This window comes from Magnolia sinica, chromosome 11 (assembly GCF_029962835.1).
Source record: "Magnolia sinica isolate HGM2019 chromosome 11, MsV1, whole genome shotgun sequence".
NCBI classification, from domain to species: Eukaryota; Viridiplantae; Streptophyta; class Magnoliopsida; order Magnoliales; family Magnoliaceae; genus Magnolia; species Magnolia sinica.
In genome coordinates, this window is record NC_080583.1 from 1,522,086 (window position 1) to 1,594,174 (window position 72,089).

Consider the following 72,089-nt stretch of genomic DNA (forward strand, 5'->3'; position numbering starts at 1 on the left):
TTGTGCATGATCAGGACTCTCACCTCTCTTATAAATAAGTGTGTTATACACAATTCAATTCCTAAAATAAAGTAAAAAAATAGATAGACAATATATAACCACCGATAGACAATTTATGTAATACGCATTATAAAAAATTAGCATCCGCCACATATAAAGATTTGATCAAGAAATATTTTGGAGGTAAATGATGTAATCTTCTTTCAGTTCTTTAATTTATTATAAATAACAACAAATGCTCAAGCGAAAGGAAAAGATAAATGATACGAGTGACATGTATACATATATGGATGGTATACACGACATTCAGCAAGTTAGAGATAATTTGAAATTCTTCAATACAAAAATTAAGTTTCTACTAGTAATTAGGTAAGCTATATTTTATTTCGAATCACATCTAATTCATCCATTCATAAGTTAAAAAAGATCATACGAGCCTAAAATTAAATAGGTTAAAGAGTTAATCTTAAAAATTATTTCAGAAGTTATGTTTGTCATGATTAAGACTCTCATCTCCCTTGTAACTAGTTTTATACACATCTCAGTTTTTAAAATAAACTAAAAAAATATATGGACAATATAAATATAAAATATATACATTATGGTGGCTCCATAACCACTGATCGACGGAGTTCGATAGTTCTCCGATTTTATCAAATGTGCATCTATGTAACACATTGTCAGAAATTAGCATATGTCGTGTATAGATATTCAGTCACAAAATTTTTGGTAGACAAAGCAATGTCATATTCCTTCAGTTTTCTAATTTATTATAAATAATAACAAATGCTCAAAAAAAATGTAATACATATGACATGCTTACATACATGTATGGTATACGTAATGCTCAGAAATGAGAGCCACTTTGAGATTCTCCAACTTAAAATTAATAAGTTTCTATCAATAATCAGGTGTGTTATATTTTGTGTTGAATCACATCTAATCTATTTATTCATAAGTTGAGTAAGGTTATGCGATCTTAAAATTAGACAGGTACACAAGAGTTTCCGTATTGGAGACTATTCCAAATGTAATATTTATATGTGATTATGATTCTTCTCTCTTAAAAATAATTGTGTTATATATATGCAACTTAGTACCTAAAATAAACAGAGAAAATAGATATATAATATAAATATAAAATGCATATATCATGTTTGCTATAACACGTATTGTGAGAAATTAACATCCACTACATATAGAGATTCGGTTAAGAAATCTTTGTCAGGTAAAATGACGCAATCTTCATTTAGTTTTTCAATTTATTATAAATAATAATAAATGCTTATATGAAAAAAATATATATAAGATACATATAACATACATTGTAAACGGTATACGCGATGCTAAGTAGGTTAAAGCCACTTTGGGATTCTTCAATGCAAAAATTAAGAAATTTATACTAATAATTAAGTGGACCATATTTTATATAGAATAATATCTAACCCATTCATTCATAAGTTGAGTAAGATCATGCGAGCCTAAAATTTAAAAAAAAGTATAAGAGTTTTAGTGTTGAGAATTATTTTCGAAGTTATGTTTGTGCATGATTATGACTATCATTTTCCTTATAAATAGTTGTATTATACGCAACCCACATTTTAAAATAAACTAAAAATAGATGGACAATATAAATATAAAATACATACATCATGGTGGTTCCATATATCATTGATCAACGGAGTTCGGTGGTTCCCCAATTTCATCAAATGTGCGTCCCTATAACTTACATTGTTAGAAATTATCGTCCGCTGCGTAAAAAGATTTGGTTGCGAAATTTTTGACAAAAAAAGTAACGTCACCTTTCTTCAATTTTTTAATTTATTATAAATAACAACAAATGCTCATACAATAAGATAAAATACGCAATACATGTCACATGTATACATACGTGGACGGTATACATGACACTCAGTAAGTGAGAGACACTTTAAGATTCTCCAACTCGAAGATTATGAAGTTTTCATTAATAATCAAGTGGGTCAATTTTTATATTGAATCACATCTAATCCATCTATGTATAAGTTGAGTAAGCTCTTGCAAGCCTAAAATTAGATAATTATATGAGTTTTGGTGTTGAAGACTATTTTAAAAGTAATGTTTGTATATGATTATGACTCTTTTCTTCTTGTAAATAATTGTGTTATACACAACTCATTCCCTAAAATAAATCGAGAAAATTGATTAATAGTGTAAATATAAAATATATACATTATGATAGTTCCATAACCACTTATCAATAAAATTCAGTGATTCTCCAATTTCATTTAATGTGCATTGTTGTAATACGCATTATGAAAGATTAATGTCTGCCAAATATAAAGATTGGGTTAAGAAATCTTTGATACGAAAAATGACACAAAATTCCTTATGTTCTTCAATTTATTGTATATAACAATAAATGCTTATGTGAAAAGAAAAGATAAATGATACATGTGACATGCATACATATGTGGACGGTATACGCGACGCTCAGAAGGTTAGAGTCATTTTATATATAATCACATATAGTTTCTCTGTTTATTTTAGGGATTGGGTTATATATAACACAATTATTCTGAATAAAGTGAATTAATAATCATATACAAACATTACTTTTAAAATGGTACTCAACACCGAAATTCTTTTCCCTATCTAATATTAATCTTGCATGAACTTTCTTAACTTATGAATGGATAGATTACATATGATTCGACACAAAATGTGGCACACCCGATTATTGATAGAAACTTCTTAATTTTTGGATTGGAGAATCTAAAAGTGGCTCTCACTTAGGGCGTGTTTGATTTTCAGTGGCTGGGTGAATACCCGTGAAAATGTGTAATAATTACTTCCTCCGTATTTACCACCATTTTTTCTATGTTTGATTTGACTAGAGACATTTTTGACACAAAAATCAAGAACGTCACAATATATTTGTGGGTCCCGTCGTGATGCGTATCGCTTATCCACACCGTTAATTTATTATGCCTGATGAATTTATAACATGAGCCAAAAAACAAGGCATATCGAAAGCTCAAGTGGACCACGCCACAAGAAAAAGAGAATCAAACACTTACTATCAAAAAACCTCTCAAGCCTACTCTTTCTTTTGGTGTGGGCCATTTGAGTATTCAATCTGCCTCATTTTTCGACTCATGCCTTAGAATATTGTGTTAAAAGGACTGTACGGAATGGATTTATCATATACATCACATTGGGGTTTACAAATTTAAAATAATTCTTTTAAACCGGTTTTTGAGTTGAAAAGTGCGATGAATTTTTAAAGAAAAATCAAACGGGTGAAATGGTAATAATTATCAATTTCACGGGTATTTACTGTTCACTCCCCAAGTATAGGGTTGTGATGTAGTAATAAACTCGGTAAGACCGAGGTCGAATCCACAGGGACTGATACCTGTACGTTATCTGAAACCAAGTAGAACTAGAACTAGACTAAGATGTGATTTAAACCAAATAGAATTTAAGAAATAATTGTGAAAGAATTATCTAAGACTTTAAGGAATTCAGAGAAAGGGAACTAGGGATTCAGAGGATCCACTTGTAGAGATCAGGGAGATCGTATGCCAGTATCACAAATTATGGAAATTTACTGAACTGCCATTGATATAGGTTTCAAGAGATGAAAGGTGTATGAATTAGAATGGATTCCATCACCAAACCATGCCCAGGAGACAAAGCAAACAACAGAATTAATCTAATTATCAATCAATCAACATGCCATGAAGATCAGGAAGGTACTGTCATCCTACCATGCCCATGGGACAATGATGAATAACAGGGCTTCCTGATGTCATAAACATCAAAAAGACATAGAAACATGCTCAAAGCCATCGCAGACCTATTGTAATTTTAGTCACAACAGACCATTAAAAACTGAAAACATTCCCTCACAATCAACCCAATACCAAATCCATTCAATTTAAAATAGAATTAAAGGCATAAAATTCTTCCCATCACGCTACAAGCTTCACCCCTTAGCCCTAGCTAAGGGGTTTAGCCACACATGAATGGGCTAAAATAAACAAATAAACAAAAGAAAAGGAAGAAAATCAATAAAAGGAAAAGAAAAAGGAAACAAAAGAATTTCCCTGTTTTCTCCTTCAATCATCCAAGCCTGCTCCTGAGATCACGTGCATCCTCCCCATCCATTGAAAAACTCCAAGCCGTGCTCACGTCCTCAGCCTTCCCTGCTCCTGTTCCAGCAGCTGATGCAGCAGACCGTCCTTCTTCTTTTTTTCACAACCAAAACCGGCTCCTCCCCCACACGCTCCAGCGGTGTCTTCTCACGCTCCAGCAGCCAACCTCCTCACGTCCCTCCCGTCTTCACTCTTCCAGCCCTTTTCCCAACCACGCACAGCAGCAGCAGAAAAACTGCCTGTTTCCCCCAGCCGTTCTCTCTCTCTCTCTCTCACCGTGGATGCCTCTTCCTTCCTCTTTTCTTTCCTTTTAAAGATGGCCAGCCCCCCTTCTTCCGATGCTGTGGAGTCCCACCGGGAGTAGACTGCGGAAACAGTCCTTCCGGAGCCTGGAATGCGTCCCTTTGCTGCGAAAGTTCTCACGCAGTCCGGAATTCCGCATCTCCTTTCTTCTTATTTTTTTTCTTCTTTCCAAAAGGACAGCGTCCCCTGGGAGATTCTTGGCCCACCTACATGATGAATGGTTCAGATCAGCCGTCCGACCGCCCCTAAGGGCGTACAACTCGCCGTGAAAGTCGGACGGCGTCCGGCTGCGAAAACAGGGTAGCGTCATTGACGCTGTGACGATGGTGGGCCCCATTTCACTGACTTTTTGGAAAATCCGATCTGTCCACTGCGTTCTACTCGAAAAACCAGGTGGGAAGCACTATTTTTGGACCAAATCCTATGTGGCCCACGTTATCTTTCAAGTCACCGTCCATCCTGTGTTTAATAACTAAAAAAGTGAGGAAGTTTTCATGATGCCTAAAAGGAGACCTAGGCGTGGGTTAAACCCCCATTCCGAATGCATTGGACGGTTCAGATCTTCCATAGGGATGATGGGTGGGGCCCACTAGTCAAAAACGGTCGGCCAGCGTCCGTTGCTGCGTAAAAATAAAAAAATCCGAGTTTTGAGTCGGTCAGCGCCTGCTGACCGACTTCCTTAATGTTTATACTCGTCCGGTGTACTTGTGCACCTTGCACGTGCACTGCATGCGTGGGTCCACTGGTGATGTTTGTAAGAAATCTGCTCCATCCATCTGTTTTGACACGTAGTTTAAGGCGTTGAGACCAAAATTGGAGTATATCCAGATATCAGGCGGGGCCCACATAATGATTAAAGGGGCTGATCTGTCCGTTGGGCCCCTTCTACAGTGATCCAATGGATGAAAATTTACGTGTACGGTTAATTCATGGCCCTCAGGCCAAGTATGAAGTTTTGAGCCAATCAGATGGCAAGAACTATGTGATCTTTCATTTTTCACCAATTTCGGGCCTCTTTAATGTAAATGGCCTGCTTTCCTCGGATCCTTGATGCATAATTCCATCGATCTTCGTCTCCTGGAGTCCGTCCCCTGCCTTGGGTGTCCTCAGAGTGTTAAATCCATGCATTTACCACCTTTTTTCAGTCCAGGCTCTTAAACACACCCTGCATTACAAACACGATTAAATCAGGTCTTTAAACAATACTATGTTAGTAAATCCAGGTAACAACTGGGTCTGATATGCAATATTTGACCCTCAACACAAAGTACATCAGTGTGCATCGTATGCGAAAAATAAATTGAGAATTACAGAATAATTTCTACAACTCAAGGGATTTATGAAAAATAGTTCAGATACTCGAATTCTAAGATTCATGAATGTTGGCATTACTTTTTCCTGAAATCAAGCTCACGGTAAACTTCATAATCAAGTTCAAATATATTAGTCCATCAATTAGTATAATTCTAAATATTGAATTCCATGGATGTATAGTCCAATCTCGACTTGTCAACATTAAGATTTACCTTGATATTTAAGAATATCATTGGTAACAAAGAAGAGAAATCATGATAACCCAACTTGGCTTACACCTTATCTTTTTATTCTTTAAATTTTTTTATTTTTTTTTTTGATTTTCTCATTAGAATTAATGTTAAGAAGAGGGATCAGATCCTCACCTACAGGGAGCAAACCTAAGGTAAAGACTGTACACCCAACTTTTTCACATATCATTCATGGGGAATCGAATCCTCACATATAGGGAGCAAACCTATGGTAAAGACTGTTCGCCCAATCCATTCGATTCAAGTGGGTTTCTTTCATGTTTAGTGATTACCAAGTTAGTCCTTTAATATCGAACTGAAACCTTAATATGCAAGCGAGATGTGTCCTGGGAATTCATGACTCAATCAATGTTTACAATTCTAATACTGGATTTAACAATTCAAACTTAGTTGTGAAATTTAATAGATGATTGAATCCAAGAGTCATGAAGTACCAACATCACGCATCTTGAAATTCTAAATGCCCTAGATGGCCTGTCAAAATCACTTCGACTTCATTAGAAATCCTGAAAAATAAAAAAAATTTCACAACGTTTGCTCAAGACCAAGAAAACACTGATTAGGAAACCTAATCTCCCACCCCCAACCAAAAAATCTACATTGTCCTCAATGTAAATGAAATAAACATGCAATACACATGAGACAACAGAAATATAAGAGGAGTGATGGGAAGATAGTACCTGGACGAAGGAATCAGGAAGTTTTCCAAAAATATCTACGTAAAAGAGAGTCAGTACAAGAGAGAAACCAACAAAAGTAAAAATAAAATCCTACCTATACCACTTTCGCAGGTGCTCTCGATTGCATTTAGCGCATGCAACAAGCCTTTAAACCCCTAGGTTACCCCTAGTGGACGAGTTGTAGTCTCGTGAGGGTTTGCAGTAATGTTACCCACAAACATTGAACTTGCTAGGAAAATGAAATAAGTTGAAAAGCTGGGTTGCCTCCCAGGAGCGCTAAGTTTACCGTCTTCAGCCAGACAAAAGCAACTACCATAATCCTATGAAAGCGATAAACCTACCTATACCTCCATCGGGCTAGGAGATCAGTCCTGGTAAACAGGATCAGTCAGAGACATGTCCTCTGAATCAAATTTCTCGACAAATGGCTTTAAACGATGTCCATTTACTTTAAACTCCTTGCCATTGTCGGGATCTCTTATCTCGACGGCCCCATGAGGATAAGCAGTAACAACAATGTAAGGGCCGGTCCAACGAGATCGAAGCTTACCCGGAAAGAGATGTAATCGAGAATTATACAAAAGGACCTTCTGACCAGGCGTGAATGATTTTCGCAAAATGTGTTGGTCATGGAATGCTTTCATCTTGTCCTTGTAAATTCTCGCATTAACGTACGCATCGTTCCGGATTTCTTCAAGTTCATTTAATTGAAGTTTGCGTAGCGAGCCAGCGTTGTCCAGATTGAAATTAAGATTTTTGATCGCCCAGTACGCTTTATGTTCCAGCTCCACAGGCAAGTGACAAGCCTTCCCATAGACAAGTCTAAAGGGAGACATTCCAATAGGAGTTTTAAATGCAGTACGGTATGCCCATAAGGCATCGGTCAATCGGATTGACCAATCCTTACGATCTGGGTTAACCGTTTTCTCCAAAATGTGTTTAATCTCCCTATTGGAAATCTCAGCTTGTCCACTTGTCTGCGGATGGTATGGGGTGCTCACTTTATGAGAGATACCGTATTTCTTCATTAAGCTCTCGAATGGTCTATTACAAAAGTGTGAGCCCCCATCACTAATGATGGCTCGAGGCGTCCCGAATCGAGAAAGGATGTTCTCTTTCAGGAATTTAATGACCGTGCGATGGTCATTCTTTCGACACGGAATCGCTTCGACCCATTTAGTGACATAATCCACGGCGAGCAAAATATCTGATTTCCAAACGATTGGGGGAATGGTCCCATGAAATCGATGCCCCGGAATCAAATGCTTCAATGATAAGAATGAGGATTCAAAGGCATCATATTTCTGGGACAATGCTCCCAATTTCGAGCGCTCACAAGCTTTGCAAAACTCATGAGTGTCCCTAAACATAGTGGGCCATAAAAGCCACACTGGAGAATCTTGGCCGTGGTCTTTTTAGCGAGAAAAGTGACCACCACAGGCCTCTGAGTGACGAAAGGAGATGACGCTCGATGCTCATCGTCTAGTACACATCTCCTTAGAATTTAGTCGGGCAATATTTAAATAAATAAGGATCATCCAGGAAAAGTTGCGCACCTCGGTGAAAAATTTCTTCTTATCTTGCGAGTCCACTGTGTGGTGTGATACCTACAGCAAGATAATTAGCAATATCGAAACCAAGGTGAATGGGAGACTGTGAACAATTGTTCATCGGGAACATGTCATTGATATGGGTCGCCTCAAGGGAATCGGAGGTATTAAGGCGAGAAAGGTGATCGACCACTACGTTCTCTACTCCCTTTTTATCTTTAATTTCCAAATCAAATTCTTGGAGTAGAAGGATCCATCGTATCAGGCGGGGCTTAGAATCATTCTTAGAAAGAAGATATTTCAGTCTGCGTGATCAGTGTAAATAATGATCTTGGATCCAATCAAGTAGGACCTAAATTTGTTCAAGGCGAACACTACGGCTAAGAGTTCCTTTTCCGTAGTCGAGTAGTTCACTTGGGCGGGATTTAGAGTCCTACTTGCGTAGTGAATGACGTAGGGCTTCTTGTCTTTTCTCGGCCTAGGACCGCCCCAAGAGCATAATCGAAGCATCGCACATAAGTTCAAAAGGAAGGCTCGGTCGGGTGGCTGCATGATAGGTGCGATGGTTAACGTGCCTTTAAGCTTGGTGAAAGCTTCATGGCATTGTTGCTCAATCTACTCGCACGGAGCATCCTTTTGAAGAAGATTACATAAAGGGCGAGAGAGAAGACTAAAGTCCTTTATGAATCTCCTGTAAAATCCTGCGTGGCCTAAGAAGGATCGCACGTCTCCGATGTTCTTGGGTGGAGGTAGGTTAGAGATAAGATCGATTTTTGCCTTATCTACCTCGAGGCCTTTGGACGAGATGATATGCCCAAGGACAATTCCCTTCTGAACCATGAAATGGCACTTCTCCCAATTAAGTACCATGTTCTTTTCTTCACATCTTTTCAGCACACATTTAATACTTTCCAGGCACTTGCTGAAAGATGGACCATAAACAGAGAAGTCGTCCATGAAGACCTCTAGATATTGCCCCACCATGTCAGGAAAAATACTAAGCATACATCGCTGAAAGGTGGCGGGGGCATTACATAGTCCGAATGGCATCCTTCGATAGGCAAAGGTGCCGTAGGGACATGTAAATGTGGTCTTTTCCTGGTCTTCGGGGGCTATCTCTATCTGGTTGTAGCCCGAATACGTCAAGGAAACTGTAATAGGAATGACCAGCTAACCTTTCCAAGATCTGATCAATGAATGGTAAGGGAAAGTGGTCTTTCCTCGTGACGGTATTCAACTTCCTGTAGTCAATGCACATTCTCCAACCGGTAGTGACTCTAGTTGGCACGAGTTCATTATTAGCATTGGCTACGATGGTGATTCGGACTTCTTAGGGACCACTTGAGTTGGACTCACCCATTGACTATCGGATATAGGGTATATAATACCCACATCCAATAGTTTAAGAACCTCGGCTTTAACCACTTCCTTCATATTTGGATTTAGTCTACGTTGTGGTTGCCGGCGGTTTTTGCATAATCCTCAAGATATATGCGGTGAGTACAAATCGAGGGGTCGATTCCCTTGAGGTCCGCTATCGTCCATCCTAGGGCTCCTTTATGCTCAATGAGAGTAGATATAAGCATACTCTCCTGTTCTTTCTCCAGGTGGGCAGAGATCACCACCGGGTATGTCTCATCCTGACCTAAATAGGCATATTTCAAATCAGAGGGCAAAGGTTTTAGGTCAAGCTTCGGCGGCTTGAGATTAGACGGTAGAGGCACTACATCAGTTTGTGGTAATTCTTCAAATTGTGGCCTCCATCGGTTAACTTCAAGTACCTGCAGGATCAAGCAAGGCGCACGTCTCCCTAATCATGTCATCATCAAAATCATGGGAGTGTGCCATGCACGTCTCTAGATGTTCTTAGGATAAGGTCAGAGGTGTCATATCTTCCACGAAAGAGTCAATCATGTTAATATCGTGGAAATCGTCATCATCCTCTGAATTGCTGCCGTTATTGAAAAAAATGTTTGACTCCAATGTCAAATTTTCAAAAGACATAGTCATGATACCATTCCTGCAATTGATAATTGCATTTGATGTGGCAAGGAATGGGCGACCAAGAATGACGGGGATCTGAGTGCTCATGGTATTGATGGGTTCGGTGTCCAGGATGATAAAATCTACAGGGTAGTAAAATCTATCAACTTGGACCAACACATCCTCAATTATCCCTCATGGTACACGAACAGAGCGATCGGTAAGTTGTAGTGTGGTTAAGGTGAGTTTTAATTCACCTAAACCTAACTGTTTGTATACCGAGTAGGGAATCAGATTGATGCTCGCTCCTAAGTCAAGAAGTGCATGATCAATTCGATGGTCCCCGATTACACATGATATGGTTGGGCTACCGGGATCCTTGAATTTCTGCGGCACGACTTGCTTCAGGATGGAACTCGCTTTCTCAGTCAAGCAGATTTTCTTTTGAATAATTTGTCGTCGCTTGGTCGTGCACAAGTCTTTTAGGAATTTGGCATATGAAGGTATCTGTTTAACGACATCAAGCGGAGGAATGTTGACTTTCACTGTTTCAAGCACCTCTAGAATATCCGAGAGTTAGAGAGAGGTTTTGGTGAAACCAACCGTTGGGGAATGGAGCAATCGGCTTCTCTTGAGGTTCAGGTTCCACTTTTTGTGGGGCATCAGTGGATCCTTCATTGTTGTCCTCTTGGTTCTTGAGGCTTTTGGGCCTAACAGGAAGAGTTTTATCAATGATCTTCCCACTCCTAAGAGTGGTGATGGATTTAGCATGCCCCATCTGATTTGAAGAGCTGGGATCATTATTCTCGTATTGCGGTTTAGGATTGGGGATAGGTTGTGCAGGAAGCATCCCCTTTTCTATAACCGTCATACGAGAATCTATCTTTTGCATAAAATCTGTGATTCCCCGCATTGCCTGAGCCAGCTCTTGTATGGGATTTTGAAACGGTTCCTCTTGAGGTTTCACTTGATTTGGATTTTGATTGAAGAAACCTGGAGGAGTCGACGTGTGTCCATTTCTCCAACTGAAGTTTGGATGATTTTTCCAGCCAGGATTGTATGTGTTGGAGTTGGGTCCAGTAAAAGGTCTTTGATAGTTATTTACGGCATTGGCTTGTTCATTCAACACTCCTCGAAAGGCAGGTATTGTAGGACAGTTTTCAGTTGTGTGAATGTTGCAATCACAGATGCCGCAAACAACTTCATTGACCTTATCCTTCTTTCCTTCCATGGCCTCAACTTTCCTTATGAGCGTAGTCACTTTACACTTGAGATCATCCTCTTCTTTCAAGAGATATAATCCACCTTTCTCCTTTGATTGAGTTGGCCTAGACGTGGTGTTCGACTTTGGGTAATAGTCCCAAGATTGTGTTTTTTCAGCCAAACTATCGAGGTAGTCCCATACCTCGTCGATGTCTTTATTAATGAACTCTCCATTACACATTGTCTCGACCATTTGGCGCATGGAAGATGTCATGCCATCATAGAAAAAATTTGTAATGCGCCACGTTTCAAATCCGTGTTGTGGGCACGAAATGAACAAATCTTTGAACCTTTCCCAACATTGAAAGAATGTTTCATCTTCCTTTTGGGCAATGTTCATGATCGCTTTTCTGAGGGTAATCGTTTTATGATGTGGGAAGAATTTTTTTATGACCCTCTGCATATCGTTCCATGTGCCAATGGATCTAGGACGCAGTGAATGTAACCACGTCTTAGCTTTCTCTTTTAAGGAAAAAGGAAAGAGTTTCAGCCTAATTGTATCCTCAGATACATTAGGAAAACATAATGTAGCTATAATTTCATCGAACTCTTTCAAATGCAAATATGGACTCTCTGATTCAAGTCCATGGAATTTGGGAAGGAGTTGGATAACTCCTGGCTTGATGTCCATTTGTCCTGTGTTTTCAGGAAAAATCATGCATGAGGGCGTACTCACTCCCGCCGGTTGTAGAAAATCTCGTAAAGTACGAGGCGGGGGTGCCTGTTGCACCTCATTCTCATCTTGGGTATCCTCCACCCTGGGTGGAAGTAGAGGAGGTTGGTCTTCAGCCATGACCTCAGTTAACTCAGGGGATTTCGAGCGGTGTCTAATCCTGCGATGGATAGTCAACCCCTCAACTAATCCTCCTTCAGTCAAGAGACGTCGTGTGTTGTCACGGGCCCACTTGGGCATGAAACACTCGCAGCCCTCAATTCAAAGCCTAATCCTAAAGATGGATAAAAGAAAATCTAAAACGGAAGAGAGGGAAAATTGGAAAGGAATTACCCTTTTGGAAAGAAGAAAAAAAAATAAGAAGAAAGGAGATGCGGAATTCCGGACTGCGTGAGAACTTTCGCAGCAAAGGGACGCATTCCAGGCTCCGGAAGGACTGTTTCCGCAGTCTACTCCCGGTGGGACTCCACAGCATCGGAAGAAGGGGGGCTGGCCATCTTTAAAAGGAAGGAAAAGAGGAAGGAAGAGGCATCCACGGTGAGAGAGAGAGAGAGAGAACGGCTGGGGGAAACAGGCAGTTTTTCTGCTGCTGCTGTGCGTGGTTGGGAAAAGGGCTGGAAGAGTGAAGACGGGAGGGACGTGAGGAGGTTGGCTGCTGGAGCGTGAGAAGACACCGCTGGAGCGTGTGGGGGAGGAGCCGGTTTTGGTTGTGAAAAAAAGAAGAAGGACGGTCTGCTGCATCAGCTGCTGGAACAGGAGCAGGGAAGGCTGAGGACGTGAGCACGGCTTGGAGTTTTTCAATGGATGGGGAGGATGCACGTGATCTCAGGAGCAGGCTTGGATGATTGAAGGAGAAAACAGGGAAATTCTTTTGTTTCCTTTTTCTTTTCCTTTTATTGATTTTCTTCCTTTTCTTTTGTTTATTTGTTTATTTTAGCCCATTCATGTGTGGCTAAACCCCTTAGCTAGGGCTAAAGGGTGAAGCTTGTAGCGTGATGGGAAGAATTTTATGCCTTTAATTCTATTTTAAATTGAATGGATTTGGTATTGGGTTGATTGTGAGGGAATGTTTTCAGTTTTTAATGGTCTGTTGTGACTAAAATTACAATAGGTCTGCGATGGCTTTGAGCATGTTTCTATGTCTTTTTGATGTTTATGACATCAGGAAGCCCTGTTATTCATCATTGTCCCATGGGCATGGTAGGATGACAGTACCTTCCTGATCTTCATGGCATGTTGATTGATTGATAATTAGATTAATTCTGTTGTTTGCTTTGTCTCCTGGGCATGGTTTGGTGATGGAATCCATTCTAATTCATACACCTTTCATCTCTTGAAACCTATATCAATGGCAGTTCAGTAAATTTCCATAATTTGTGATACTGGCATACGATCTCCCTGATCTCTACAAGTGGATCCTCTGAATCCCTAGTTCCCTTTCTCTGAATTCCTTAAAGTCTTAGATAATTCTTTCACAATTATTTCTTAAATTCTATTTGGTTTAAATCACATCTTAGTCTAGTTCTAGTTCTACTTGGTTTCAGATAACGTACAGGTATCAGTCCCTGTGGATTCGACCTCGGTCTTACCGAGTTTATTACTACATCACAACCCTATACTTGGGGAGTGAACAAGTTTTTGGCGCCGTTGCCGGGGAGATTCTTGGCCCACCTACATGATGAATGGTTCAGATCAGCCGTCCGACCGCCCCTAAGGGCGTACAACTCGCCGTGAAAGTCGGACGGCGTCCGGCTGCGAAAACAGGGTAGCGTCATTGACGCTGTGACGATGGTGGGCCCCATTTCACTGACTTTTTGGAAAATCCGATCTGTCCACTGCGTTCTACTCGAAAAACCAGGTGGGAAGCACTATTTTTGGACCAAATCCTATGTGGCCCACGTTATCTTTCAAGTCACCGTCCATCCTGTGTTTAATAACTAAAAAAGTGAGGAAGTTTTCATGATGCCTAAAAGGAGACCTAGGCGTGGGTTAAACCCCCATTCCGAATGCATTGGACGGTTCAGATCTTCCATAGGGATGATGGGTGGGGCCCACTAGTCAAAAACGGTCGGCCAGCGTCCGTTGCTGCGTAAAAATAAAAAAATCCGAGTTTTGAGTCGGTCAGCGCCTGCTGACCGACTTCCTTAATGTTTATACTCGTCCGGTGTACTTGTGCACCTTGCACGTGCACTGCATGCGTGGGTCCACTGGTGATGTTTGTAAGAAATCTGCTCCATCCATCTGTTTTGACACGTAGTTTAAGGCGTTGAGACCAAAATTGGAGTATATCCAGATATCAGGCGGGGCCCACATAATGATTAAAGGGGCTGATCTGTCCGTTGGGCCCCTTCTACAGTGATCCAATGGATGAAAATTTACGTGTACGGTTAATTCATGGCCCTCAGGCCAAGTATGAAGTTTTGAGCCAATCAGATGGCAAGAACTATGTGATCTTTCATTTTTCACCAATTTCGGGCCTCTTTAATGTAAATGGCCTGCTTTCCTCGGATCCTTGATGCATAATTCCATCGATCTTCGTCTCCTGGAGTCCGTCCCCTGCCTTGGGTGTCCTCAGAGTGTTAAATCCATGCATTTACCACCTTTTTTCAGTCCAGGCTCTTAAACACACCCTGCATTACAAACACGATTAAATCAGGTCTTTAAACAATACTATGTTAGTAAATCCAGGTAACAACTGGGTCTGATATGCAATATTTGACCCTCAACATTTACACCACCAATGAAAATCAAACACATCCTTACTAAGCATCGCGAATATCGTACACGTATATACGCATGCCATATGTATTGCGTATTTTCTCTTTTTGGCTGAACATTTGTTGTTATTTATAATAAATTATAAAACTAAAAGAATGTGGCATCTCCTTGTCTGTTAAAGATTTCATGAGAGAATATTTATACGTAACGTACGCTAATTTATGACAATGCGTATTACAGGGATGCACATATAATAAAATTGGAGAACTACCAAACTCCTTCGATTAGTGGTTCTGGAGCCACAATGATATATGTATTTTATATTTATATTGTTCATATATCATGTTGTCTTTAAAACCACCGATCGACATAATTAACTGAGTTCCTTATTTCACACATTGTGGAAATTTAATGCCTGTCGCATATAAAGATTCAGTTAAGAAATATTTGGCAAGTAAAATAACACGATATTATTTTAGTTCTTCAATTTATTATAAATAATAATAAATGCTTAGAAAAAGAAGAAGAGAAGATACACGACATAACTGACATACATACATATGTAGAATGTATACGCGATAATCAGAAAGCTAAAACCACTTTTAAATTCTTCAATATCAAAATTAAGAAGTTTTTACTAATGATCAGGTGGTCACATTTTATGTAAAATCACATTTTATCCATCCATTCATAAGTTAAGTAAGATCATTCGAGCCTTAAATTAAAAAGTACAAGAGTCTTAGTATTGTTAAACCATACGTTATAAAATCTTTTCTAACTAACATTTGTTACACATGCAAGCTATCTAAGTTTACATTTCCTCATCTTATTGCTAATTGGTATTATACGTAAGATCTTTGGAATATATTCATTTCTAATTCTATCATTTATTATCTTTTCACTCATTTATCTCAACATCCTTATTTCAACTACACACATTTTGTTAACATATTGTTCCTAACTATCAAGCATTTTGTCTAACAAGCATGGTTAGTCTTATAGTTAAAATACAATTTTGTTCATTAATCTTAAAAAGTATAGAAAAATATAAGATTACAATGAAATGTAATTTTAAGATTATTTATATGAAAAAATAATTTTCTAATCCGCAACATAACAATTTTTATAAAGTTTTACACATGCCTACTATAAAATTAAGTATGTTGTAATTATAATTTCTTTATTTATTTATACATAAATAATATGTATACATACACACATAATAATATGTACCCTAATTATTTCTTTATTTATATGTAATGATATGTGTGCGTGTGTATGGGTCGGGTCGAATTAGGATATATTCGTTATTTTAAGCTTCAGATGAGTATTGTGTGACTTGTATAAGTTGACTCAAACATGTCGAACCTAATATAATTCGATGCCACGAGTAGAGTTGGACATTTTTTACCCAATCCAGTGGATCCAACCCGATCCGACTCAATCTGAATCGAATCGAAGGCCTGGATTGGTGCGGTTCGAGTTGGATCAGTCAGATCCGACCGCTCATCGGATCGAGTTTAGATCGTGGTCAATCTGGACCGATCCGAACCGAATGGATCTGATCCGGAGTGATTCTTATGAATATTTATCACATATATTTATCTTATGAATATGTTAGATGATAAATAAATATCACTGGGGCCTTATAAATTTTTCAATGGTGAAAATCAATATTCTACTTTTTCCTGTGGTATGATCCACTTGAGCTTTGGATATGCATCAATTTTGAGTTCAAACACTAATGATCTGGAAAAACGAATGGACGACGTGGATAAACCACATGCATTCACAGTGGGACCCAACAAAGTTTACTCAGTACGATAAGAGCCCACTTGCGTGCACAACATGTCAACACGGGCACAGATTAACTACTGACAGGTTGAGTAGTAAGACTAGCTACTGAAGTGATGTCAAGAAGTTCTGTGGGCCCCACCATGATGTATGTTTTGTATCCACAACTTCCATCCGTTTGGAGAGATCATTTTAGGGCAATATCCAAAGAACGAGTTAAATACAAAGCTCTAATGGACCCCAACACAGAAAACAGTGGGATAGTGACGCCCACGATTAAAAACATCTAAAGGCCACAAAAGTTTAAGATCAAGCTGATATTTGTGTTTTTCCTTATTTCATGTCTTTTTTAACTTTTGAATACTTTGGATTTCAAATAAACATTATGATGGGCCTTAGGATAGTTTCAACGGTGGGAATCACTCTCCCCCCTGTTTTCTTTGGTGGGGTCCACTACATATTTTTTTTTGCCTCATTCTCTGGTTCATAGCATAAACTGATATCTAAAAATGGATGGACGGTGTGGATATAACACATACATTATAGTGGGGCCCACAGAACTTGGTGACGCCAACTCAACCTGTCAGTATCTAATCCGAGTCCTGTCAACACAGGCTGTAGCCTGTAACCATTTCGTGCCTAGCATGTCAACACAGGCTTGTGTAGATACGTGTCATGGAAAGACGAGTGGAGACGCGCCTCGAGCTCCGAGTTGTACGAACGACTCAAATGAGATCAAAATAACGTGGGCCCCACAATGATGTATTTATTAGATCCATACCGTTTATCCATTTTCATGATCATTTTAGAGCATTTGAAAAAGAATCATATCTAAAGCTCAAATAGACCACACCGAAAATAGCAGCGAGGATAATAATTTTCACTATTAAAAAATTCGTAGGGCCCACCATAACGTGTATTTTCCATCTAATCTGTTAAAAAGGTTAAAAATGCATGGATGAAAAGGAAAAACAAATTTCATATTAATCCGAAACTTCTGTGATCTCTAAAAGGGTTTCAATGGTAAATGTTTAATCCCCCACTGTTTTTTGTAGTGTGGTCCACCTGATCTTTAGATCTGTCTTATTTTTTAGCTCAAGCCTTAAGACGAACTCTATAAATGGATGGACGGTTTGGATATAACACATACCTCATAATTTGACCCACAGACCTAACCCAATCTGAATCGTACCCAACTCGATCTGATTTGGTTTCCCTGACCGGGTCGGACTCGGTTCGAGTCAGGCCAACCGTGCATTGGATCGGTTCGAGTCAGATGTCCTGGACTCGGTCCCGGATCGGATCGAGTTCGGGTTAGCTCATGTAGATTTCGGACTGAATCGAGTTGGACCCAATCCGATCCAACTCGGTCCGATGCCCAGCTCTAGCCACAAGTCATGTAGACGAGTTACCCCCAATTCAGCCGAGTTGGGCCAATTCACTCCCAACTTGAGTGAGTAGAGATTAGCTAAAGATTGGATGAGTCAGTTGGAGTTAGTCCAAGTTCATTCTTTTAACTATGGCTAAACTTGTGCATAACTTTCGAGCAACGAATTGGTTAGATTATGTGTGTATAATACTATTTCTAATCTTAATTATTATGTCATACAATTACTACTATTTTTAAAATATAGCTCTAGATGATGTGAAGCTAAGTTCCCTACTTGTTACTAATATTGTTTATTGTGTGTGTAGAGTAAAGAATAATGTAATTAAAGCCAATAATTTAATAGTCTTCTACCATAAATGCACGATATCCACAATCTTTCAATTTAGTTTTCAATCTTTAAACTTTTTTTTTCCGAATATATAATATTCTTAATCATGTATTTGCATGCCAATAAATGAAAAGTTGAAAATATCTTATTAAGAAGACGTTTTAAGCATGATCCACCCATGATAGGATCAACAAACTCAATTGTTTTAAAAACTTGTAAAGTTCTCTATTAAAATTGAATAATGAATTCTCTTAATATGCTTTTTTTATTAAAAAAAACCTGTGAGGCCTACGCTTCTTTTGTCTAAACCTTTCGTCTCCTCCATTGAATGTAGCTTGTTATTTGCACCACCAATATTGAAAAGGATTAATCAACCAATTGAGGAGATCTTTTAAGAATAATCTATCATTATTAATGTTATAAACTAATGCTTGTATAAAAGAACCATCTCCTCCACATGTACCAAATTTGGCGCACAACATGGATATTACATGTTGGTTATAAATAAAGAATTTGCATTTAGTGACAAATGGGAAAAGACTCGCTAATATTTAGAGCAAAACAAAATGTTTTATATTCGATGCAAATTAAAAATTTAAGCTTATGCTTACAAACATTGATAGACTCATCAGAGCTTGGAGCTTAATATATATATAAATTCCATATTCGTTACAAATAGGATACTAATAAGTGTTATAAATAGGAAACTCACCATCTAGTCACAAATGGAGAAATACTCATTATAATCAAATTGATATTTTCTTACATGTGATATGACATAATGAACGACTTTTTCACAGTTCCATATCAATGATAAATTTAATTTTGTGGGTGAAATTTTAATTTCTTGGATGGAGAATTTAATTCGTTAAAAGACTATTAATTATATGGTCATATTTACTTTCACTCCCAAAAAAGAAAAAACCAATGGTCATTATATGTAGAGACGTTAATTCTCATGTATGGTTATAAATATTAATAATATTTTATAAATCTCATGATATTTTCATAATAAATAAATTAACTAATAATACAACATGCTAATATCGTGAGACTTTCAAAATCTTAACAATTTTAAAATTTTATCGTAAAATATTATGATATTAATGCTAAATATAATTAAAATTTTAATTTGCTCACCATAATCATTGATTGTAATTAACTTATATAATAGATGGTTAAATAACACTTGATAGCAATCAACATTTGTATTAGTCTATTACATTGCCTTTAAGAAGTTTGTTGACTTATTGCCCATCTTAAACTTATATAAAAAAGAAAGGTTGTGTTAACTTGGTAGTTGGCGTTAAACCATACGATAACTATTATTATGAATCCCGACAAAATTATTCATTATATATATACACATATAGTAATTTTAAATATATTTATTAATTTATTATAAATGTTTAGAATGTTTATAGCAAAATTTCTTAGGGGTGTTTGGCGCATGGTATTGGATGGGCTTAGGTGGGATGGAATTGCATCTGGTCCTGTGCTAATTCCATTCCATGTTTGGGAAGAATGGAAAAGCTTGAAAGTAGATTAGATGGATATGCACTGGGTCCCGTGCCAATTTCACTCAATTTTAGCAAGTTGTATAGGTTCCACCATGATGTGTGGGCTATATCCACATCGTCCACCCATTTTTCGAGATCATTTTAAACCATAGGCCAAAAAATCAGGTAGATCTAAAGCTCCAGTAGACCCCACCATAGAAAGCAACGGGGATTGAATACTTACCGTTGAAAACTTCTTTGGGGCCACAAAAGTTTTGGATCTACCTCATTTTTAGGCCCATGCCATAAAATGAGGTTACAAAACAAATGAACGGTTTATATATAACACGTGTGTTATTCTCAATAGTTTCAAATGATGGTGGGCATATCCATTCAATGTACCACTGTATTACAAACAAAGCATGGAATTAAGCTTATCCCATGGTATTAGGGAACAATCCCTGCCATGGGTAATAATTATGTTTTTTGAATACTATCCCACCTAATCCTTCCCAATGGCATGCCTCAAACACCCCTTTAGAAATTATGATTTCACGAAATAATGCTTTCATTAATCGAATTGCTTGCAAGCGTATTTTGAGGGAGAGAAATATTGAAATGCCTTAGTAAATGCCCTCTTGTGCGAGTACACGTGGAATGAAGCTATCATTTCCTCGACTTTTTCTCTCTCTATTCTTATTTGGTTTGGTTTGAGTGTGGGGTTGATTTAGAGATAAAAGTGCATTTAATTTGGAGTCGCCACTAGTTAGAATGTGACTTTAGAATCCATGGTTGGCTATGACTTGTAAAATCATTTAGATGATGAGAAATCGTGAAATTCTCAACTTCAATTACTCCTGTATTAGTCCACATTATAGATTCTGATTAAGGAGTATGATTACGGAAAATGAATGGGTTAAGAACCTTTTTCTGCTCGTGTGATGCACGGTGTCTACTTTACTAGACTGTACGATAGAGTGATTCAAGGAAACTTTTAATGTTACCGAATTAAGCCATACTACATTGGGGTCTAGGGCCTCAGATATGTGAAGTAAAGAAAAGTAAAAGCAGTATAAGAGTAGTGAGTATACTATTTTGAGTTATACCACGTATGGTTCTAAGACCTTGAGTGGCCGAAATAAAGAAAAATAAAAAAAATAGTACAAGATATGTGTATATGTGTGTAAAATCATGGTGATGCTTTGGGTATGTGTGGAGTGGAATATGCTTTGATTTGATTGTAAGAAGGAAACGAAAAAATCAGACACCCTTTTTTATTTAAAAAAGGGTAGTCGGGTGTCTCAAATTTTAACTTTACTCGATGACTTTAGTATCTTCTTTGGCTTCAGATGGTTCGTACTTGAATTAGACCGGGTGGCCTTGCGGGGGGCTTTCCATAGATGACAGATGATTAGGTAAGCTTACACACATACAATTTGAAGTCGGGTAGAGGTTCGCGCTAATAACTCTACCACAACGGTTGTACCTCTAACGACCTCTCTCTCTCTCTCTCTCTCTCCCTCCATTTCTTCGTTTTGTCTCCTCCCACATTGTTTTGTCTCTCCCTTACTTATTTACAACCAACCCCATAAATAAGCATGGAAAATCTGAATAACTGTCTTTTGAGGGATGTTTCTAGGCATTTGAACTTTCTCTGCACCCTGCCATCCCATTGTAGAAGGAATTTAGAGCTGGGAAGAAACGATCTTGGGTGGGGAGCATTATCATCGGAAACAACCATTCATACGCCATTTTTGAGAAAGCCTTTTTATTGGTGCTTCATGGGTACTTCGGAAAATGAGGCTCATTAAGGGCCATTTCTGGGAAAGCCTTTTTAAGAAAAAGGTAATCTTGTATAGTGCTCTGCGGGTACTTCGAAGAATGATACTCCTCATTTCGCCAAGCCACATGCCTGCTCCGGCGACGGTCCATCTGATTCAATGACTGTCTCTGGAACTTGACTCAAGCCGTATGGATGCTTTTGATTAAAATTGAACTGAAGTCAAAGAATATATTTAATCTTGTTTAGGATGGAGTGTCTATAACCTTGTTTAGTTTTTTTTTTTTTTTTTTTTTTTTTGCTTTAAAAAGCACTATAGTAGAAATTTGTAGGGCTTATGTAGTTTATGTATAACGTCCAATCCATCTAACATATGCACCTAAACATGATCATCGCTCTTATTAAATCATTGGATGTATTACAAGTGAATTTAAATGTTTTGAGGTGGTGTAAATTAATTTTTAATGGTTTTCAATGGTTAAGTCCATAGTATTTTTGTGCATATGATAATCATCTGGGGTTGTATTAGTTGCACACATGGATATCTTATACATGTCAATTGGACTTCATTATTCTTGACTTCAACCCTTTATAAAGAAAAAAAATGAGACATTTTATTAATTTCACATTTCCAAAAGCACCCCTCCATAATTCCCAATCATGGAAGCTTATCAAGTAAAATTTCAATTAGTAAGGTATTTGTTGTAAAATTATTAAAAATTTTATGAATTTTTTATCATAAAATTCTATGAGAATTTAAATTTTATAAAATAATACTTTCAAAAATAAAAAAACACAGTTGAAATGACACAATGGAATATATTTCTAAGAGATGAATCTTTTTAAGTGATAAAGTTGAGAATTGCAGGGCCTATAATGTGCCTATGATAAAGTCGAGAATTGTAGTGCCTATATATTGTGCCTATAGATCCAACGCATCCAACCGGTGAATTCTATCACAAAAGTCATAGGTATAAAAATTTCAAGAGATTATATTAAAAAGTGGACCATACCATACAAAATAACATACGCTGCCTAAAAACATCCAAATTCAAGTGTAGCTCATCAAATAACATACGCTGCCTAAAAACATCCAAATTCAAGTGTAGCTCATTTGATGATTGCATTTGAGTGGATGTTTTGCTACAGTGATTATCATGGATGGTGGGTGTACATGCCACATGTCATACACATGTCATGTGGACCCATAATTTTCAACTTAATCAATTTTTTAAATGAAAAATATATGGGATAGTTTAGTAATTTAATTTCGAAGAATCACGGGAAAATTGAGACCATGGAGGCATTCTTTGGTAAAATTAAAAATTTGGAAGATTTTTATGATAAAAATTCTAATATTTAAATATTTGTAAATAGAGGTTACTGCTAGTGGCTCGAGAAAATGAACCGAGAAATTGTCGAGAACGAGATTTTTAGGAATATATCGTATATCAGAAAACGGCCGTCGTGGCGGTTTTTGAGACGTATACAGAGGCAATCATAACCGGTCAAAATGGCATTCACGTGAAGGGTTGGCTCAAAATAACGTGATGGTACGGACAGGTTGTTTTTGTAGTTTGAGCTCAACCAAGGGGTATTTCACAATCGCCGCATGTGCTATATTGGCACGTGTATATGGATCTAACCGTTCCTCACATGGTCGTGTCAGTCCATCGAATTACAGGATCCTCCACCACAGGTTCATCTGATCAATTACGGTCCGAAAGACGTGGATCCGGTGGTGTTGCACCACCCTCAAGCGGCTGTATGTCGATGTGTTCGGTACTGTGGGGCCCAACGCGATGTATGTGTTTTATATCCATGCGGTTCATCTATTTCCCCCACTCATTTTAGGGCATGAACTAAAAAATGAAGAAGATCAGAAGCTCAAGTGGGCCATACCACAGGAAACAGTGGCGATTGAATGCCCACCGTTAAAAGCTTATTCAGGGCCGCGAAAGTTTTGGATCAGGTTGATGTTTGTATTTTCAATTTATCCAGGTCTGAGTGACCATATCAACGGCTTGATGACAAATAAAAATTACGGTGGGCCCTAGATTGGTTTCAACGGTGCTTATTATCCCTACTGTTTATTATGGTGTGGCCCACTTGAGTTTCGAATCTGCCTTACCTTTTTGTCTCATGCCCTAAAACAAGCTGGCAAAACGGATGGACAGTGTGGATTTAAAATACATACATCACGTTGGGCCCCACGAAGATGAGGCGGTGGGCCCCACACCACCGCCTCACCCGCTTCCAAAGTCCGAGGTACCATATCAGATTAGGTGGTGAATCCAACACCATCGGCATCCCCCACTAAACGGACACTATTGGACCCATCGTGATGTATCAACACCGTCCATCTGTTTTAACGGCTGATTTTAAGGTTTGAGCCCAAAATTGAAGTATATCCAGATCGTAAAACGACCACACCATAAGTAAACAGTGGTAAATGAACACCTAAAGTTGAAAACTTCTTGGGCCCACACAAGTTTCAGATCAAGCTTATATTTGTGTTTTCCCTTCTTCCAGGCCTGGGTGACCTTATGAACGGCTTGGATCGAAAATAAACATAATGGTGGGCCCTAAAAAGGTTTAACACTAGACGTCATTATCACTACCGATCCGTGCGGTGTGGTGCACTTGAATTTTGTGCTCACGCCTCAAAATGAGCTGGCAAAACAGATGAAGGGCGTGGATTAAACACATACATCATGGTCGGCCCAGTCCGGTCACTCAGGAATATCTGTGGCGTGGGGTTACCACACAATCCGCTGGGTGATCTTCACGGCAGTTTTAACGGTGCTGATTTTGTACAGGCGTTGGCAGATGGTGACGTACCATCTCAAGTAGATGCTGATGCTTGGGTTTTCCAAATTGGCAAGTGGGGCCCATCTAGATGGATCCAGACAATTGGTCTTGTTTGCCGGGCTCTATTTGGACGTACTATACCCCAAAATCTCAAGATTGTATATTTCTACCCATTAATTTTGTGGACAGTAAATAGACGGCTGAGAAGTGAAACATGACAAATTCAACGGTCAACCTAAAAAAAAATCCCGAGATTGGTGACTATGCTCCTTCAACAAGGTAGACACTCTGGCCACCGTTCATCAACGAAGGTTCTCATCATATTAACGGTCTGGATCACCGAATGGGCCATCGGAGAGGTACCCAACAGTCCATACAAATTAGTGGACTGGAAACAGAAGGCCTGCATAAATCTGCACATTTTGAGACGTCCATACATGGGAGTTCGCCACGTGGCATTATTCCGACGGTCTGGAACATCTGGACCATGGGTCCCAGTTGTACACACTGGAAAAGTGTGCGTTTTACCCAAAAACGTCAGTTCTTGTCTGATGAGGAAAATGATTGTCCTTCTGCCCCACCACGTGATGATCGTGTCCGTCCATCTAGATGATCTCATTATATGGACTACGTGGCAAAAATCTCACTGATCAGAGATTCTCATTGTCCAAACTACGATGAGCTAGATATTGATTTCCATAAACGTGTGGAGCCAATCATGTGGCCAGAGAGAGCAGTGGGTCCACATGATCTTGATGAATGATTCGACCGTCCATCACGTAGGATGCCTGTTGCACGGGGCTCTTTTGTGCTTTGGCCTTTCAGATGTTGATAGATGGTATGGATCTAATGCTAGTTAACGGTAGAGATTGCGGTGAAACGATTACCGATGTTTCTTTCGGAAACGCGTGTAGTCGCCGAAGCTACTCGCGCGCTATACGCGAGTTCTCTGCCGTTCATCAGATAGGTCCACCCAGCATGCAGAACAGACAGGCTCTCTCATGTCATGTGCGTCTTACCTGGCACTGGACACGAGTTCCCTGCATCACCGTGCAACAAGGGGTTCTGTGGGTCCCACCTAATATACGTGTGACATCCAATCCGTAGATCAGTTGCAACAGCTCATTTTAACTCATTTTAGTATGTGAGCGCACCAATCCAAAACTCAAGTGGGCCACACCAAAGGAAACCATGGAGATTGGGCTGCCCGCCGTTGAAAAACCTTCATGGAGCCTACCCAAGTTTTGGATCCGTCTGATATTTGCATCTTCCCTTATCCTATGAAAGGATGGGATGGCATATGAAGATCACGGTGGGCCATGGGCATACTTCAACGGTCAGCTTCCCACCCCCACTGTTTCCCGTGTTGTAGCCTACACAGGCTCTGGATCAGGATGAATTTTTGTCACACGTGTTAACACGAACTGAAGCATCTGATGGACGGAATGGATTTCACACATACATGAAGTTGGGTCCCACAGAGCTTTCGGTTACTCGGGATGCCTCGTACGTACACCTGCGGGAGCATCTCTTGCATTTCCTGTAAAAGCAATAACCTGTTCTCTGAGTCATCTCCCAGTGTCAGAGGACCTACACAAGACACGGGCCTCATCCTCGCACGCTACGCACGTGTTTCTCAGTTCTGTAAATTAAGACCCATTATTCGCTAATCCATGCCGTTGGTCATTGGGTCCCCCCATGGATGAATCACCCCAAAAAAGTCTAAAATTGAAAAATAATCTTTTTAGTTGACTGTGGTCCACTTTGGCATTTCAATCCACAACCATCTATGCTCATTCCAAAACTTGGAAATTTAAAACCTTCGAAAAGAAGAGAATTTTAATTCAGATCCCATCAACAACAGGACACAAAACATCAACGGTCTAGATTACATAAACATGGGCTCCACTTGACAGAATCTCAAAAGGTAGAGCATAGTAGGCAAAGAAGTGTGCGACGTACCATATAATTCCCCTGGAAGTCTCTTTATTCATAAGAGAGAGAGAAAGGGAGAGAATCTATCCAATCTACTTGTAATAAAGAAAACGTACTCCTCGTGAGCAGCCTGCAATCCCCTCCTTCTACCCTGCAATGAAAGAGAGAGAAGAAAATAACACCCTCTTTCTTGAGAAAATAGCCCATCATCTTTCTCTCTCTTAGAAAAGGAAAACATACCAGCTCAGAAAAGGAGAGAAGAGGAAGAGAGAGAGAGAAGAAAACAACACTCTCTTTCTTGAGAAAATACCTCAATATCTTTCTCTCTGAGAAAAGGAAAACATACCAGCTCCGAAAGAGAGAGAAGAAGAAGAAAATAACACCCTTTTTATTGAGAAGAAAGCCCAACTCTCTTTCTCTCATACCCAAACAGAGAGAAAGAGATGGCGTCAGGAGGAGGAGGAGGAGGGGGAGGGGGAGGAGGAACGGGACGGCTGCCAACGTGGAAGGAGAGGGAGAATAATAAGAGAAGAGAGAGGAGGAGGAGAGCGATCGCAGCGAAGATCTACTCAGGTCTGAGGGCGCAGGGAAACTACAAGCTTCCTAAGCACTGCGACAACAACGAGGTCCTCAAAGCCCTTTGTGTTGAAGCCGGTTGGACCGTTGAAGAAGACGGGACCACCTATCGTAAGGTGCTCCCTCGTTCCATCCCCAAACCTTTCCCTTTTCCCTTTTCTATTTCTTTCTTTCCTCCCTTTTCTTGGGTTTTTATTGGATTTTAAGGATATTTTTGGGTTTTTTTTATATTGTTTATTCTTTTTTTTTTTTTTTTTTTGGTTATTGGGTTTTAGAAAATTTGGAGATTTGGATTTCATTCTCTCTAGTTATTTTGGAGGGGTTTGTATTTTTTCTTCCTTTATTGCTTTTGATGGGTGAATGGTTTTTTGGGTATTTTTTCGTTCTTCTTTGCAGTGGTTATTCTATAATTGTTGGGCTTTTGTAGGATTAAATTTTATTTATTTATTTTTTTTTAAAGCTTTGATCGGGTTTGATCGAGAAATAGCTGAAGATTAATTGTGTTTTCTTTTTTTCCTTCTGATGTTGAAGCAGATTCAGTTTGCTTTGATCTTGAAAACTCCTTTTTGGGCCTTTTGTTCAGTATCTATTTTTCTTTGATAAATTTGATTTGAGATTTGTGGGTGAATCGATTTGAGACTCTTTCATGCAGAGTTTCTTCAGGTCTATTAGATTTTTTTTTTCCCTGAAAAGGATCCCTAAAAAAAAAGAAAAAGTGAGAACCTCCAAGATCCGATCTAACTCTCAATACATTTTCTTCACAAAGACTGAGCAATCACAAGTTTCTACCTCTACTTCAAACAAGAAATGGGTATTTCCCCAATTTAGCAATGAAAGCTCTTCTCTTCCATCTCAACCATCTAAATCTCAATATCTGATAATTTCCTCAATTCTTCTTCTTCAAAAAGTCTGAAAAAATCACACCCTCTTTCTTAAACATCCAGTACATATTTCTCTAATTTAACAATCATAGACTCCAAGATCCAAACTTTCCTCAAACCCATTTTCCTTACAAAAAGCTGTAAAAACTAAAAAATCACACCTCTATTTCAAACAATCAATGGTATTACCATTCAAAAATAAATAAATAAAAGAAATGGGTATTTCTCTAAATTAAGCAATGCATGATGTTCTATCATTATTCCACCATAAAGACTCCAGAGTCTCAACTCCACTGCACTTCTTCTCTATCTAATCACTCCTTTTTTGTCTGATCTTATTACAGGGATGCAAGCCTCCACCATCTGAAATGGCTGGGACATCAACCAACATAAGCCCATGCTCCTCCCACCAGCCCAGCCCACCGTCTTCTTCCTTCCCAAGTCCAGCCCCTTCCTACCACGCCAGCCCATCACACTCCTCCTTCCCAAGCCCGTCCCACTTCGATGCTAACGCCTCCTCCTACCTCCTCCCCTTCCTCCGCAACCTAGCTGCCATCCCCTCCTCCCTCCCGCCTCTCCGCATCTCGAACAGTGCTCCTGTCACACCTCCACTCTCCTCCCCAACCTCCAGAGGCCCCAAGCTAAAACCTGACTGGGAATCACTCTCCAATGGTTCAATGGCCGCCTTCCGCCACCCCATATTCGCCGCGTCTGCCCCCTCGAGCCCGACTCGCCGCCACCACATCGGCCCTGCGACAATTCCCGAGTGCGATGAATCCGACGCCTCCACCGTTGATTCAGGGCGATGGGTCAGCTTCCAGATGGTTCATCCCACCGCGGCTGTTACCCCATCTTCACCCACGTTCAATCTCATCAAACCCATCACCCAGAACTCCCCACCGGAGCCCCTCCCTGCAGGAGGTATTGGGTGGGGTCCTGCGGTGGAGAGAGGGCGGGGTTCGGAGTTTGCATTCGAGAGCGGGCGAGTGAAGGCTTGGGAGGGGGAGAGGATCCACGAGATGGGCGTGGAGGATTTGGAGCTGACGCTTGGGAGTGGGAAGCAACGGAGCTAGCTTCGCCAGTTGGAATTACGTCCGCCTCCCTCTGGATGACCAGCGTCGAGTTTCTCTCTCAACCGTTGATCTGATGTACGACCCACTGGCTACAATCTCTCATTCATGAACATTGGGGCCTTGTTTTTTACATCTCTGATGCATGCATGCATTGGGAGTTATAGTCTCCCTGTCATTTCTTTTGGGTTTCTTGAATTATGATTTTTGAGCAGCTTCCTCAAATGGGTTGGTAGTTGTCATCTTCACCAGGTGAGGTTTTGCTGTTGGGTTTGTATATGATCCTCCTATGAAGAGTGGGGGTTTATTTTTTTCTCTTTTCCTTTCCATTCTCTTAGGAAATTTTATGTTTTTTTTTTTTTTTTTTAATTTTCTTTCTTTTGAACATTGGACCCTGTTTGGGTTTTGTTCTTGGGATGTTTTCAGCTCCAAGTGTAGAAATGCATGTTCTTTTCTAGACTGGAATTTATTGAGTTTTTTGCTAGGCAAGAAATGGGGAGAAATGCCTTTGGGTTGGGTCCATTGTACTGTATTAGTTCAGACTCTCGTGGGTTGGAACCCTTACTCGAACTCTGACTCGCTCTCTTTGGTGAAAGATAGAGAGGGCTCTCAATCATCACTCACTGGACCCTTTTTGGGGCCTTTTCTTGAGATGTCTTGATCAGTTTCAAATGCTGAAAACCACGTGTTTACTAATGTATTGGTTTGCAGATAGGGGGGCCCATGTTTTAATGATCCATGCATTTGATCTGATTTGCTCCGGGGCAGGTAGGGAACATGTTTAAGTTCTTTGATTGGAAAATCCTAGCCATCTAAATGTCTGGCCCTTGTTCCACTGAATGTGGACTTTTTTCCTTTTTCTCTCAACTGTTTCCATGTGTAGGCCACTGATTGGAGGATTAGGGTTGTTATCCAATTTGGAAGATTTTTTTTTAGGCCAATCCCTATTCACGGAGAGGGATCTCATTATTTCAGCAGTTTTGGTCATTGAAGTGGGTCCCACTTTCTTTCTGGTTCTTTTGCTCTCTTGTGAAGGAAAACAGAATTAAAATAGTATGAAATTTAGAGGGATAAATTTTATTGATTTATAGGCAGTATAAGAAATTTTAGTTAAGGGTGCGTTTGGGTGCTATAAATATCATAGTATTTTGTCTGATACTTTGCAGCAGACAAAATACCACCAAATTTCATAATATTTGGTGCAACCAAACACACCCCCCAAAAACAAAAAATTGGTCTAGTTGATGTACGGTTAATAGTGAATTCCTCTAATTGCAAAGTAATTAAGATTCTTATGACGTGGCTACGTTTGGTAAAAATATATGAAGGAAAAAGGTAAATAGATTCTAGGGTTTTGGAATGGTTGAAGTCCTTTTCTTGGTTGGTCGTTGCCGGTTGGATTGGGTTCTTTTTGACTCTTAACCAGAGGACAGGCTCTCTCTCTCTCTTTCTGCCATGTTGGGTCAAAGAGCATGGAGGTGGGTGAGGCCCCTTGCCATGTGAGATGTGTCTTTGATGCATGTGACATCTCCCTGCTTGATGTGGTCATCCACCCAACATTTTTAATGACCATGACCCCTTTTGGTAATTGGGTCAGTCAAAATGACCAAACTGCCCATGGACGAATTTCTTCCTCCCCAAGCTATGAAAAAGATTAATAATCTACTGGGCTATTTCCATGCACCTAGTTGCATTTGGACTGGCTGTTACCGACACGATCTATCTGGACTGTTTGTTGGGTTGAGTCTACTCCAAAATTACGCAACAATCAATCGAAAGCATCGACAGCTGGATCAATCTTTTTGCAAACGATCTTGTCCATCCATCATTCCATGCCACAGACTTTACGGTTTAAATCATCAGATCAGTGTGATTTTCTCAAGAAGAATGTCTATTAAGGGTCCAATGGATCTAATGGACGGTCTAGATATGTGATGTGGATGCCAACAAGTCCAAACAAAATTAAGTGCATTGAGATGTTTCATACCCTTAACCTGCTAGATTGTCTCATGAAAATATCTTTTTACTCAATAATGTATTTTTCCTCTGGTAAAATAAGAGGGGTTCCAATGGCAGGCGTTTGGAAGTACTGAAACTGTGATTTAAGGCATTGCGTTTGGGCAGAAATGGAAAGTGGGATCTGCATTGGTTGGGATAACCCTTTTCCATGACTCATTTCCACTCTCACAAGTTTGAAATGTGTAACAAAACCGATTTACGGCAGTCTCCGTTTGGGAAGAAATGGAAAGTAGAATCTGCATTGGGTTGGATGAGCTATCCCCTTCCCAAGAAACTCATTTTGAGTCTCAGTAGATTGAAATGAGTAACGGTCTGCTTGTTTCTTGCCTGCTCCAACAGCTCATCCAGCCTAACTTAAGAGTTTTTCAACCAACCCACAGAGCCATTGCTTTGAAGGCATTGGTACTCAATATACATGTGACATGGATTTTGCAATTCCATACCAGTCTACCAAACAAAAGAAAAAATAAGAAAGAAAAGAGATGAAATACGAATGCGACGTCAATGGGTGTTTGGTACTTGATATCCATGTAACTTGGACACATATCGGTGTCACTGACCCTAGAAAACCCAACATGGTCACGTGTTTGTACAGCTATGATAATATTGAAAAAATAGATTATGTAAAAGCAATCTTTATAGAATTATGTTGAAGTTATTTAATTAGGGTGCAACTAATAATGGGGAAGGGGGGGGAAAAAATAAATACAAAATTACAGTTTCATCACAATGCTAGCTTGCTGAGTAAATGCATGACTTGCAAGATTTTACCTTGTTACTTGTCATGGCCCACCTCGGTTGTACCCTAATAACCACTCAGATCAGTGACCCATGGTGATTCAGATAGATACGGTAACACAACGGAAGGTTGTTCAAGTGGGATCCCTTTCCATTCCAAACCCTGATCTGGGCAACCTCAAGCTTGCTTGAAATTGGCCGGGTGAATAAAGAGGGGCAGCCGCATGCATCCCATCTGCTTCAAGGGGCAATGAGGTAACCAAACAGACCAATGAGAAACCCACCATCAACGTCATTCATCATCCATCTAAGCCCATGATAAACCCACAATCATTTTATAATTCGACAAAGGGAGAAACTAAGGTAAGATAAAAACGATACTGAATTACGTATGGATATGAAAATCAGTGAATAATGTGAAAGATTACACCTAAGGAAACATTATTTAGGATCAGATGATACAGAACAGCATGAGAAATGATTCCAGAGAGTTGTCTCTATGGAAGATCTGCACATCTCAACTCACAGTCCATGGATGAGCAGGATTTGAGCCAGATCTGAAACTTGAAATTCAGATTATTTTTTTCTGTTTATTATTTTTTATGGCTCCAGCTCAAAATCTTGCACATCCGACAGTGATGGATTAAGATGCATGAATTTTTCCATAGAATTGCCAAAGTAGAATCATCTCCCAGGAGAACTAAGGAACTACACATCTTTTACATTAGAGTGTGGGTTGCCAGATGTGGCGGTGGAAATGGCAACCCATCAGTCATGCTTGTAGCAGGCATGTCTGCTCCATCGTTTTTGATAGCTTTTCCATCTCCTCAACTTTGGTTTCACAATCTATTTTGACATTCATATTGCTGCAATCTTTATATCTGAAACAGCTAGAAAGATGGTCGTTGACGATCCCTGCAGCTTGCATGAATGAATAGACAATGGTTGGCCCGACGCAGCGGAAGCCTCTTTGCATCATGTCCTTGCTTATGGCTTCAGCTTTTGGCGTCTTGACAGGCACTTGACGTGCGTACCGGAATCCATTTACGACAGGCTTGTGATTCACAAATCTCCAACAGTAGTTGCTGAAGGATCCAAAGTCCTCTGCAACCTATACAAAGGAAGAGCAACTTAAAATGGATCCATTCAATATCTTAATTAGAAAATAAATTTTATTTTTATTATAAAGGACCGCACTGCTAACACTTGTGGCACATGAGCTTCTCTATTAGATGGAGACATTTTCATGACAGCTGGGTGGGAGCAGAATGACAGAAAAATACTGATTTAGATAAGCAAATCAAGGACTTGAAATTACATATTGACGGCCACATATTGACAGAGATGTAATCAGTAAAGATTCATTGTTGAAAAGATATGCTAGCAAAGTGTCATTATGATGATGACGACTGCAGTATTTTTTTAAATATTTATAGAATCGGTAAAGATTCTAATTTGTTGAAAAATACATGACAGCAATGTTATGATGACGACAATGAAGAATGCTGATCGTGCATGAATTCCAATGAGATGGGGCAATATGTACCTGATCCAGAAATCTCACCAAATGCGCTCCACCATATGGGCCATGTTACAAAATTCAGCTTAATCAGGTGAATATAACCGCTCCATCCAAACAAGACAAGGATGGAAGTTGGTTATCTTTTTCCTCAGATCAAGCAGTTGGGATAATCTGGCCACATTGTAGGCCATGACTCATGTATGATGGGATTATCAGGTGAGCAATCAGCATCTGAACGGGGCCAAAAATGGATGCTGGTCATCTTTTTTTTTTTTCCCCCAGAGCAAGCAGTTAGGAAATTGGGATCATTTGACCATGTTGTGGGCCATGACTCATATATGATGGGCATGTCAGTTGATTGACAGGATCTTAAACACGTTCTCACGCAAAGTCGTGTGAATTGTCAAAACATGTGCAAGGTTAACACCAAACGCATACTGCTAAGTGGCAAATCTACATCACACATGGTTTAAAGACATGGACAAGTCCAATACGATTCGTCCAAGTCAACTTGGATTTGGTACCCAATCAGGTTTGATACCAGACCCAACTCAGGCGAGTCGTTGGGTGAGTCATGACTCGACTCAGGACTGGACGAGTTGATCTGAGTCTCCTTGTCTTTTAACCATGGCATCAAAGCACTATTGCAATCAGACAATTAATCTTGGACAGCAATGAGTTTATTTTCTTGATTTTCCTGTATTTTTATTGTAATTATTTTTAATTGGGTCGAATTTGAGACCCTGTAGACTTTTGATGTCTCACGAGGCAGAAGTTGATGCATGCTGAGATATATTCTGAACAAAAGGAACCATCATCAGTACAGTTTCTGGATCATGCATAGGTGACCAGCTGATGCATTATCAGCATCTGCAAACTTACAACTTTTCAACAAAAGGAAAAAAAAGTTCATAGGTTATCTGCAGTGGTTTATGAACAATAAAATTATTGCAGATCCACTGTCCTACTCATCAAAACCCACCTTCCCAACAAATCCAATTGTTTCACAAGATTGTGGTGGTAGATCAATGGCTGGTTTCGATGTGCCCAAGAATGAGTGGTGCAGAATGCAGCGTAGCCCATGCAGATTTTTGCAGGAACTGGAACTGTTTGGAACATCTTACAAAATAGGGATCAATTGATGTGCTAAATGCTCTCATCCATAAAATCTGCCCCAGGACGGGAATGGTAATGGATCAGACCCCATCATCATCCCATTCTCACATGGGGCAGTGGACACATGCTCTCATCCACTTTTTTGGGACATTACAAACACCCCCAAACTTGTGCATTTGAAATATTACATGTGGGGTCATACAGGGTACATGAGTGTGGGAAGACCGTCACAAAAGAGAACAAAAATGTTGAAGCATGCAATTGGATGACTGAGACTACTAACTGGGAAGTTTTGCCTAATCCATGTGAAGTATATAAAAAGAAGAATATTATGACCTTGAGTTGCAAGGGATGATGAATGCTGAGTCAGGGTTGTAGATAGAACTGAAGTTGCATCAGAGGATTGCAAACTACACCCTAAGACATCATTTTGGATAGAAAGGCAGATAATTGGTTGAGACCAATATCATAATCATCACTTGTGATATCTAGATGCATAATAATAATTTTATTTTATTTTTTATTTTTAAAAAAACGAGGCAGAGAACAGAGGCAACAAGGAAACCTAGAAAAGCTTCCATACAGTGTGCTGGATACCAGGAAGATTTGAGTGTAGCAATTACCACCGAAAGGCACATCACCAGATTGCAGCAAGAAGTTATATAAAGATCAGTGTTTTAAATAGCTATGCTATGTAGCATGTAGCTCATTCTATGTAGTGTAGCTTAGCCTTAATGCCACACAATTCATGAAAATAGCTTAAGTTGCATGTAGTCTACACTACATGATTAATTTGCATACGCTACATGCTACATAGACTATGCTACACACTATGCGGCTCACGTTACAAGTAATTGTTCACTACAACATTAAAATCAATTAATGTTGATGCAGAACAATTAACCACTTGCTCTAAATGCTCGAACTATTAGAGTATGGCAAATTAATCCCTTTATCTTATAGCCTAGGCCCCACATCTCATGGGTTAGGACCTCGGCTGAACCCCCCTCATGGGCTCGTGGGCCCCAAATCACATGGGCTACCCACCCTGAGTGTGTCCCCGCATCCCACGGGCTACCCTACTCGAGCTTGGTGTGAAATGCCCCTGCATTAATCACCCCTGGTGCGGAGTCTCTAACACGAGACCTCTCCCGTGGGCCCCAAATTACATGGGTCACCCACCCCGAGTGTGTCTCCGCATCCCACGGGCTACCCCACTCGAGCTCGGTGTGAAAAAATGCCCCTGCATTAATCACCCCCAGTGAGGAGTCTCGAACACGAGACCTCCCGCTCCAATACCAATTTGATGCAAGACAATTAACCACTTACTCTAAAAGCTCGAACTGTTAGGCCCAGGCCCCACATCTCATGGGTTAGGACCTCGACCGAACCCCCCTTGTGGGCCCCAAATCACATGAGTACCGCCTTACACGGGCCGCCCACCCCGAGTGTATCCCCTCATCCCACAGGCTACCCCACTCGAGCCCGGTGTGAAATGTGCATTAATCACCCCAGGTGAGAAGTTTCGAACACGAGACTTTCCCTGTGGGCCCCGCCCACCCCGAGTGTGCCCCTCTATCCCATAGGTGACCCCACTCGAGCCCGGTGTGAAAATACCCCTGCATTAAATGTTTTCAATGATTTGTTACTTTTTTAAAATTTTGAATACAAGTAATAGTATTAAATTGGTTTTTTTCTTTCTTTATCTTTATGTCGTGTTTGGTTGCACCAAATATCATGAACATTTTATTAAATTTCATTATTAATCAAATCTAATTTAGTGTAGAATGTCATGAAATTGGTGCAAACAAGCGCAACCTTGATTAAAAATCTACAAGTAGTGTGTAGCTCACGCTACATGCTACTGTTACTGTTAATTTTCAATGATTTATTACATTTTTCTATTTTCAATATAAGTAACAGTATTGAATTGGTTTCTTGTTCTTTTTATACCTTTATACTTAATCATTGCCCCTTCTTGTTACTTTAGGTTGCTTTTGATTGCACCAAATATTATGAAAATTTTGTTAAATTTCATTATTAATCAATCTAATTTGGTGCAGAATTTCATGAAATTGGTACAAACAAGCGCAACCTTGATTAAAAATCTAGAAGTAGTGTGTAGCGTAGCTTATGCCTCATGCTTTAGAGGGGTGAATGCTACACTACAAACTATTTGCTATTTAAAACACTGATAAAGATTTATTAAAAAAAAAAAACTTTTGGTGGGTTTATAATGGTGTATGAATCATAGTTCTAAAACTCAGTGACGCGACTCAAAACTCGGCTGAGTCAACTTGGCTCAACAAGATTTCGAGTTGAGGCACTACAAAACTCGCTGAAGAGCTGGACATGATTCTGACTCAGCAAGATTCATTGAGTCGACTGGCCAACTTGGTCGACTCGACATGACTTGGCATGACTCGATCCGAGTCACTTGCTGATTGATAGGCTTTTTAATAATAAAAGAAGTCGATGCTAGGAGCAAGACTCAGGCACAGGACCTCTAAAATGAGAGCAACAAGCATTAATACCAACCTGCCATGTATTGTATATTTGCCTATTTAGCCAATTTTTATCAATTTCAAAAGTTCTTTACTAAATACACTGAATCAATTCAAGTTGAATTTTCATCTTCAAAAAAAGAAAAAATTCAAGTTGAGTTTTCAGGTTTTTGAACTATACCTGAAAATTGAGTGCTTTGGGTCATTTCTTAAACAGCTGACCAAAGTTTTGCTGCAACTGGTGATGTATCTTGCTGTAGTATCTTGAAAAATAGTCATTTAAATACACTTTCAGCAAAACCGGTGAGCATTTTCAGTTGCTTAAAATTGAATATGTTATAGGAAGTAGCAACTCCCAATGAAAGTCTGGAACTTCTCTATCTAAAAGAATGGGTACCATGATACCATCACTTGAAAAGTCTCCTTGAACAAATACTAGAAATATGTAATTCAAAACTTCCCAAATTCTGCACTTTAAGGAGAAACTCATTGAACTCAGTTACTAGATATCTTTACCTTAAGCACCTGCCTTGCATTCTCCACGACGGCACGCAACTTTTGTTCAGAGAGCAATGCACCGCCACTTGCCTTCAATGACAGTTTCTTCTCACTGAATTTAGCAACGGATGCTGGGTCAAAGTTGTCAAACAGCTTCCTGTAGATAAGATCCATAAAATGATATGTCAGACAAGAGCAGAGGAGAAACCTAAATTCAGAAGAGGCTCTAGAGACTAAAATACCTAAAAGTGTCTCTCTTGTTAAGAATGGTCGGCCAGCTCAGTTCTGATAATGCTTCAGATAAAACAAGCAATTCAAATAACTTCCTGTCATCATGGACTGGAACTCCCCATTCTTCATCATGGAAAGAAGCATATAATGGGTCTGCAATGAAAACCACAAACACATCAAAAAATTAGACACTAACAGAAAAATCCACCATATTCTCAACAATCTCCCTCCTTCCCTCCCTCACACACACACAAATACTGCTTAAGAGGGGTTGTGTCATGCAGTACAAATCGGAACAAATGAAACAATAAACCACCATGTAGTACAGCTGTTTGGTTTGGTTCAAGAGAATAGTGCATGATCTGATTAAATCAACAGTGTGTTTGCCTTCCAAAAATCAATAGAACCTTTTTGTTCCCCCACAGCTTTTCTCTTGATTCTTTTCCTCCTATCAACCTTTTCCTTCTTTCTCTTTCTTGCTCGATTGAGTATTGAAAGATTTCTTCTAGAAAGGGAGGGTGCTCTTTCCTAGTAAGGCCGTATATTGCGATATCCTCTTTGGTCTTGTTTGATCATTCTCCCATCACCTGCCTCAAGAGCTTGTTAGTGCCTCAGTTTGTCAATGACGTGTGCTAGTGTGTATTGAGTCAATTGAGGCCCCATTGGAAGACATTAGAAAAAACTTACAACCAAGGTGTTTCGTAACGGTACGGCCACCACCATTACCTTTACGATACGGGGCATAACGGCTGTTACGGCCCCGTAACAGCCGTTACGGTCTTTTTTTTTTTTTTTGAAAAAACCTCAAAAAACCTGTAATGTTGATTAAAAAGTATGAAAAAACTGTATCTACCCTGTAATAGACCATTACAGATCTATTATGACCTTTATAGAGGATGTAATGTGTCATTAACGGCAATTATGGGTCATTTTTTTCCATAATGGCTGTTACGGCTGTTATGGCCATTATGACCCCGTAACGTGTAACGGTTGCCACCGTTACCTTATGTAACGGCCTTTACGGCCCCGTAATGGCCTTTGTGGCACACCATCCTTACAACATCAAGGCTTAAAGACACAGGTAAATTGAGGTGCTTTAGTGATACTAGCCCTAGATCCTTTCAAATTTGAAGACAACCTACTTCTAGAAGATACAATTCAAATAAGTAAACCTTGCTTTATCATCCCAAGTCTAAGTCTTAAAATGAACATGTTTAGCCAGGCTCATAGAGGTTCAGATCTACTGAGAACTAGAAATCATATTTCGCAGAATTCTGAAGACTGTCGATCGAATCGACAATCCATCGATTCAAGTCGATCGAATCAACAGGTCCTACAAATCGAATTGACAATCCAATCGAAAGAGCCCAAAACTGTCCATAGAACTTTCCAGTTAAATCATGATTTTGTTGATCAAATCGACATTCCAATCGACAATGTCGATTCAAGTTGATCTAATCAACAGTTAGCTGTTAAAGATTCGTTAGAGCCTTTTCTCTATAAATTTGGCACTCGGACCGTTGCAAAAAAGATGATTTTTGGATGTTTTAGAAGCCCTAGTATATATAACTCTTTTCCTTCACTCTTAAGCTTCAATCCAAAGAGATTAATGTCATCTTCCTTATGATTCATCACTCTAATGAGCATTACAAGCTCTATTTGAAGATTTGCATGTTCTCAAGCATTTTCTAGAGATTAAACACCAACCTATAGGTAAATCTTCATGTCTATTATCCTCTAGAATAACCATCCAAATGAATCCCCTATTAGAACCAACTATCCCTTAGTTGTAGGAGATTCCACCAGCATCCCATCACCTTAGCACCCTCATAGTTATATCATTACAAGGTAGCCGATCATTGGATCTGAAAAAGATCCACATCAAAGATTGGGGGGAGCAAAAGAGAAGCCGCATCAAGATTGATTGAGCATCTCAAGAAGGCGCTATCAATAGGGCTCATCCAAAACTTGTAAGAGTTTAATTAGAGTCCATCAAGTTTGAAACCCAAACTCAAATATGTCCTTGCGTAGGACCGCCTCCAACGGGAGTATACGTGAGTCCTTGTGTAGGACCGCATCGATTCTTGGTTAGCCTATAGAAAACCTTGTGAGTCTCCGAGGGAGCTATCGACATGGGTGTATAGATGTAGATTATTGGTTAGCCTATAGAAAACCTTTGTAAGTATCTGAGTGAGTTTCTAGCGGAGCGTACATAAAGGTTATTGGTTAGCCTATAGAAAACTTTTGTTAGTCTCTGTGTGAGCCTTTGGCGGACGTGTACGTAGTCTCTGTGTGAGCCACCAACTCGGGTATGTGCGTGCAGGTTTGTAGTGAACCTATTGAAAACCATTGTAAAGTTCAATGGTGAACCTATAGAAAACCATTTAGATAGTAAATTTAGAAAACTCGGGTTTGAGTTCGTCATCCGGTAGTGGAGTAGGGATTTCGCCGAATCACTATACATAATTGTGTTTGCGATTGTGAATTTGTGTATGCTTTTCTATTTATGCTTGTAAGTTGAATTGTTTATCTTATTCATGAATAGATTGTATACTAGGTGCTTAATTCATTGAACACACCAGATATATCTACCTCACCACAGAGACTGCTTAATTAGTTGTATTGTTTGTAGTCTATGATCTTGGACCCATTTAACCTTGTGGCTTAAATTGCATTAATTGGTAAATATTTTTAAGTGGTCTTATTCACCCCTTTTCTAAGACTTAAGCCATAATTCTAAGCTCAACGAGCTTCTGCGTGTAATGTTATTGTGTTAGATAACCGTACAATTTTAGAGCTAACAATCAATATTTCCATCTTGTGTAATGTGTTGGCTATTAAGCCAGCTGGAAGAAATATTGAAAGATTTCTTCTAGAAAAGAAGAGATTAATACATCAGATAGGAGGGTGCTCCTCCCCAGTAAGGCCGTATATTGTGATATCTTCTTTGGTCTTGTTTGACCATTCTCCTGTCACTTGCCTCAAGAGCTCATGACCAATATTTACATCTCGTGTAATGTGTTGGCTGTTAAGCCAACTGGAAGAAATTGTTTTTCAAGAAGATGAATATAGCTCACCCTCGTGCAAAGGTATCAAAGGCAGAGAGTTTTCAAACTTTTAGAGTCAAATAGCATGATAAAATTGATTATGTGCCTGCCATAACAAATAAGGCTATATAGACAAATAATTTCATGCCTGGGCATAGCTATTGAGGCCATTGAAGAAAGTTTTTCAACAAGGTCAATCCAACTTACCCTTGTACAGAGGTTTTAAATTAAAGGTAGAGAGTCTTTGCACTTTTACAGTCAATTAGTACATTAAAACTGATATGCACCTCAAACATATATTGGATCAGCAAAAGAAACATGACTAGTGATTTTTATTTTTTTATTTTTTTGGTTATGTGGAACATGTTATCAATAGAAAAAAAAAAAGAAAAAAGAAAAAGGAAAAAATGTCCATATTAATATTTTCTTTGACACCAGGAAAATGGAGGCAAGCTTGGGGGCAAGGATCGAGAAATCTTAGGCCCAACCGAATATATATATATATATATATATAAAAGAAACTGCAAACAAAAATGTCGAAAAGATGGAAGAAAAACTTTTGTAAAGAATGTCTAGAAGCCTTGCTTGGAGTCAACATGTAGGGCATTTTTAATGGTGCAAACAGGACATTTTGTCCATATTGATTTTGAAGTGTCGAGTCACATCAAGGAGTGTCCCAGTGTCCTCAGTGTTCGCAGGGAAAGAAAACCCAAAAAGTAGAAGTGTCCAGGTTGCTTATTCCAGGGTCATTCTACCATTTTCGAGATACTATCGAAGGTTAAAAGAGAGACAAATCGTTAGCTTTCTCAATACTGTATTGTTCCATATTTCCTCATCCTTACATGTTGAGTTTGATAGGTACCGTTTAGAGTGGAAATCACACACATGCCAGGTCTACATAAGCATTTACTACATGACCATTTCCCTATGTCAGGTTTGCAGCTAACAGGTTTAGTCCCCACAGCATTTATAGAGACTTATGGAATTGATGTTGATTCACCAATTCATTCAGTCTGATGTTTGTTTATGACCTATTTATCATGCTCCACCTAGAAATTTCCACATGTGCATATTTCATGCTTTACTTGTATTTTAACAGTGAACTATAGACTGAGACATACAATATGAACAGGGCCACAAAGCTGCAAAGATTCTGTGCTCTTTAAAGTTTGTGAAAGTAAATTTCAGTAGTATAGTTTGAACTGACCACTGATACAACTGTAGCCATGAGAAATACAATGAAGCAGGTTCTTGTGTACCCAATTCATTTTTAGCACCTGCTCAGTATACACCTAAAAATGAGTTCAGTAATTATGTATTAGAGATCTTGATCTCTTACATAATGAGTTCATGTTAATAGTAAACGTGTATTAGCTTACATAATGAGTTCATGTTAATAGTAAATGTGTATTAGAGATCAAGATCTCTAATAAATAATTACTGTTAACTAGAATGAGATGAACTCATTTTTAGGTGACTATCAAACAGGGCCTCAGTGAACCATAATGTATCTAATCTTATTATCCGCATACTTAATTTATTACTCCGATGGGGTAAAAAACTGATTCTACTGGGTGCCGGCAGCCTAACATTGCAACTTGCAAGACACCAAGTTTCTTATTGCTGCATTAGGTTTCCGTCGTTCTTGCCAACACAGGAACCAGCTGTAAAAGCAAGAAATGCAAGGGAAAGTGTCCATATAAACCCTGAATAAATTCATACATATGTAATTCTCGGCCATGCAACCATATCTTGCTAGGCATCACAAAACTCAAGAAAACGGGAAAGAAGAACTTGAAAATTGGAAGTTCTAGAAATTGGTGCAACAGAACAAAGAAATAAATCATCAAAGTTATCTAATAAGAAACATTATATACAAGCTTAAATCCCTTAAATAGAAGAGAGAGAGAGAGAGAGAGAGAGAGAGAGAGAGAGAGAGAGAGAGAGAGAGAGAGAGAGATGGCAATTCTGAAATTGCACGTGGTGGGCCCACGGGCTATGCATGGAAGCTTGGCAGAGCTAAGGAATGATGGTTGTCCTAGAGGAGGGTGATTAGGACTAAATAAAATTATGCATTTTTAAACACAATTACCTACTTAAACTAATATGCAAATTAAACTAAGGCAATTAACTCTAAGGCTTTTAAGCCAATAGAGGGTCAAATCACATAGACTACAAAAGATATGACATTCAAGCAACTAGTCTATAAATGATAGTGTACATGTGTGTGTAAGATGTACTACCTATCAACTCATAGCATTCATCTGATCATACATACACATAATTAACCATTCATAACATAAGCATAATTAAACAAGTGCTCAAATACAATTCCAAACACAAGCATGTATAATAGTTCGATTTTCCTACTCCACTCTCGGCGGACGTACTCAACCCATAAGTGTACCGGATTTCACCATTGGAGGTTCGAAATCAAGTTTACCTCTAACCTTTACAATCCTATACAAGGACCGACTCCTGTAAAAGACTTTATGTGATTTTCTATAGGCTTGCCACGAACCTTGGTCCTACACGAGAACCTACTGACGTACACTCCTGTCAGAGGTTCCTGCAAGAGATTTGATTTGGTTTTTTATAGGCTAACCAACAACTTTGGTCATAATCCAAAGACCTACGTTTACTCCCACTGGAAACTCCCAAGGAAATTAACATGTATACACCCGTATTCGGTAAATTCGACCTTACATAAGAGCCTAAGTCCTACACAAGAGCCTATTCAAGTTTAGATTACAGACTCTTATCCTCAATCCTACACAAAGAAAGAGAGTATGGACTCACTCAATGACACTTGTTGAATTAAGCCCTGTTGATGCGCCCTTTTTGAGTCGCTTCTTCAAAGCTCTCCTGTGCTTGAATCTGCTCCTTCATTGCTCTCCCGATCATGATGTTGATGTGTTACCAATGCTTCAGGTCCAAGATCAACTACCTTGCATTTGATGCTCTTATGAGGTGTAAGGTGATGAGAGGTTAGGTGAATCTCCTACAACTAATGGAAGGTTGTAATCCTAGGGAATTTACCTAGACGGGTCTTCTAGAGAATTTAGACAAAGATTTGATTATAGGTTCAAGTCTAATCTCTAGAAAATGATGGAGTTCAAGCTCATTTTCAAGGTAGAGGTTGGAATCCTCATTAGAGTGATATACTTAAGGAAGATGACTTAGAACTTATTGGTTTAGAAGCTTGGGATGGAGGATATGATCATGGAATCACCTAAGCTTCTATTGCACAAAAAAAAACTCATCCAAGTGCCCAAGAACTGAATGTCGTTTATAAGGAGTTCGAGCTCCAACGGTAAAAGAACGGGCGGATAACGAATCTGTTAATGGCATCGAGCATGCCTTCGATGAAATCAAGAAAATAAGATTTCCACCTGAATTATTGCTGGACAGTTTTCACGCTGCTATCCGATGCCATCGAGTGGACCCTTTGATGGGTCCTCAATGCCATCGAGTAGTTCAGATAAAAGATCACTCTGCTGGGCATATCTGAGTGACCTACTTGATTCCATCGAGAGGATCTTCGATGCCATTGAAGACTCCTCGATGGATGTTTAATGAGATCGAGTGCCACTCGAAAGTCTGCTATTTTAGGCAGATGATTTCACAACATATTTACACCTCTTATAGCCTTACTTATCATATTCCAATTAGGCTCCTAAGGCTAAGGGATAATCAACAAGGTTTACCTATAAGCTAAGGATCATCTAGAGGTTCAAGGGATTGTTTTGGGTCAAGGGTTAGAATCACCCAGGCATTACATTTACTTGTTCTTTGCTTCTTGATGCTCACGTCCTTTTGTGTATTCGGTCTTCAACTTACAAGGCCTCAACCGACTACATGACACATAGACTCACGTGATTGACAAATAAGGTGCACAAATCAGTGCACTAACAAATTCATACCATGCAAATAATCACTATACATGTGGCATGCATGTACCTCAATCTGAACGATTGAAATAGTGGTCCCCACTTTAGATGGAGCATCGCCTTGATTTGGCGATCCTAAACTTTGCCTAGCGGACATTTGGTTGTTGATTTTGGACTCTTGACTTTTTTCTTTTAACTTTGCCTTTGATGAAAAGGATTCTCCAATTAGTTCGGATAAGGCCTAGATTATGATGATGATAGCCGTCCATTTGATGGCCCCCAATTGGACAGTTAGGATTATCCATGTCATGTAATTTTTGGACTATACCCACCCACAATGAGGCCTATGGTTAGGATGGTTTGCATTGTGGTACATCTCAGCGACACGTACAGTGGTTTTGTGCATGAGCATAAATCAGCATACTCTAGCAGAATATCAAAGAACTGAAATAAACACAAAACTGAAAATATATAGAGAAATTCTGATATATATACGCAATAAAGGCATCCAATTTAGCAAAAGGAGATGATTCTCTGACTCACCTGAATTCGGTGTAATCCAGCCACACCTCTTCTTCTCCATAACTGAAGACGGCATCGGAGACACCTCAACACCGTCGGGGACGATCTTCACAGATTTCACCACGTTCTGCTTCCTCCTATGTCGGAAATCCGCCATTCTCACTGAGGAAAGACTCCCAGAAGAATCCGACGAGCACGAGCCGTCCGATTCAAGAACCCGACCATCGAGCCTCCTCGGAAGCGTTGATTTCTTCAAAGCCGCCTTCTTGCATCCAGATCCCGGCAATTCCGAAACCCTAGCCCTGTTTCCGGCTGGTCTGAGCACCGGCCGTGTTCCAGAACCCGGTTCGGCCAAAGACATCGGAAAAGGTTCTAGATTTCTCAAACCTACACCCTTTTTCACTGTTTCAGCTCCAAAAGCAAGCGAATTGAAGCTACACTGCCACGAATCGGCATCGAGAATCTCTGTAACTCATTTGATTCCGCAATTCAAGAACCTGAAGGGAAGAACGGAGCGACTTTATGCCCTAGATTTCGGAAGAATTGCAGCTGAAATATTGAGATTTTTGGGAGGGTTAGAGAGAGAGAGAGAGAGAGAGAGAGGAAACGGACGAAAAAACGGACGGGTTTGGAGGTTTAAAGGGAGGGAAAAACCTACTTGGGAAGGATGACCTGAGGTAGCCGGTGGACGATGCGAACGTGTCGGTCGAATTTGCGGCTTCGGTTCTGGTTTAAGAAGAATTATCTGATGTAAGTGAACTGTATCCTTACATTGTATAAGCTCTCTTTCGTTTACGAAAATTGATAGGATTATTTTATAATCCAGACGGTTGATATGTTTTATCCTTTATTTATAAACTATAGGCACAAAAATTTATTGATTGGACAATAATAAATTTTAGAATACTTCTTATAAATGGACGGCTGATAATGAAATATAACAAATGCCCACATTCAGCAAAAACAGACTGATCGGATCTTCCAAATAATGAGTTTTTTACGTGTTGTTCTCCATTCACGTTATTAGTACGGCCTCACTTGACAGAATCGATAATACGTGTGTACTGTGCAAACGTACGAGCCATGGATATCGTACGATTCCTCGGGTGGGAGGTTTTAGGTTTGAATTACGAAAGGGACGCAGGTTTTCCTTTGGAATTACAAAAATAGCCTACACTTATGGTGTGAGTTAGGTACACCGGAAAGGAGCTGAGAAACTTATCTACAGTACACGTTGCAATATGTGAGTCGATCTGGACTGTTCAAATAGTCAGTATCGTTGTGATTGATCGATGGTTCTCACCTTCATGGTGACCATTGACTGAACGGTTAAAGTGGCTATGCTCCATCCATTGTGGAGACCACGATTTGGACGTTTGGATTTGCATACATACATACCCAACGTCTCCAATTGTTCCCTTTGGTGTGGTCCACCTGAGTTATCGATCAGGAAGATTTTGGGGGTCTAGATCTAATATTTAAGAGCATCTTTAATGGACGGATTGGATGGCACTCACACATCAACGGTGGGGCGCACACAACTTTGAATTTGTGTAATCACTGGCATATATCTTCACATACAACCCATCTTTCCCGTCAAGTGCCGTATGTGTCGGAAATACATTCATAGAAGATGGGCCCCACCATGCAGATCGCCTCCCGTGAAAATTAGGCCAATACAGTCATTAGGTGGGCCACATCTGTATTGAAATTGACAGTTCCTGTCCAATTGATTGCAATAGTGGGGCCAGCCTGATGATTTGAGGCAGCCTGTTTTTCACACCAGAGATGGGGGGCCCACCTTTTGCACGGCCAAGATGTCCTACCCACATTTGCTGGACAAGTCCATCTTTGTAATTTTGGGCCTATGTAACACTCATGGATCCTTCTGATGAATAAACGGTTTGGATCATCGTATTAATTTGCGACCTATAAGATATGAACTTGGTAGGACAAAAAACTGGATGTGGACGACTATAATAGATGGGAGAAAAAACTTTGATACTCTGGCAGAGTTCGATGTTTGATGGGACACCATTAAAAATTCCAAATATGAAACATAAGTAACTTAAATAAAACAATCCGAACCGTGGGTTCCATTTCAAATGGCTCATAAACCAAAAAAAAAACACTGATTTAATTTCAAAACTGGCTGATTGGTGGACCATTAATAAACAGAAGAGATCAAAACGATCTGACAGTCCAAATTCAATCAAAGTTCGAGATCGTTCCAACAATTTGCCTTTCATTGAGTAAACTAACTCGAGCGGTTTAATTTGAATCAATGCATACTCACATGTACAATTTCTTAGTGCCGGCATACCAACCATGACCTTCTGCCAGAGTAACAAATGACTCCCCTATTTATTAATCAAAGAGGGGCATATAAGTCAATGAAATGTTAGGATAATGGAATTTAGGCAGATTGTCGCATTCGTTTGTTGGAAAACGGTTAGGCGCATGGCTTGGATCGGGAGTCCGTTACCGTTACGAAAAAGCATCCTCCAAAATGACAAAAAGGAAAAGATGGGTAAGAAAAATAAAAACAAAAGGCAAAAGGCTACTCTAACGGCTACTTGTGGAATGGCCTGCCATGACCTTTAGCTGTGCCTGTGATAATAGGTTCGAATCTTCTCCTGCCTTCCTTGGCAGGTTATCTTCTTTATACCCATCCAAAGGTTCCAAGTTGCAGTCCATGGGTTAATTTCAAGATTAGTCATCAAAATGATGTTATTTGTGGTGCGTTTGGATATTAGAAATATGTGGTATAAAAATACATTTTCTTTTAATTTGACTTAAAAAAATAAATAAATAAATAAAATAAATTTGAGTTGTTAGAAAAACAATATAAATTTTGTAATGCAACCATTACCTGCTTCACGTATGATTTTGAAACTCCTATTTGTTGTAAGAGTAACAATTCTTTTTATGAAGCCTTTAACTCATTCTAATAACTAATTTTAGTGAGATATGAGATGTCTATTATTTAATAAAATTTTAATATTGCTAAAGCTGAAAAACTTATACCCATTGGACTTAAATTTTAAAAATTAAAACCATTATTACAATGAGATATATATGTTTCGATTATGAAGTATCCTCTAAAAATAGTGAGATAATTAATACCAACGGTAAACTATATGCAGAATTGCAAAGGAGTGTGCTATGCATCGAATATAGAAATCAGATAAATTAAACAACATACCTAATTGGAATGCCATTATACAAGATTGAGTACCTTGCCTTGTTTATATAGATTAGAGAGTTGGGGAGTTTAAAACCCATCAAAACTCCTTTCACTAAGGTTTCACACGAATTTGGAAATCCCAATTCCACTAAAACACTGTGTATCATAGTTGTAGCACATCATATATGATTTTATATGAATCACAACTTAGCAAGGTACACTGGTACTCCCAATTTCACTATCCGATTCTTAGGATAATTCAAATCGTTGATCAATAAAGCCCACCTTATAGAATTCTTACAGCCTCCAATTATTCACCGTTAGATGATGGACCATTGGATGTAATTATCAATTTTTATGGAAGAATGACTTGAGAGGTGTAGAGAATGTTATTACACTGTCTCCACCAACTCATCTAACCAATTAAAGGTTAGTTGATCCTGTAATCATGGCCAACAATTTTACAACTTAGTTTACCAAAAGGTATATCCCACATATGCAGTTGTTGGGGCAACAAAAATGGCTTTGCATTGCTTTAAACTTCATGTATGATATTTGAGGGCATGATTGGTGATACTTACAATTATGTAATTTTAAAGGCCTAAAAATAGGTTGAAGGGCCTTTCTTTTTTCAAAGGCATTCCTTTCCTTTATTTTCTTTCTATCTTCTAGTGCGCACTTTACATGTGCCAATTGGAAACACGTGTGTGGGATCAGGCCCTCTCACCTGTCACACCATGATAGGAATCATGCTTCAAGTGGACACGGATTGCATACTAACACTATGAGCAATGACTAGCTAGTAGACAATGCTATGTTGGCCACACCATGATTTATGTGTTTTATCCATGCGATTTATCCAAATCCCAGGTGAACCATACCACAGGAAAAAAATAAAGGGGGCTCTATGAAGTTTTTAATGGCAGGCATTCAATCACTATTGTTTTCCTATGGTGTATTTCACCAGAGATTTGGATTGCCTCACTTTTTAACCCATGCCCTAAAATAATAATCCAAAATGAATAGACAACATAGATAGAACACATACATCATTGTAAGGCTCACATAGCATTGGCCAATAGCAATGTCACTACCACATAGCACCATCCGCTCCAAGTATCATGGATATCCTGAATTTGGGTGGGCCACACTATTGCTGCACATCTTGATCGTTTGATCTAGTGGCAAGTACCAGTAGTAATATTGTTGAAGGCACATATCTACAACCATTCACATCCATTTGCACCTATTATCATTATCATTTTATACATAAACACAACACAATTTTAATTACCAATATAGCAATTCAAATGATTTTTAAAGAGTTTCTTAGCCATTTGTTATGGACTTGCTAATTTGTTAGCTTTCATGCATGTGTGCCACACCAATGTTAGTCAGGTAGCTTCTACCCAAGTGCATGCACTAAGGGCCTATTTGATTTTTAAAAGTAAGTGTAAATACCTTGTAAATGAGTAATTATTACCTTTTCATCCTGTTTGAAAATTAATTACAATTTCTGCCTTGAAAGCAGGTTTAAAAGAGTTTGTTTAAAATTTTGGACTTCATGGTGATGTATATGATACATCCGTTCTGTCCATCCTTTTTGCCACAATATTTTGAGGCATGAACTGAAAAATGAGGCAGATCCAACACTCAAGTGGCCCACGCCAAAAGAAACAGTGGCCCCAAAAAATTTTGAACCATAAGTGTTTGATTCCCTTTTTCCTGTGTTGTGGTCCACTTGAGCTTTGGATATGCCTCATTTTTTGGCTCATGCCATAAATTCAGCTAGTATAATGGATGAAGGGTGTGGATAAGTGGCATGCATCACAGTGGGACCCACAAATATTTTGCCGCTTTCTTCATTTTTGTGTACAAAATGTAGATTGTCAAATCAAGCATGGGAAAATTTCTGTAAATACATAAGTAATTATTCCCCATTTACAGCTATTTACTGGGAATTAAAAAATAAAACAAGCCCTAAGTGTTGTGTACTAAATTTAGATGTGTTACAAAAGAAGATATGAGAGTAGTGGAAAAAAATATACATTTTTCCAAAGAAGACATTGTTATATATTTGAGGAGAGTCCCAAATGAGGAGGCTTCAACTATTTGTAGACATTTGAAAAAAAAAAAAGACACCCACACATGGTGGAGCAAATTAAGTGTTACTCAGGTGACACTGACTAAGCTGTTACCTCGACATGATGATATATCATTAGGTTTTGATGCATGTCAAAGAAGGGTTGGGGCTTAGATGCATGTCAAAGAAGGGTTTGTTAGGAATTTATCTTTGGATACACCGAAAATATCAAAATAAATCGAAAATAAAATATTTCACTAGGCTGAATCATGCATAAAATACGCTGTCCTTAAAGCTTGATTCGTTCCCTTATCAACTACTGCTGGGTTACAGGCGAATTGCTTCCAGGATAAGACAAGCTTTATCATGATCCAGCACGCAGCAATCACGATAGGTCCACTGTGGAACAGTTTTAATGTAACAGATCTCATCTGGCAGATTTAAATGGTAGAAATGATCAAAGTATTCTATGATGGAGATATGGATTGTATTTGATTTGATGGGAGAGATGGTGTGTTGAGATGATGAAATCGGATTGGAATTGTCTAGTTTATATAAGCATCAGGTATTGCACCGTTGCTGTGTGGTATTCAATGGTCCAGAACGTTTAAAAATGTTTCTGACCGTCGTCCATTAATCCCAAATGTTTCTGGTCATTAGATCAGAAAATCTGACCGTTGGATCATCCTGTCCCGTTCGTTTTCAGACCATTGTGGCTTTTAAAATAGCTATCCTTTTTTAGAAATGGCTGGACGTTTCGGATTTAAGATCCGACCGTTCTCAGTTACCTATAAAACCCAGGCTCATTTCAGATTTTTAGATCCACACCGCCCTAAGGCTTTTACCAAACTCATCGCACCGCAATCGCACCGAGGTTGCACTATCTCGCGTAAGGTCGCGAGAAAGCGACCACTCTGCGACACGATACGCACGTGTAAAGTGCGCCATCTAGCGCCACTACAGCCTTACTGCCCTTGCCCTTGCCCGAGCGCGAGCGCACAAGCGTGCGTGCGTGCGTCGCAACTTGAGTATCACCTCCTCCAAAAACTCAAAGTAAGAATACTCTTCACAAGTCCACATATAAACCACAAAAGGATTTCAATTATTTCCGATGTGAGACAAAGCACACACCGCACTTTTGTATTTGAAATTTTTGGAAAAGCGTTTTGGCGGCAAAATCCTGAAATTTTGAAAATTTCGAATTTTCTTTTTTTGGTTTTCAAAAACCACTAATTTTCAACAGGGTTGAGTATGTACTCGACGTGTGAAAGTTGATGGTCTTATTATGCACGCCAATGATATGTGCCACGTCAGGAATAGCCCCTTAAGTCTCGGGTAACACATAATACTCCACACACATACACTCTCATCACATGGGCACTCGATCTTATGATCTCAGTGTTGATACAGTCTATCTACCATGGAGCCATGGAGCTAAACCCTATAGACTCAAGAAATTTTTAGATGTTCAATTCAAAGGTTAAAATTGTATCATCTACCATTCATCCAATGGTTTAAAAATAACCTATAGCATATATACTCTTCAGCATTCATTTAATTTAAAGACTTTAGCCTGTTCTAGAAGTCTCTATGCTTACTTCGAGTCTCTTATATACAATAAAAGCCAAAACTCGTGAATTTCTTTAGTTAGACTCCAAGACTACAACACACCAATCTCATTAAAATTGTTAAATGGTCATTGGAAGCGAAGGTTGGATCATTTTGTATTTACTTTAGGGTGTGTTTGGTTGCACCAAATATCATAAAATTTCATGATATCTGAAGAAACTTAAAAATAAAAAATAAAATCCATAATGCATGTGTAATGATGTTTGGAAAATAATTAGATAATTAGAGAAGATTGGCACAATGCAGCAAGGCCTGCCATTCTTTAAAAGATGTTCCTTATTTTTTAGTAAGAAATCAATGAATGTAAAAAAGGAATGATGTTTTTGTTCCATTTTGTGTTCTACAACCAAATGATTTTGGGCTTTCCAAATCATCATAGGATTCTCCACCCAAGGCCTAAATGTAGATTACTAGGTTTTGCAATTCTGATAAGTAGGACCCATGATTTAGTCATCCAGATCGTTGTTGGTCTCTTGCATCCTACCATGGATGGACCATGCCCCCAAAAGCCAAACAGATTCAAGCTTCCCTACTCACCAGCCATCGGATTTCTTTCTCAGCCAAACATGGACTATTTCCTTCTCTTCTTAGCCATCCATTTATAGGCCTGGATTTTCCAATCAATGAGATTTTTAGAGCATGATCCATCCATTCTTGGATGCGACAGACCAATGGTTTGGATGACCAATCCATGGGACCCACTGAAGATCCGAGTGCAAAGCCTGCCAAAGATGGTATATATATACTTCCTCCTAACATATATAATGTATATAAATAGTACTTGAGAGTTTCATTCACTACAATAATACATTAGCCTTGACCATGGTTGCAACACCCTCCATCGATCCGTCGCATAGGTGGGCCATGTGGTAGTTGAAACATGCCTTTAGTGGTACAACTTTGTAGACTTTATTTAAGTTTATATAAAAGCATTCCAAATGAAAAGGGACAATGAACACGGTCTTCCATGGTACCACCTAACTCACAATTCTCAATGGCTCCGACCCCTCCTTTTTTAGGTTAGGTAAATATGCTACCCTAAAATGGTGAAACAATTCTCCTGGTACTAAAGGACGGGTTAGGTCGATTTTAACAAGTTTTTTAATAAAGAGAAATAGAGAAGTTGTTGAAGGTAATCATGGCCCACCCATGTGATGATGTCGCACTCATTGATCAGATTCATGGTCACCACACATGCGCTACATCGCACTTGTGGAAGGGATAAGTTGAACGAAAGATCTTAACCAGCAAAGATCAGCAAGCAATGGGGTGAATGGAAAGCAGTTATAAGTGTGAATGGTATGGGTGTGAGATCTAGATGCAGAATAGCCGTAGGATCTATAGCGCATTGGATGTGAAGGACCTAACGTAGAACTTCTCACGGTTGTGGTGGGTTGAGAACCCAACTCTAATTTATATTCGACAAGGTAGAGGAGTTTGAAACCCATCAAAACTCTTATCTTGAAAGGCTCCACATGAATTGGCAATCCCAATTCTATCAAGACACTGTATGTGTATCAAAGTAGTAGCACATCACTCCTTACACAAATTCTGGATGTATCATAACTTAGTGGGGTCCAATGGTGCACCCCATCACATTATCCAACACTTAGGATAATTCAGACCATTGATCAATAAGGCCCACCTTATAGAGTTCTTACATTGTGTCCTTTTGATCAAAACTTAGCCTTATGCTATATAGTCTTCCATGTGTAGATTTTTCTTGCATCTTCTTCGTCTACAAGGCTGTCTATATATAGATTGAAGGCCAAACTGCCAGAGATTTCTACTACCATAAGCCCAGCTGGCTAATTATTAAGTTGGGGCTACCATGATCATGCCTTGACCCAAAAGCAAGGAAAGTCCCTCTATCAGGTGGCCTGCAAGTCTATATTGAATGGTTGGTAAGAAATCTTTTGAAGATATGGTAAAAAGGTTATTTGTTTTTGTTTCTAGGAATTCTAGGAATGTGGAATGATCAATGGTCAAAAGTAAAATCTATCTTTCGGAAAGTGTAAAATTAAGGATTACCAAGTTTTTTCAAAGGAAAAAGAAAGAATTACTTATTAGGAAAACTATGAAAAGGAAAATAAATTTTCACATGTAAGCACACACGCATGTGGGCACTCGAACTCATGACCTCAATGTTAAAATTCACTCTATCAACCATTGAGCCATAGGTTGGAACCCTACCGTATGTCAAGCTTATGTACATAGTTGCACTATCTTAATTTACATATAACAAAAGCTGCTTAAGGCTGAGAAATTACAGGCAAGTACTCATTTGAAAGAATTGGACCATGTGATATGGAATGGCATTAAGGGCTTATTTGGATACCATCAAATAAGTTACTTTTTCTACTTATAGCAGTAGATAAGTAACTTATTTCAAATAAATTTAGTTTATGATTAGTTACAAATATATTTTTTAAACTTGTAAGTACATAATTACTTCAGTTAATATTTTTAGCTTTTCTACTTTTTATAAGTTGTTGAAGAGAGGCATCAAGAGAGATACGAAAGAGACGATCATAAGCTGATAAGTATGTTGTTTGTCAAACATATCCAAATTACGCTCTCTAAAAGAATATTTAACCAATTAAAAGGACATTTAAGTAATTTAAAATAAAAATATATTAGATTCTTACCAAAAGAAATATACTTTTTTGTTGCTATTCAATCAATAAGATTGTGTGGTATCTTCCATTTAAAGCGGACTTTTAATTAAAATACTATTTTGACATTGTTTTTAATCCACTTTTACAAATCCTATCTAATATCTTACTGAAATCGACATTAAAAAAAAACACATATGACCGAAAACCATTCCCAAAAAGTCTACTGCAAAAGGGTTTTGTCAGAAACTATTTTTGCGGAAATGGGTCCTATAATTGTCGTGGCACTAACTTACCAGGACATAACCCTAGAATGTCTTGACAAAGCATGTGGCATGGTGTACATGAACCATCCTTGTCAGAGCTGAATCGTGATATTGGGTCTGTGTTCTCTGTACCAGGTCGCATCTAAATGTCCATGGCTATTTAGGGCATGGACCCACCAACATGCTAAGTCCAATTCCACTGATGGACGATCGTTGATCGGGCCTCGTTAAACAATGCTCCTATATTGGTGATCATCTTAGTTAAGCAATGATCCAGCCCATCTACACAAGCATACATGTGAATATGAGTATGTGATCTGAGCTTTCAATCAGATAAGCCATGTGGATTTAATCCTCTTTTTTTGCTTGGTTGGGAAATGGCTGAATACACACACACACACACACACACACACACACGGAAACGCTCACCTGTGAACCAGTTCATACCAATTACATACAAACTTTTTTGAGAACCCATCATACGTGATGTGGATCTAAAATCGGAACCGTTCATGTGAAGCAATACCTCGTGAAACCTCCTAGGACCAAGTTTTACTTTGATCTAAAACTTTTATGGGCCATGAAAAATTAAAAGAGTTTCCTCTCTTGATTTTTGTTTCTCTTTTCTATGCCCTTCAGAATTTTAGATCAGGGTGAAAATTTTTCACATAATGTTTCATGGGATTCCGCATCACATGGACCGTTCAGATTAGACACCCACGACACGTGTGCAAAGGTGCGCAGGGGAGCATGACTCTCTCTCTCTCTCTCTATATATATATATATTCTAGTCATCCAAATTGTGGCCCACCTGAGTGAAACCATCTATTTTTAGGATATATGATTTGAGAGTGTGGCCCACATATGTTAAAAGCTAAACTATTGCACATGTGTGCCATCTGCCATGTCTAGAGATGTGGTTGTGCAGATGGATTGGGTCTTGGGGGCAGATTAGTGGCGCCCAACACCCACCCCCCCCCCCCCCCAAAGATGGTACTCTCAGGCTCACCTTGATGCATGTATTTTATATCCATGTCATCCATCTGTTTTGCCGGTCATTTTATTTCAGGACTCAAAAAATGAAGTAGATCAAAATCTTAAATGGTCTAGGAATCAGTGGTGATTGACCGTTAAAAACTCATGGGCAACAAAAGTTTTGGATCAAGCTGATATTTGTTTTTTCACTTCATCTAAGTTTGTCATAAATGCCAAATAAATATTATAATATGCCCTAGGGAGTTTTTAATGGTGGGGTTCACTGCCATTAATAAATCATGGGCAACCAAAGTTTTGGATCAAGCTGATATTTGTTTTTGAATGGAAAATAAAATTAAGGTAAGCTTTAAGAAGTTTTTAATGGCAAGGTTTCAATCACCACTGTTTCGTCTAATATGGATTACCTTAGATTTGGATCTACTTCATTTTTTGGCTCTTGCCCTAAAATGATCTAGCAAAACATATAAACAACATGAGTATATAATACATTCATGAAGGTGGCCCCACACAGTAAGGGCCACACCATCTCGGGTGAGTCTGGGTTTCTACAGGCATGTGAGCTCACCAAACTGCTGCTAGAGCCGGCCTTAGATTTCTCAGAAGTCACACAACAAAGAGAGTTTGGCTCAGAATAGACACGGGTCTTACAGCCACACTATTGCTGCACATCTTGATCGTCTGATCTAGTGGCAGGTACCAGTAGTAATATTGTTGAAGTCAAGTATCTACAACCATTCACATCTATTTGCACCTATTATCATTATCATTTTATACATAAACACAACACAATTTTAATTACCAATATAGCAATTGACGCAGGGGGAGGACGTGAGGTCGAGCACCGTCTTCCTCAAGAGGATAACTATTCCAAATCCATGGAACTTCTCTGGACTCCTCACAGAGACTTCTCGAATCCACGAGGAAAGAAAGCAGAAAATAGAAATAAATTCTAATAAATTCGAAATTGATTGATGAATAATTAGTGATTCCATAATGTGTGTCCTTACACCATTAATATAGAAAAAAAAAAACTAAAATTCGTAATTACCAAAAATAGCAAAATTCTAACTCTAATAAAAATCATAATTCTAATAAAACTCTTCTAAAGCCTAATTTCTAAAAATAAAAATTACAAATAAACTTTCTCTAGAAGAGTCCTACTATAACTAAAAGTTATTTCTAAAAGGAAAGAAAATCTAAAACTCTAAAAAATATTAAAAAATTCGGAATTACTAAAAATAGTAAAATTTTCTAAAAATTCGTTTTTGAGCCGAAAGCGCACGCTTTCTGACAAAACGAACAGATGCGACCCACTTTGTGGGTCGGTTCACCTCGAATGGCCTGTTTCAGTAAAGACTGATAGGTTACACGCCCCATAACGATACCCGGATCAAAAGTTATGGTTAATTCACCGTCCATCATCTTTTAGCTCAACCATGCTGGGAACGTATCTGTGATACGTTCTACATCAGACCCCTCCACTTGAAAAAAACTCATCCTCGAGTTACGCAAGAGACTTGGCACATGAGTCTGAGATAACTTCTGATGCCGATGTTCATTAGCCCTTTGTTTGTACTTGGCATTAAGCTCTTGGGCTGACACAATATACGTACTCATGTTTTCCTTGACTTGACTAATATTGATCAGTTCCTTCACATCTGTCTTCAAGATCTCATATATTTTCTGATAATGTTGGCAATTAGGCGGACTTGCCCCTAAGACGGGATCAACGTAATTTTGTATATCTCGTATGGGAGGCAATTTATCGAGGGGTTCATCGAGCACAATCTCCTTGAACTCCTGCAAAATTGGCTTCAAATATTCTAGGATATTCACAGGCTCCATATATTCTTCAATTTCAACTAATGGATATATATGTCTTGTTTCCTCAGATTATTTGACAAAAGCCTGTTCAGTTGTGAGAGACTGTTCTTCAACTTTAGAAGTCTTGGGTTGGTTTTCCATTCCTATAGAGGTCACATGTTCGTCACTGATGAATCCTGTGGTCTGTTGCAACTCCGTTTTGATGAAGTCATCTCTCACGGACCAATAATAGGATTTTTCTGTATAACCTTTTGCTGATCGACTATCCTGATAATAATTTTGGTTTTGTTGGAATAATACGTGATCGTAATCTCGAGGGAGGAATCGCATGCACAATAACTTCTTCATCCGCGGCCAGGTGCGGATTGGCACCTTCATCTGTCTCGTCTGATCAAGTTAAAGTTGTTCCCACCAATCTGAAGCTTTGCCTGTCAACTTATAGGCCACGAGTTTAACTTTCTTTTCTTCTATGATGTTCGTAGTCGAAGAAACGTTCGACTTCAAGCAACCAATCGAGAAAGTCCTTGAAGTAGAGTTGGCCATTAAAATTAAGAAGATCGACTTTCATCTTGAATTCTTGAACCATCCTGTGGTTCATTGATAGCATCGCCCTATGATCAGTATAATTACGAATTCCAGCAATTGCTGGTGGTGGATCACCACCATAAACACGGAGCTGCCCTAGGGCCTCTGCCAAACGATCCGCCATGCGATCGATGGAAGCCTGCAACCCTTGCATGGCTTGCCGATTCTCTCGCCGTGCTGCTTCGAAAGCTGCCGTCGTTAAAGGTAAATTCCCTGGAACACCGCCCATGGGATTGTTGCCTAACCGGTCGTTAGAAGCCATCTATCCGAGGAAAAACCTGGCTTTGATACCAAACTGACGTGGGGGAGGACGTGAGGTCGAGCACCGTCTTCTTCAAGAGGATAACTATTCCGAATTCACGGAACTTCTCTGGACTCCTCATAGAGACTTCTCGAATCCACGAGGAAAGAAAGCAGAAAATAGAAATAAATTCTAATAAATTCGAAATTGATTGATGAATAATTAGTGATTCCATAATGTGTGTCCTTACACCATTAATATAGAAAAAAAAAAAAAACTAAAATTCGTAATTACCAAAAATAGCAAAATTCTAACTCTAATAAAAATCTTAATTCTAATAAAACTCTTCTAAAGCCTAATTTCTAAAAATAAAAATTACAAATAAACTTTCTCTAGAAGAGTCCTAGTATAACTAAAAGTTATTTCTAAAAGGAAAGAAAATCTAAAACTCTAAAAAATATTAAAAAATTCGGAATTACTAAAAATAGTAAAATTTTTCTAAAAATTCGTTTTTGAGCTGAAAGCGCACGTTTTCTGACAAAACGGACAGATGCAACGTGGGTCGGTTCACCTCGAATGGCCCGTTTCAGTAAAGATTGATAGGTTACACGCCCCATAACGATACCCGGATCAAAAGTTATAGTTAATTCACCGTCCATCTTCTTTTGGCTCAACCATGCTGGGAACGTATCTGTGATATGTTCTACATCAGCAATTCAAATAATTTTTAAAGAGTTTCTTAGCCATTTGTTATGGACTTGCTAATGTGTTAGCTTTCATGCATGCGTGCCACACCAATGTTAGTCGGGTAGCTTTTACCTAAGTGCATGCACTAAGGTCCTGTTTAATTTTTCAAAGTAAGTGTAAATACCTTATAAACGAATAATTATTACCTTTTCATCCCGTTCGAAAATCAATTACAATTTCCACCTTGAAAATAGGTTTAAAAGAGTTTGTTTAAAATTTTGGACTTCATGGTGATGTATATGATACATCCGTTCCGTCCATCCGTTTTGCCACAATATTTTGAGCCATGAGCTGAAAAATGAGGCAGATCCAACACTCAAGTTTCCCATGCCAAAAGAAACAGTGGCCCCAAAAAGTTTTGAACGGTAAGTGTTCGATTCACTTTTTCCTGTGGTGTGGTCCACTTGAGCTTTGGATACGCCTCATTTTTTGGCTCATGCCATAAATTCAGCTGGCATAATGGATGAAGGGTGTGGATAAGCGACATGCATCATGGTGGGACTCACAAATATTTTGCAGCTTTCTTCATTTTTGTGTCCAAAAAGTAGATTGTCAAATCAAGCATGAGAAATTTGCTGTAAATACATAAGTAATTATTCCCTATTTACAGCTATTTACTGGGAATTAAAAAATCAAACAAGCCCTAAGCCCTAAGTGTTGTATACTAAATTTAGATGTGTTACAATAGAAGATATGAGAGTAGTGGGAAAAAATATACATTTTTCCAAAGAAGACATTGGTATATATTTGAGGAGAGTCCCAAATGAGGAGGCTTCACCTATTTGTAGACATTTAAATAATAATTTAAAAAAAGACACCCACACACGGAGGAGCAAATTAGGTGTTGCTCGGGTGACACTGACTAAGCTGTTACCCGGCCATGATGATATATCATTAGGTTTTGATGCATGTCAAAGAAGGGTTGGTGTTTAGATGCATGTCAAAGAAGGGTTGAGTATGTACTCGACGTGTGAAAGTTGATGGTCTTGTTATGCACGCCAATGATATGAGCCACGTCAGGGATAGCCCCTTAAGTCTCGGGTAACACATAATTCACTCCACACACATACACTCTCGTCACATGGGCACTCGATCTCATGATCTCCGTGTTGATACAATCTATCTACCATTGAGCCATGGAGCTGAACCCTATAGACTCAAGAAATTTTTAGATGTTCAATTCAAAGGTTAAAATTGTATCATCTACCATTCATCCAATGGTTTAAAAATAACCTATAGGGTATATACTCTTCAGCATTCATTTAATTTAAAAACTTTAGCCTGTTCTAGAAGTCTCTATGCTTACCACAAGTCTCTTATATACAATAAAAGCCAAAACTCGCGAATTTCTTGAGTTAGACTCCAAGACTACACCACACCAATCTCATTAAAATTGTTAAATGGTCATTGGAAGTGAAGGTTGGATCATTTTGTATTTACTTTAGGGTGTGTTTGGTTGCACCAAATATCATAAAATTTCATGATATTTGAAGAAACTTAAAAATAAAAAATAAAATCCATAATGCATGTGTAATTATGTTTTGAAGATAATTAGAGAAGATTGGCACAATGCAGCAAGGCCTGCCATTCTTTAAAAGATGTTCCTTATTTTTTTAGTAAGAAATCAATGAATGTAAAAAAGGAATGATGTTTTTGTTCCATTTTGTGTTCTACAACCAAATGATTTTGGGCTTTCCAGATCATCATAGGATTCTCCACCCAAGGCGTAAATGTAGACTACTAGGTTTTGCAATTCTGATAAGTGGGACCCATAGTCATCCAGACCGTTGGTCTCTTGCATCTACCATGGATGGACCATGCCCCCAAAAGCCAAACAGATTCAAGCTTCCCTACTCACCAGCCATCGGATTTCTTTCTCAGCCAAACATGGCCTATTTCCTTCTCTTCTTAACCATCCATTTATAGGCCTGGATTTTCCAATCAATGAGATTTTTAGAGCATGATCCATCCATTCTTGGATGCGACAGACCAATGGTTTGGATGACCAATCCATGGGAACCACTGAAGATCCGAGTGCAAAGCCTGCCAAAGATGGTATATATATATATATACTTCCTCCTAACACATATAATGTATGTAAATAGTACTTGAGAGTTTCATTCACTACAATAATACATTAGCCTTGACCATGGTTGCAACACCCTCCATCGAACCGTCGCATAGGTGGGCCATGTGGTAGTTGAAACATGCCTTTAGTGGTACAACTTTGTAGACTTTATTTAAGTTTATATAAAAGCATTCCAAATGAAAAGGGACAATGAACACGGTCTTCCATGGTACCACCTAACTCACAATTCTCAATGGCTCAGACCCCTCTTTTCTTAGGTTAGGTAAATATGCTACCCTAAAATGGTGAAACAATTCTCCTGGTACTAAAGGACGGGTTAGGTCGATTTTAACAAGTTTTTTAATAAAGAGAAATAGAGAAGTTGTTGAAGGTAATCGTGGCCCACCCATGTGATGATGTCGCACTCATTGATCAGATTCATGGTCACCACACATGTGCTACATCGCACTTGTGGAAGGGATAAGTTGCACGAAAGATCTTAACCGGCAAAGATCAACAAGCAATGTGGTGAATGGAAAGCGGTTATAAGTGTGAATGGTATGGGTGTGAGATCTAGATGCGGAATAGCCGTAGGATCTACCGTGCATTGGATGTGAAGGACCTATGAAGAAAATGACTTAGAACTTCTCACGGTTGTAGTGGGTTGAGAACCTGGCTCTAATTTATATTCGACAGGGCAGAGGAGTTTGAAACCCATCAAAACTCCTATCCTGAAAGGCTCCACATGAATTGGTAATCCCAGTTCTATCAAGACACAGTATGTGTATCACGGCAGTAGCACATCACTCCTTATACGAATTTTGGATGTATCACAACTTAATGGGGTCCACCGGTGCACCCCATCACATTATCCAACACTTAGGATAATTCAGACCGTTGATCAATAAGGCCCACCTTATAGAGTTCTTACATTGTGTCCTTTTGATCAAAACTTAGCCTTATGCTATATAGTCTTCCATGTGTAGATTTTTCTTGCATCTTCTTCGTCTACAAGGCTGTCTATATATAGATCCAAGGCCAAACTGCCAGAGATTTCTACTACCATAAGCCCAACTGGCTAATTATTAAGTTGGGGCTACCATGGTCATGCCTTGACCCAAAAGCAAGGAAAGTCCCTCTATCAGGTGGCCTGCAAGTCTATATTGAATGGTTGGTAAGAAATCTTTTGAAGATATGGTAAAAAGGTTATTTGTTTTTGTTTCTAGGAATTCTAGGAATGTGGAATGATCAATGGTCAAAAGTAAAATCTATCTTTCGGAAAGTGTAAAAATAAGGATTACCAATTTTTTTCAAAGGAACAAGAAAGAATTACTTTTTGAGGAAAACTATGGAAAGGAAAATAATTTTTCACATGTAAGCACACACGCATGTGGGCACTCGAACTCGTGACCTCAATGTTAAAATTCACTCTATCAACCATTGAGCCATAGGTTGGAACCCTACCGTATGTCAAGCTTATGTACATAGTTGCACTATCTTAATTTACATATAACAAAAGCTGCTTAAGGCTGAGAAATTACAGGCAAGTACTCATTTGAAAGAATTAGACCATGTGATATGGAATGGCATTAAGGGCTTATTTGGATACCATCAAATAAGTTACTTTTTCTACTTATAGCAGTAGATAAGTAACTTATTTCAAATAAGTTTGGTTTATGATTAGTTACAAATATATTTTTTAAACTTGTAAGTACATAATTACTTCAGTTAATATTTTTAGCTTTTCTACTTTTTTAAGTTGTTGAAGAGAGGCATCAAGAGAGATACGAAAGAGAGGATCATAAGCTGATAAGTATGTTGTTTGTCAAACATATCCAAATTACGCTCTCTACAAGAATATTTAACCAATTAAAAGGACATTTAAGTAATTTAAAATAAAAATATATTAGATTCTTACCAAAAGAAATATACTTTTTTGTTGCTATTCAATCAATAAGATTGTGTGGTATCTTCCATTTAAAGCGGATTTTTAATTAAAATACTATTTTGACATTGTTTTTAATCCACTTTTACAAATCCTATCTAATACCTTACTGAAATCGACATTAAAAAAAAACACATATGACCGAAAACCATTCCCAAAAAGTCTACTGCAAAAGGGTTTTGTCAGAAACTATTTTTGCGGAAATGGGTCATATAATTGTCGTGGCACTAACTTACCAGGATATAACCCTAGAATGTCTTAACAAAGCATGTGGCATGGTGTACATGAACCATGTACATGAACCATCCTTGTCGGAGCTGAATCGTGATATTGGGTCTGTGTTCTCTGTACCAGGTCGCATCTAAATGTCCATGGCTATTTAGGGCATGGACCCACCAACATGCTAAGTCCAATTCCACTGATGGACGATCGTCGATCGGGCCTCGTTAAACAATGCTCCTATATTGGTGATCATCTTAGTTAAGCAATGATCCAGCCCATCTACACAAGCATACATGTGAATATGAGTATGTGATCTGAGCTTTCAATCAGATAAGACATGTGGATTTAATCCTCTTTTTTAGCTTGGTTGGGAAATGACTGAATATATATATATATATATATATATATATATATATATATATATATATATTCTAGTCATCCAAATTGTGGCCCACCTGAGTGAAACCGTCTATTTTTAGGATATATGATTTGAGAGTGTGGCCCACATATGTTAAAAGCTAAACTACTGCACATGTGTGCCATCTGCCATGTCTAGAGATGTGGTTGTGCAGATGGATTGGGTTTTGGGGGCAGATTAGTGCCCCCTCGGCTTCACCCAAGATGGTGCAGCCCTTACTCTGAGGCCCACCTTGATGCATGTATTTTATATTCATGTCATCCATCTGTTTTGCCGGTCATTTTATTTCAAGACTCAAAAAATGAAGTAGATCAAAATCTTAAATGGTCTAGGAATCAGTGGTGATTGACTGTTAAAAACTCGTGGGCAACAAAAGTTTTGGATCAAGCTGATATTTGTTTTTTCACTTCATCTAAGTTTATCATAAATGCCAAATAAATATTATAGTATGCCCTAGGGAGTTTTTAATGGTGGGGGTTCACTGCCATTAATAAATCATGGGCAATGAAAGTTTTGGATCAAGTTGATATTTGTTTTTGAATGGAAAATAAAATTAGGTAAGCTTTAAGAAGTTTTTAATGGTAGGGTTTCAATCACGGCTGTTTCGTCTAATATGGACCACCTTAGATTTGGATCTACTTCATTTTTTGGCTCTTGCCCTAAAATGATCTAGCAAAACATATAAACAACATGAGTATATAATACATACATGAAGGTGGCCCCACACAGTAAGGGCCACACCATCTCGGGTGAGTCTGGGTTTCTACAGGCATGTGAGCTCACCAAACTGCTGCTAGAGCCGGCCTTAGATTTCTCAGAAGTCACACAACAAAGAGAGTTTGGCTCAGAATAGCATTTAATTAAGGCCATAAAAGGCTCTTTTTTGGGGTGCATCAATGCGAGCCTGTGAAGGCTGCTCGCTCAGGCTTTTTGAGTTTCAGGTACTGTTCAGACATGAACTAGTTGCCAAGTGATTGAAGATGGGGTCCACACAGGACACATCCCACGTCCTGGTTTAACCCATGACAGCTCACACTCACATGTGGCCCACCGATAGATGATTGTCCTCTTTTACTGGTCACATCTTTGTGTCGGATTTTCAAGGACGAAATCAATGTCCCTTACAAATTGGAAAGATTCTACGGTCACACTCCTATGGGACAGATTGACAACGGGACTTGCAGTCCATGTAACAAAATTTCATACGTGTGAGATTCATGCCAACCGTTTGGTGGGTCTGATCATGCACGTTCCCTTTTCCCAAAATCAGGGAGATATATTCAGAAGGTGGGCCACACTCATAGGTTCGACATGGACAGTTTTTATATTCAATGTACTTTTGTGGGCCACGTGATGATTGGACCAGCTTGGATTTAGGGATGTGGCATGTTTACATCAAGCCCTGCCTAATAAACGTACCAGATCTTACACGTGTGCCACGTGGCCTCATATCCCTCGGTTCACCTCTTCAATCTCTCCTGGCAGGAAGTGGAAATTCACCTTCATTAATTACGGTTGCAACTTGCAACCCCTTAGTACAGAAAAGGAATAATTGTAAAGACCTCCTTCTTTTTGGGTAATTGCAAATATCCCCTTGTTGTTAGAGATGTAAGGAATATGTGCCGCGACTACAACACCTCATTGACGATTTTGTTTTGCATGCATGTGGGGTCCACTATTATGTATAAATGGTAGCCACCCCATTTAGCAGGGTCATTTCGTAGATATTTGGATGCGGAAAACATTGGCAATCCAATTATCATGTGGGCCACACCGTTGAAGTAATAGGCTGCCACCTTAAAACCTCCAAATTCATGTGGTTGGTCATCCAATTATTGGATTAATTTGTGGGGTACCCTATTCTATGGTTGATTGGCCACAATGATCAGGTTGGATGTGAGATTTGCGCTATGGTGGGCCTCCATCTACAACTTGTTGCCAATGATATAGGATAAGATGTTTAATTACTTAAATGTAGGAGTAGTGGAATCTGGAAAAAAAAAAATGTAAAAATCAGGGAACATTTACAAGTGAAAAATAAAGGTGTTGGCACTTGGTTTATTTTTTGTCATGTATGGTATGTGCGGGCGCACCAGAATCGATATAGTGGCTTGATTCAAACCAAGTAAATTCGATCCTAAGTATCGAAATAAGCAGATATATCCAATATGAATGTATATGATTAGAATTTGAGAAGATTGGTCGCTTATCCATCCACTTACATAATATTTGTAATAATCAAGTAATAGTTAAAGGGTGAAATTCTTCCTCTGAAAATGAATTGTGCCTTGCCTTTCACAAGAAATTTTTTTTTCTTCAGTACATCGGTCTAATAAAACAAAAGGAAAAACTTATAGTTGGAGAAAGAATCTTTTAAGAGAACTACTTGTACTAAATAAATTATAAGTCTAATGTATAAGCGTAAACTTGAATTATAAATAAGAATTATCACTATTGAATTATCGCTACTCGTAAGATAAATTAAGCTAAGGTAAATTGATAGATTTAATTTAATTGGTGTGAGACAACTTGCTTTATTAATTTTCTATGCTATTTGTAGATTTTTACTGAACTATTTCTCTAGACATTTTCATTTTTTATTGGAAGGTTATGGTAGCAAGAGCGTTGCCACATGGGTTTCCCAAGTCCTTTTTTGACGATTCCCCTCTTGTTGAGTTCCGCTCTTGGAATCTAAACCACACTCTGAGTCTCTTCAAAGATCATCTAAATGCTATTTTTTTCTTGTAATTCCACGCATCCATACCTGTTGGGCCATTTTAGGAATGGACATGACTAGTCTACAATAAAAAAAAGTGTTATTTTCATTTTTTTTTTTTTTTTTTGGATCAATCTAATTTTTTGAGATGTCCCATTTTCATGATGGAGTAACAAATGTTGAATGGGTTGGATGACATATGAATAATTCGGTGAGGCCATCTACAAATATTTGTTAATGAGATGGGGGCAAAACATTTAATTTCTTAAAATTGTCTGTTCCTGGAAGGTGCCGGGGATTGGGTGCCTCCCGACCAAGACTTACCTAAAGACTGATGGTAGCCTTTCAATCCCCACTGCTTCCTATGGGGTGGTCTACTCATAGGAAGTGTATTTATGGGGAGTGAGCAATGGAAGGGTGTAATTTACAATTGTCATGAAACGGAAAGGAGGTGTTTACAAATATCCCACGATAGGTGACTTATACAAAGCAACGGACGTTTGTTTGCTGAATTCCGACCGTTCCCCATTTTTCTTTTTGAGTGGTCCATTAGATGCCCCGTCAAATGGATACAGGGATCACCTTATGATTTTGGGATTATTCCCATCTGCCATAAGGTCTGTGGACAGTTCAGATGGAGGGACACATTTCACATGTGTACGGCAAATTTGAGGACGTGCATGGATTATCGAACTGGGCAGTGTATCAAGTAACTCCTCGTACCTGCACAGACGGCCGTGGTTCCATGTAGGTGATTTGCCCATGATGCGAGGCCCACTTGGAACCTAGAGTGATTGATGGTTGTCCTTGATGCTCAGCTCCGGACTTCATTGAGTATGCTTCAGTGAGAGTAATGCTTCAGTGAGAGCATTCAGGACGTACTACTGAAGTGAAATAATGGTTCGTCAGCTGTAACATTTGGATGTGTAAGAGCCACTTCGAGTGGTGGGACCCATCATGGACAGGCCATAGACGGGGGATGTGGATTGCGTCTTACCCTCGCCAGTCTCCAGCTAGGAATTCTGGCAGGAGCTTTGAGTGGCCACCATGATGTATGGGTCTTATCACACCGTCCATTTTATTTATAATAATTTTTTGAAGTAAAAAAAATATGAGGTAAATCTAAAGCTGAAGTGGACTATAATTGTCACGCCCCGAAATTTGGTACCCGAGTTGGCCAGACCCGACTCCAAATCTCAGGTCATGATTCAATTTTAAACATTCACAACCACACTTAATTAAAACTCATTACAATAAACAACATTCATCAAATACAATCTTTAACTATTACAGCCTAAACTCACTTCTAAGTTCCTGCTATACAATTTATTATTATTATTTTTAAAAAAAATATAAATACAGATATGGCTACCACTAAGCCGATGGTTAGATCCTCACTCTGCTTCGCCTCGACTAAACTCCAAGACCTGAAACACTGTTATTTTGGGTATGAGCACAACCGCTCGTGGGATCTTATCCAACCAAATATGAAATTTCTAGATTTATATCAAACGAATAAATAATAAAAGTACTTCCTTGAATCTCAAAACATGAATCAAAATATTAAATATTACATATGACATGAATGCGATGCTGGAATCATAAAGACGTACTGAATGCCACACTATCATGAATTCAATAATAAAATTAAATAATCATCACATCTTACAACACCGTACCTAGGTGTATGGCCATGTTGCATTAATGCCCACACATCGGTACCTCATGGTGAGGGATTCATTTATACGTTAGCTAGTCAGACTACTGCTCCAGTTGTACCTCTGACGTATGTCCGCGCACACAATTGTACTCATACGCCGTACACAAAGGAGACTCCGAAGGATCCAACGGGTTCTAGGGTCTTTCACCCAAGGGACACGATTGCCCTACTTGCTAGCTTTAGGGTCTCTCACCCAAGGGACACGATTGCCCTACTTACTGGCTTTAGGGTCTTTCACCTAAGGGACACGATTGCCCTACTTGTTAATACCACAATCATTTCCTCATTTTCTTTCTTTTTCTATAATTTCGTAATCAGTAGAGATGAATGCATGCCATGAATTATTTCAAAATCAGTAGCGAAATAATTTAATTATTTAAATCCCGATACAACAATGCAAGTTCTATACAAATGTGTAGAAATTCGTTGCCGTAAAAATTCAATTCCTGAAATTTACTGAAACATCAAGTTATTTTCTTTGCCCTTTTAAAAAAAAAAGGAAACCAAAATTTAGAATCAAATTATTAATATTATTTTAAACCAATTAATTTAAATCAATTACTTTAACACAGATTTAAGGTCTAAATCTTAACACCAAATTTCAGAAATAAAAGTTAGATTAAAATCTAACTCTACAAGTTAATCAGATTCAGTACATGTTAAAATTTAGAAAAGTAGATACTAGATATAAAGGAATTTGACAATATTAATTTGAAGTCATTATGTCAAATAAATAAATAAATATTCTAAAATACATAAAATCAGAAAGTTCATAAATGGAGGAGAATCACCCACCTGACCTCTGGACTAAATGCATGCCTCTCACGTAGCATTCCACGCTGGACTGTCTCTACAATGTCACAACTTCCTTCCTTTCATGCCTAAAAGTTTATAGAGAATCCCATCACCACTTCTATGCATGCTCAATACATGTGAAACAGGTACAACGCATACATTCCCAGACAAAGAAGGAACCCTTTAATGCATGGCACGTTGATGGCATTCTTCCTTGTTGATTCCTGGCCTTCCTAACATGAGTGAAAGATTGGGTTCCCAAATAATATTCATGAGATGAGGATTTTTATTTTTTATTTCCGTTCTAAGAGATCAGTGAAGTTTTCAGGATTAATGGTCAGGGTTTTTAGATTTTCAAGAAGTGTTTCCGGATGGTGGTTTCATTGTTGATCTTCCACTATCCGAAGATGACGGGTCGTGCGTGCTCCACGGATTCAGTTTGGCAGCTAAGTATTTTGTATTGGATAGAACACTTTCAAAGGATGGAAATCGGATGGTTAAGATTGGTCCTAGACGGATTACAGATTTAGGAGGGAAAGAAAAAGAAAGAGATGAGAATGGAGAGGTGAGATAACGTGTGGGCGTGGATTACCTTTAGAAGCCTAGGATCATGGAACTATATGGAGTCCACCGTGACAGATGGTTTGGATTAAAGGTGGTCCCAATGAGCTGGTTGGTGGTGGGTTCCGATATCCACGCAACCCTTCAACGTGTTGGAGGAAAGGAGAAGAAAGAGGAGATATGGTTTCCATTATTCCAGCCACGTAAGTTGCTGCCTTCAGTAACGTGCATTGGTGAAATTCTTCTTCTTCTTTGTTAGTTCACCGTCCATCTCTCTCACGCATGCACTAGGTGGCCCACACACACTTAAAGGTTGGACTATCCTGATGGATGGATTGGATTGATGGAATGGGCGGATGGATAACTGAATCTTATGGAATTTATACATAAGTTTTTTTTTTTTGATAGATGGTTCTCGTCAATGAATGTGGGATGGATGGCCCAAGAAAAACAGTCAAGATTCATGGTGTGGTTTGATATGGTGGATTATGTGATCGGGTCCCTTGTCATAATTGGATTTGACTACGTCATTACCGAGCACATCTTCTAGTTAGAGGATATGTAGGAGCAAATTCACAATATGCTACATCAAACAAGCATCTGGTTAGTTTTATTAATTAATTTATTATTATTATTATTATTTTCAATGTGGTCGTGTACGCGTGTAATATCATCAAATAGTTGAGGTACACCGTACATCTCATTACATTCCTCGTGGTCTCATTAATGAATGGTCTGGATCTCCTAAAAACATATCTTTGACTAATGTTTCAATGAGTGGTTGCGATTGAAAGTTAAGTATTTTCTACAGATAAAAAGTTAGTAGTAACGGTTAGGATGGATGGAAATAAGTGTTTAGACATATGGTTTAGATTAGCTCACGAATTCCAGTGTATTCTATATAGACGTGTGGGTCCCACATGTGTCTGGGTTAGAGGGATGCATGCATTCAGGTAGTATAATAGGTGGACTGTTGAGAGAGACGCAAGGCTCTAGGACTCTTATCTCTCTCTCTCTCTCTCTCTTTTTTTATTTTTTTATTTTTTTAAACAATATAAAATCATGTGTAGTTCAACATTGGACCGTCCAATTGGGGTACAACTTGATGCCCCACCTCAGATTGTTGTGCTCTATCTAATGAGCACAATTTTGATCTATGATCCTTGACGGTGGTCAGAAATAATTTTAATGGTTTCCTCTCTTCTACGGTCCCATGTGACGTGTACAGGTATCTCATATGGAAACCAACCGTTGGATTAAAATTTCACCCTGAGAGTTATGGAAATGATGGTTTACTTTGGTAATTAGGTGATCTAGTTGGATGATATAAGTGTTATGTATTGTTAGATGATTGGATGTATGTAAAATAATCAGACAATTAGAACCCAATTAGAACAATCATTTTTTTATGAGTGAATCAATACAAATTGAGTTGAGATGGATTGATCAAATGGTCCGTTGAATAAATGACTTAGATTGATGATTAGATAAATGTGTCTCTAATCAATGTGTCTACCTACTAATTTGAATGGACAACCAAGTCAGCATTCATATACTGTAATCACATAAACAGTCAATGATCCAGTGAGCTTGATGCGTGACTAATGGTTAGGATTGGGCAAATATATGAATGAACAATTGATTTTGTATGCATTAGTGATGAGAGTGCAAGTATATATATACATATAAATACACACACGCATAAAATCACACAATTAATAATCATGTAAGTCAATGTTCACCCTAATTAGATATATTATACATATCCACAGTCACGAGTTTCATAGAATGATGGATGTATATATGCATGGATGTATGGATATATGCATGGACCTATGCGTGTATGCTTCGATGAATGCAGGTGTACAAATATGCACATGTATACTTATGCACCAAATCTTGGGTCATTACAATAATTTAGGGATTAAACTCCTACGGTTTAAAATTTCTTGAGGGTTACAAAAGTTTTGGATGAAGCTGATATTTGTGTTCTCTTCGTACAGGCCTATGGTCTATGTAAGTTTATGAAATTTGGTTGGATGATAAATAAACATTACGGCGAGCCTTAGAAAAGTTTCATCGGTGAATCATTATCACCACTGCTTCTTGCGGTATGGTCTACTTGAACTTGGAATTTGCCTCATTTTTGAGTTTATACTCTAAAATGATAGGGAAAAAAATGGATGTAGCAGGAGCTTGGAGTGGCCACCGTGATGTATGGGTCTTATCCACCCCGTCCATTCATTTTTTCTTATCATTTTAAGGAATACTCCAAAAAATGAGTCGGACCCAAGGCTCCAGTGGGCTACAAAATAAGGATTAAACTCTTATAGTTGAAAACTTCTTGGGGACACAAAAGTTTTGGATGGAGCTGATATTTGTGTCTTCTCTTCATCAGGGTCTATGTAACTTTATGAATATGTTGGATGGTAAATAAACATCATGG

General features: G+C 38.8%; 2 protein-coding genes and 1 non-coding gene across 3 annotated transcripts; 2 read left to right on the forward strand and 1 right to left on the reverse strand.

Annotated features, from left to right (window-relative positions):
• Window positions 1–11,734: 11,734 nt before the first annotated feature.
• Window positions 11,735–11,841, forward strand: LOC131219648 (small nucleolar RNA R71). The gene has a single exon (XR_009158295.1). It is a non-coding gene; the product is annotated as a small nucleolar RNA R71 (small nucleolar RNA).
• A 14,645-nt stretch (window positions 11,842–26,486) lies between these two features.
• On the forward strand, window positions 26,487–29,308 carry LOC131218535 (BES1/BZR1 homolog protein 2). The gene is made up of 2 exons (XM_058213130.1): window positions 26,487–27,103; window positions 28,213–29,308. The coding sequence occupies exons 1-2, from the start codon at window positions 26,855–26,857 to the stop codon at window positions 28,939–28,941; spliced, it is 978 nt and encodes a 325-aa protein (XP_058069113.1). The 5' UTR covers window positions 26,487–26,854; the 3' UTR covers window positions 28,942–29,308.
• Window positions 29,309–32,059: 2,751 nt separating this feature from the next.
• On the reverse strand, window positions 32,060–45,719 carry LOC131218536 (uncharacterized). The gene is made up of 4 exons (XM_058213131.1): window positions 45,047–45,719; window positions 37,578–37,719; window positions 37,354–37,492; window positions 32,060–32,806 (listed from the first exon to the last, which is right to left on the reverse strand). Exons 1-4 carry the CDS (start codon window positions 45,384–45,386, stop codon window positions 32,468–32,470), a joined length of 960 nt encoding a protein of 319 aa, XP_058069114.1. The 5' UTR covers window positions 45,387–45,719; the 3' UTR covers window positions 32,060–32,467.
• Between the last annotated feature and the right edge of the window lie 26,370 nt (window positions 45,720–72,089).

Excerpts from the sequence above, each read along its gene's own strand:
- LOC131218535 (XM_058213130.1), top strand. The coding sequence starts at position 26,855 with ATGGCGTCAGGAGGAGGAGGAGGAGGGGGAGGGGGAGGAGGAACGGGA. Across the intron at positions 27,104-28,212 it reads ACGGGACCACCTATCGTAAG|GGATGCAAGCCTCCACCATC; the intron begins GTGCTCCCTCGT and ends ATCTTATTACAG.
- LOC131218536 (XM_058213131.1), bottom strand. The coding sequence starts at position 45,386 with ATGTCTTTGGCCGAACCGGGTTCTGGAACACGGCCGGTGCTCAGACCA. Across the intron at positions 37,493-37,577 it reads AACAAGAGAGACACTTTTAG|GAAGCTGTTTGACAACTTTG; the intron begins GTATTTTAGTCT and ends TCTTATCTACAG. Across the intron at positions 32,807-37,353 it reads ATGCAAGGCAGGTGCTTAAG|GTTGCAGAGGACTTTGGATC; the intron begins GTAAAGATATCT and ends TCCTTTGTATAG.